Below are 71,863 nucleotides of genomic sequence, written 5' to 3' on the forward strand. Positions count from 1 at the left end.
TACACACACACATACACACACACAGACATGCCTGCAAGATCGCACACACACACACTGGCATGCATGCACGCACACACACAAACAAAAACACACACACACTGGCGTACACACACACACATACTAGCATACACACACACAGGCATGCAAACACACCCCTTTCCCTGTTTTCTGGCTTCCCGTGAGAAACATGATGTACCGGATTTCTGGCGAATTAGAGTGCAGAATCCAGCGACCTTATCCAACAAATGGTGTAAGACTTTGGCCAGCAGCACCAGCCTCCTATTAGATCCACACACTGGAGTCCTCAAATCAAATAAAATCAAATAAAATCAAATAAAATCTGTCTTCCTGTGTGATGTCCAACAGAATGGAGCCCTCTGTCCTCCTGTGTGATGTCCAACAGAATGGAGCCCTCTGTCCTCCTGTGTGATGTCCAACAGAATGGAGTCCTCTGTCCTCCTGTGTGATGTCCAACAGAATGGAGCCCTTTGTCCTCCTGTGTGATGTCCAACAGAATGGAGTCCTCTGTCCTCCTGTGTGATGTCCAAATGACTGGAGTCCTCTGTCCTCCTGTGTGATGTCCAACAGAATGGAGCCCTCTGTCCTCCTGTGTGATGTCCAACAGAATGGGGCCCTCTGTCCTCCTGTGTGATGTCCAAATGACTGGAGTCCTCTGTCCTCCTGTGTGATGTCCAACAGAATGGAGCCCTCTGTCCTCCTGTGTGATGCCCAAAAGAATGAAGCACTCTGTCCTCCTGTGTGATGTCCAACAGAATGGAGCCCTCTGTCCTCCTGTGTGATGTCCAACAGAATGGGGCCCTCTGTCCTCCTGTGTGATGTCCAAATGACTGGAGTCCTCTGTCCTCCTGTGTGATGTCTAACAGAATGGAGCCCTCTGTCCTCCTGTGTGATGTCCAAATGACTGGAGTCCTCTGTCCTCCTGTGTGATGTCCAACAGAATGGAGCCCTCTGTCCTCCTGTGTGATGCCCAAAAGAATGAAGCCCTCTGTCCTCCTGTGTGATGTCCAACAGAATGGAGCCCTCTATCCAACAGACCAGTGGGCTCACACTGGAGACTAGAAGGGGTACTGATTTTGGAATGGGATCAGTGAATGGAGCCAGTGTGTATGCATGTGGACATGACTGGTAGCCAGGACTGCTGGCTTCGTAATACAGGTAGGGTTGGTTTATATGGCCAGGACTTGTGTGTGTGTGTGTGTGTGTGTGTGTGTGTGTGTGTGTGTGTGTGTGTGTGTGTGTGTGTGTGTGTGTGTGTGTGTGTGTGTGTGTGTGTGTGTGTGTGTGTGTGTGTGTGTGTGTGTGTGTGTGTGTGTGTGTGTGTGTCAAGTTGCGATCGATAAGGATGACTCCTCCTCTGATGTCTGGTCATCAAGGAGAGATATCTCTGTGGAGATCACATTACTAATAATATTTAATAAAATATATGCCATTTATCATCATCATGAACACATCATGCGATAAATTGACCCTGGCTAGATGGACTCAGAGTCTTACCTCTATGTCTCTGGATGGACTGTACTTCAGACGGAGAGAGGATGACTGACACCTGATCTGTGTAACATGAGCTAAATGTCACGTCAGCACCAGCAGCCACCGGCGGGCCAGCAGAGGATTAACTAGTGAATATTCCACACATGGAAACAGGAGGACATCTAACAAACGGACATTAGACTCACACACAGATACATAATGTATTGTTGTAGTGAACATCTCACTAAGGGAAACCATATCCCCCTAAACATAAAGGATACTTGGCACCAAGTGACACACATATGTTTGGCTATTGAATAGCCATTTCACTGTTACAGAGTGGGGTCTGACTTTGCTTTTTAGAAGGAAAATAGTATCTGACAGATTTTTGACTGGCTTAAAATATACATACAATATTTGTCTAAATAATTTGTACAAAACACATTTCAAGAAATCCCAGTTGATTAATTTCTGATTTAGAAAACAAATGGATCTATTATGGCCAAATATTTTAACAGTGAGGCCAACTTTTTCACGATTGCATAAAGCAGGCTTAGAGAGTAATTTCCTGATTAAAACCAAGGCCCTGAATTAGCATGCAGTACAGTCAAGAGGACATTAGCTGCGAGTGCAGAGCTGCGGCTAGGTGTTTGGATGTTGTAATGTCTGGGGGTATTTGGCCCAACGCAAACAACCTTCTTTACTCTACGCTCTCGCAATGTTCCCAATTAACCGCTTACTGCTAATCTACCCAATTGTCATCTGAATTTTGCATGACGTCAGTCGGACTAGCTGGATGTGTGTGTGTGTGTGTGTGTGTGTGTGTGTGTGTGTGTGTGTGTGTGTGTGTGTGTGTGTGTGTGTGTGTGTGTGTGTGTGTGTGTCTGTGTGTGTGTGTGTGTGTGTGTGTGTGTGTGTGTGTGTGTGTGTGTGTGTGTGTGTGTGTGTGTGTGTGTGTGTGTGTGTGTGTGTGTGTGTGTGTGTGTGTGTGTGTGTGAGAGAGAGAGAGCCATAAAGTGAGAGAAGCAGAAAGAGAACCTGTCTTAGCAGAGTGATTCTCTGTTCACGCGAGGAAAGGCAGGAGCCTCACAACATCATGCGTCTCCTTTTAGTCACTTGGTGTGCCAGTCCGTCTCTCCCACAGAATAGAATGTGTTATCATCATCATCTCTGTCAACATGAGAGAACTGGACACACCTCTTCTCTTCACCAAACTCCTTCCATCCTATCCCTGTGGGTTATTGCTGGGGGAGTGAGACTAGGCTACTGTCTGTCATCTCATTCCAACACTACCCTCTTTCATCTCATAGACACAGTCCCATTTCCACCACAGCCTAACTCTGTTGACAATATCTCCCTCTCATCCTATCTCTATTTTCTTCACAGCCCATCTAAAAACAAACAATACTGTCACAATGAATAAAAGACACCCATATTTAAACAGTCCTCTCTCTCTCTGTTCTCTCTATTTTCTCTCTCTCACTCTCTGTTCTCTCTCTCTGTTCTCTCTATTTTCTCTCTCTCTCTCTCCTCTCTATCTTTCTGTTCTCTCTCTCTGTTCTCTCTCTCTCTACTCTCTATCTTTCTGTTCTCTCTCTCTCTACTCTCTATCTCTCTGTTCTCTCTCTCTGTTCTCTCTCTCTCTCCTCTCTATCTTTCTGTTCTCTCTCTCTCTGTTCTCTCTATCTTTCTGTTCTCTCTGTCTCTCTTTCTGTTCTCTCTCTCTCTGTTCTCTCTCTCTCTCTCTCTCTCTCTGTTCTCTCTATCTTTCTGTTCTCTCTCTCTCTGTTCTCTCTCTCTCTCCTCTCTATCTTTCTGTTCTCTCTCTCTCTGTTCTCTCTCTCTCTCTCTCCCCTCTATCTTTCTGTTCTCTCTCTCTCTCTGTTCTCTCTATCTTTCTGTTCTCTCTCTCTCTGTTCTCTCTCTTTTTCTGTTCTCTCTCTCTCTCTGTTCTCTCTCTCTATCTCATTGGAAATTAAATGTTATTTGTCACATGCACCGAATACAACAGGTGAAATACTTACTTACTGACAAGCCCTTAACCAACAATGCAGTTTGAAGAAGAATACGTATCAGAAAGTATTTACCAAAATAAAGAAGAAACGGACAAAGCAAATCTCTCACACACACACACACACACACACACTCTGTATGTTCGTAATCATTTCACAATCTGATTTATTGTACAAATTGAATTGAAATGTATATATATATATATATATATATATATATATATATATATATATATATATATGTGTGTGTGTGTGTGTGTGTGTGTGTGTGTGTGTGTTATATTTCATAAGGCTTAGCCTATACATTCAGCGTTATCTTCTTGATGCTGAAACAATTTCCATCGACAAATCTCATCTCACCATCTAGGAAAGAGACTAAACTTCCCTGATGTGAACAGACAGTTAATTTGGTGTTTACATGGCAACATGTCCCCGCATCAACAGCCAAATCAAACAATATTGAACACAGGCAAAGGTTATCCTACTTACCCACAGCATGACACTCTCAAACATTAGACACACAGAGAGACGATAACAATCATCATGCTTTCTCCATACCTTTCATTCAACCATTTCTCCTTATTCCAGTGGAAGATTCTCGTTGCGATACCCCGGTCTTCAAGCTCTGGACCGTAAGCACGAGTGTAAAAAGTGCGGTGAATAAAGATCATGTGTGTACTCACACAGGAAAAGGATCCTGCGATCCCAGCCCGCCACGGAGGTTTCTCCGCCTCTCCTCAACACTCACATAAAGGATGTGTTGTTACCTGATTCAGCATGCCCTTATAGCACAATAAACACTACTGGCTTTCATACATTCAAAAAGTCCTATGCCAGCAAGAAAGTAGCTTAGTCTTTGAATCTCCTAAGTGAGACATGTGGATCTGGATTCGTCTATTCCCAATTTGAGTTGTGCTGTAGCTTATATTATTTGGTCTTGTCTGGTTCTGAGATAGACTGGCAGTCCATATGAGAACATCGGGGAGATGAGATTTGAGAAACTCCCCTAACGCACAGCATGCGTAAAAAGCGCAGCACGGTTCTGTCTTTTGGTCTAGTATGAACATGTAGGCAAACAACTTTGGTGTTGAAATATCAAATGCACCATTATTGGCTAATATGAAGAGGGAAATAAATGTTAGTCTAAAAATAAATGCCAGTTTATCCCGATTGATATCCTATTTCAATTTGAACTGCGTGACCGTTATTCTAAAAAGGTGCGTCTACACTGTAAAAAAAACAACAACAAAAAAGTCTAGTTGTTTCAACGATTTAGTAACTGGTACCACAGTTTTTTTTTTGTTTACTCAATTTTTCCGTCAAAGTTGTACTTGAACTTAAACATTTTAGTTGTCCCAAACTTAACTCCAACATGAGAAAACAGACAAAAATGCAATCAACTTAAAATGACGTGTTTGCTCAATTTGTCTCATATGTTAATTCAACTAGAAATGATTAGTTAGGGAATCTTACCTAAAAAAAAGTATGTGGAACTAGTTACAGACACAGTGCTTTTAAAATACAATGTTTTCAACTGACATATTTGACACACAAGGCATGACATACATTATTACATTGTGCATATTCATTTATACACTAATTATTATTCAGCTTGTCCTCACCTGGGATTTGAATGCACAACCTCTTGGTTCATGGCCTTCCAATATTCCGCTATGCCACCATGTCTGCGTCAATGACTGATTTCACCTGTTTTGCTACTCTGCACTTCAAAATAAATCTCAGCTCTGTTAAAAATACGTCAGTTGAAAATATGTCAGTTGAAAACATTGTCTGTTAAAAGTACTGTGTGTGTAACTAGTTCCACAGGCTTTTTTTTTCAGGTATGATGCCAAAAAAATGAGACAAATTGAGCAAACATCATTTTAAGTTGACTGAACTTTTGCAGAAGTTTTCTCCTGTTTGGGCCAACAATTTTTTTTTTCAATGACAAAAGGTTGACAAATCTATAAAAAGGCTGTGGAACCAATAATATTTAGTTGAAATCAGTTGTGAAAAGGGAACCCTGTTTTCGCCTGCCGTTGGTGGTATTTTGAGTTGGGGTTTAGGCAACTGAGGTCCTCTTGTTGCAACTCTGTTCTGCGATTTAGAAGCAGAGCTGCACAGTGGTATGAAAACCACAGCCGCCCGCCAGTCTACCGTACAGTGGTTTATTCATCATGTCCACTCATTACACACATTCCCTCCAGCTGTGTCTCAAAGGAACACTGAGAACAGGTCTCAGAGCAGTGTCTGAGGTCAGACAGTTCGTTTGGGTACTTGGGAAGTCTGGCTCAAGCAGGTCCTGAGAACCTCACTAATGTTGTGTGATTGTGTGCCATGCATTCAAGCCGAGTAAAAAGTCAAACCGTTCAAACAGCCTAAGTTTTTTGTTGTTGCTCTCTTGGGACTAGTTTGCACTGGCAAAGTGTTATATAATGGTTGCATCACCAAGAAGAGCTGGAAAAAGGTATTGTGAGTTTTGTCAACCCGTTCATTGGAGTGACTTCGCCTCACAAGCCTACCTACCTCATGGTAGCCTATAGCCTTGCTGTATCCTATAGCCTCAGTGTAGCCTATAGCCTCAGTGTAGCCTATAGCCTCGGTGTAGCCTCGCTGTAGCCTATAGCCTCAGTGTAGCCTATATCCTTGCTGTAGCCTATATCCTTGGTGTAGCCTCGCTGTAGCCTGTATGAGCAAACTATGGCCACCGCCAAGAGGTCTAGACCATTATGGCACACTTGATCTATGCCACAGATGTGCACTTGCCCTGTAGTTGTAGGGTTGCTGGTTCAAGACCTCTCAATTGCTAAACTGGTGGCAGCTCTTTCAACAGGACAGCTGTTGGACCAGTGAACAAGGTGTCTTAAAGGTGTCTCTGATCACCTGTCACCATTGTCACCTTGACAATAACTGCTTTCATAAAAACCCAAATGTACATTTTTATGGTCAAGACGCTGACCTAAAGGCACTTCAGCTGAGTAAGGACAGCAAGTTTCTTCAACAGATTCTAAATAATTCACCATCATTGCATAAGTGAATTAACCAGAGGACTGAACGGCCCAGTCAGCACTGTGTAGGCAGTATTTCAGTCAGAGTCCATAACGTAATGGGAGGCAAGGAGCTGACTGAACAAGCGCTATGCCTATGGCATTTCAGAAGTTTGTTTAACACAAAATTCCTCTACTTTGTCAAGCCTCTTTTAATTCAAAGGATCATGTTCAGTTTAGCATTTGGTCAAATCCCCCTCAAACTAGTTTCCCTGTTTGACATATTGCAATAGCAACTCTCTCAAAATATTCTTAAAAGTACATTGTTTACATGAAATGCTTTCTCACAAAAGATAATAGGTGGAAAAACATAAACTCTATGGGGGAGGGAGAAGTGCTGTAGCATATAATCTCTAGCTGAGGATGCAGCCTTATAAGTGAGTCTATGTCGACATCCTGTGGTATAAAGGATATCACTGGAATAACATGCAAAGGCATTAGCGTTACCTTGTTAGTTTTTACATCCATCAAGTGGACATTATTCAATTATTTGACATCAGCATGATTTGTTATAATAACATCTCTGGAGCATTCTCTTTATGTAACTACAACAAGGGCCTTATGTAACCTAAATAACAATCAAATCTATAGAGACAAGCTTGGATGTGTGCTGACTGTTGACTATCGTAATCAAAGTCGAAGAGCTTGCCAACTTACAAGGAAAACAAAATGATTGTGATTAAATGCAAAGAGGTGCGCAGGCAATGAAGAGTGAGACTTAGCTATGGTGAATTAACTATGGTGAAAATACTATCCTATGGGCTTTTCTTTTAGCATTCTAATAGCACACTGGGGAATGGCACTGACTCGATTGTTTCATAACATAACATCATAACACTTTACAATAACTATCAGACTGTAAACAGACAGCAAAGGATTTAATCATTATTGTGCATTTTAAGTCATATAAAACAAAATATAAAAAATTGCAAAACTCCTCAAAATATGTATTCTGAAAATATAAGCCACTCATGTCTATTCATTAGAAAAAAAGACATATTGTCATTGTAGTGTAGAAGTTTAGAATATAGATATTATTACATTGTAGTGTAGAAGTCTAGAATATAGACAGTATTACATTGTAGTGTATAAGTTTAGAATATAGACAGTATTACATTGTAGTGTATACGTTTTGAATATAGACAGTATTACATTGTAGTGCAGAAGTTTAGAATATAGACAGTATTACATTGTATTACACACAAAGGATTGTGTCAGTCACAGAAACCAATTATGAGAGGGATGTTGCAGGATAGCTACACACGTTTCTCATAATTGAGAAACGCGGGGAAAAGCATATACGATCAGTTCAGCCATAATGTATGTAGACATGTTTGTGTCACTAGGCTATTTACAATAACTCAAATAGGAATAGGCTACAAGAAATAAGCTAAATCCTAAGAATTTACTGTTTGTATTGATCCGTCCATGGCAGAGCCAGCCAGTCTCCGTGCATGTCATGATAATATTCCACCATATCATCACTTGACTTGTCAGAAGATATGAAAACTATTTCGAACTGTGCAGGTGGCTCGCTCTCCTCGACAAGTTCCGTGTAAAAATCGCATAGACTAGGGGTGAAATCTCGACAAGGCGGGCACCAGCCGGGAGAAAAGTATATTCCTACTACTTTATTCCTGAGAGTTTCCTCTGGATCAATAAGATCCCCTTCTTTATTGAGCAGAGTTTTCCCAACAAAAACCTCCACCATGGTCGAATCGAACAGTTCTAGTTATATACAGGTTTAGTTATACAAAAATATTTGGGACAGCCACTAACGACCTTGGCAACTGTAGTCAAAACCAGTTTAAGACGGTTACAGTTGTAGCAGTTACTCGCGGTGAACCGTTACTAACCAAGACGTGAAATCACTCGTAGAAGTGCAAAACGGTCATCATTTTCATTCTTCAATCACTGTATAGAGATAGTTACTATCACCTTACAAACTGTCATAACGAACTGTCGACTGCTGTAGAGCTGGTTACTGTTGGTTGGCTAAAATATACTGCCAGTTTGATTGACATCTCACGTGGTCAATCAGTGTCCTAAATCCTCTATGTAACTATTTAAAGGTACAATCAGTAATATTTACACAATGCAAATAGCCTTATGTCTTTATACCTGCTGAACACTGTGTATGTGACGAATACATTTGATTGAGGGGAGTGATATTCTGTACGAGAAATACCTAAGTCTGGCGTCTTTACAAGCAGAGAAACCATAAGGAAAGAAACCACCACACAACCTCACATTACGTTTTTATTTTCTCAAATGTTATAAGGATACTTACGTAACAATTATAAAAATGACAGATCTAAGTAACATGTTTTTAAATGCTTATACCCCTAAAGCAAATCAAATTAACTCTCTACATTGTTCAGAGTAATAACAAATGACCAGTTCAAATAGAATCCATTGAAGTAGATGCCAACAAACATGAAGAATCAACTATACACTGTATTTTACACGTTAGAAAAGAGCAACAGCATCTAAAAGGGACCATATACAGTAAATCATAGTTTTCGATCTTATTTTAAACTGATTTAAGAGTAACTTTGAGAAATGAAGACCCTTATATTTTCTCTTAAGTGTATATGTACATTGTTTATTCTTCTGATATGTAACTAAGATGTGCCTTTATTCTTCTGATATGTAACTAAGATGTGCCTTTATTCTTCTGATATGTAACTAAGATGTGCCTTTATTCTTCTGATATGTAACTAAGATGTGCCTTTATTCTTCTGATATGTAACTAAGATGTGCTACCTACCTTGCACACCCCATACATACACGCACACATATGTATATATACACACATATACATCTCTCTCTCTCTCATATATATATATATGCTGTATAAACATCCCCCTACCAATTTTATAGGGCCTTTTTCTTTGAGTTCATGTTTTCCTTGTGGCACTCAAAAGATACATAAAAAATATTTACGGACAACATTGGTATTGTATGTGAAAGATATGATCCCTCAAATGCTGTGTAACACTGGCATCATGTGGCCTTTCTATTGGCCCCTCACACAACCCCAGTGAGTTTCATCCTATAGCAGAGCAGAATCAAAAATGTAATACAAAAAATTACTTTGCTTTTCTTAAGAAATGCAAAACAGGGAAATAAAAAAGGGAGCGTCACAACAGGTAACAGAATGAAGATAACCTCATAGAAAAAGTTGACAGATGCATGTGTGTATCTCACACTAACTTCCACTTACAGTTCTACTGTTTCTGCTACTCATGCAAAAATAATGGACTATTTTCATATTCTCTTTTTTAATTTTTTATCCCAAAATGAACCAACATCAAACACAGTGTGAAATGCCAATCCATCAAACACTTTCAATTATTTTCCTGAAGGTGACATCTTGCATAAAACACAAGTCAGTTTGCGGTTTGGAATACAACAGGATACATAAGATACTTGTGTTTATTTTCTCTCAGGTTTTCATTTCTAAAGCTACCATTCAGCCATACAGTCAAAGAAAGAAAAACAGTTATAAAATGTAAAAATAAAAACTAATGGGCTTTATATGTCTCTGCAGGCACTTCAGCTGAAGATGCAGTGGTTTATCTAATCGCAAATCAGTCACAACGGCACATCTGTTCTGTTACTACACAGGCTAATGAAAATATCAGGACTATACTACCTCTTCAGAGACTGGGAATAAACACTGCTAAAGGTCAAGAAGGGCATGGAGAAAGAGTAGTAAGGCAGAGGAGTGTAGAGGAGGGGATACAGTCACATGAACACTAAATGTTACTACAGTAATTAACAACATCTGTATGTCAGAGGTTCTAGAGTGCTCAGTAGCCCACTGTTTCTCTGACAACCATTGTAACATTCCAAAGGGGCCTACTAGGGGCGTCTGTTGAATGTTGTTTTGTCACACACCCACCCACACACAGAGAAAGCCAGAAACCGCTAGCACATTTTAACTACATTATTATAAGCTTTAAATAATGGCGGGAAACAGCTCATCTCAACAAAATATGGCAAATAAAAATCTAATTGAGGCTAGTAACCTTTCCTTGAGTACAATATTACATGCACTCTATAAAGTGGGTGTTGCTTTTAAAGTTTTGAATACTTGTTGTGAATTAACAGTTGTGTGAAGATTTTAGAAACACTATAGTATTGTTGTAGTGGTACTGCTGAATTTAGAACACTTTAGTATTGTTGTAGTGGTACTGCTGAATTTAGAACACTTTAGTATTGTTGTAGTGGTACTGCTGAATTTAGAACACTTTAGTATTGTTGTAGTGGTACTGCTGAATTTAGAACACTTTTGAGGAGCTGGTTTGAAGTTTTAGTTTCCAAATACGTTGCAGTGCTTTCACCATACTGTCTTAATTTTTTTTAAAGGCATGATAAAACAGTTTACTAAAAGGTTACTATGCCAATTAAACAGAAAGTCTGTTTAACACAAAGACAGAGGTGAAGAAGATGTCTCTAAATAACATATAACAATGAAAGTAAAAAATAAACAAAAATAGAAACTATGCTTGACACCCCCCACCCCCCCCCCCAAAAAGGTAAACATATGACTACAGGAACGATAATAACAAACATAAGTATTATCTGAATAATTATAATAATTATTGCGGTTATTATGATTGGATCATGAATGATAAGGTTCGAGGGCTTTGGCAAGGCCTAATGAACAAACTCAGTCTCACGACTACAGATTAACGTTCTCACTGGTCAACCATTCTGAATAGTGTTTGTTGAGAATGATCAACATATAATTATTATTAAAAGGCAAAACTTATAAAGACAACTGCGTAAATGTTTTCTGAGTGGATTCTTTGAAATTAGTGCTTAAGATAAAACTGCAAATATCGGCATCAGTATTTAACTATCATTATATATGAACATACATGAAAAAGTTATTGGGAAAAAAACAAAGAAACATTTGAATTAAAACAATGGTCATGTCCCTCACAAAACTTCCAACAAATGCCTTTGCTCACTGCATATGTTGTTGTGTATCTTTTAACATTACAAACAAACAAATATAATCATAGTCAAGGATTGAACAATTCTCTGAGATGGAAACAAACCCAGATAGTAATTAACTTTAAAGGTCGCACTAAATACGCAGTGTTCAAATAACGCCGATATCTTTTTCCCGTCCCTCCCCTTACAAAGGGATCTATGTAACAAATCCTTCAGATCTTTACTCTGATAGGGGATAGCCAGTTGCAGAAACAAATAGTCTTCTCAGCCAATCGAGTGGCCAATAACTCAGTTGCACAGTGACCCCTCTCTCTCTTCTGACTAGATTCTAGAACACTAGATGCTTTAGTAGCAATCCAAAGGCTTCAGTGAAATATCCAATCTAGCTGTCCATCTGTCGCATCTCAAAGAAGCTGTTGCAGGAAACGTTCGAGATATATTTAAGAAAAGTTGGTGGATAAGGTAAGGTTCCATGTGGTGATGATGACCATCGTCTTTCCTGCATCCATCATTAACTCCCCAGACAGACCTCCTGTCCTCTAGGCCCAGAGACCCAGTGCCCTTTTCACACTACCGTGCCGACGTCAGACAAACTGTACCAACTCTAACATATTTTCGCATAGTCTTTTCAGCTATGGTGGATGTACGTGTAACCAGGCCAGCCCAGTACAGCTCGATTCGGCTCAGTAGTGTGAAAAGGTCAAAGGGTAAAAGGTCGCCTTAGGAGGTCTTGACAAGGTCGTAGACGTAGATGTGGAAGTCGTCGTCGAACTTGATGAAGTAGACTGAGGGTTTGGCATCCACCTGGTGGATAACCATGCCAGTTCGTTTGGAGCCGTCCTCTTTGGCGTACTCCACCTGTTTCCCCACCAGACTGTCCACTACCTCCCCTGGCTCCCGCTCTGCAGGCGGAGTGTCATCTGGGGGAGAAGAAAATACATACGTTTACCAATTCATTCATTTAGCTTTATTTAACCAGCTTAGTCCAATTGAGATCAAATCAACAGGTAGAGACAACACAGAAACAGGTTCATTGTGGCCTGTCAATGTCAGGTTAAATGAATCCCTAGACTAGCAGAAGAACTGGTGGACCGTTATAGTTTGTTCCCCATAGGAATAAAGAGGGCTATGTAAATTAAGTTTACCATAACAATGATGATAGCTTTAATCATTAAGGGAGAACATCAAAGAGTAGGCTATGATCATTATTAAGAGAAGCCTCACCATCCGGAGAGAAATGGACCTGCAAACTTCCCACCTGTCCCTAACAGGACCCGTTCATTTCTTTGAAAGTCAATACCATACCCGATTTGGATTCGAGGTGTACCAAATCCGACCCGAAACATGTAAGAGATGAGAGAGGCCCGGGTCCAAGTACAATTGGGTCTGTATCGGACCCAAATGGATCCGAACGATAAGAAAATGCTGCTTTATTGCCGCGCAGCCAGCAAAATTGTTTTGACTTGTCTGGCAGTGAAGTTTCACACGTTAATTTTTTGTTGTATCTAAAATAATGGATTTGTCTGGTCGACAGCTTGTATTTTCATAATGGCATCACTATAGGTAGATGGAGAATGTTATGAGGTTCTCTGAAATGTTTTCTTTATTTCCGTTGAAGGAGAATATTTTAATGTGATGTTAGCCTGTCAGTCTGAGAGCAGCACATAATTCTACCTAATATTCTGTATTATTTTATTGTGTGCACTGTGCAACATCAACATTTTGCCTATTTAAATGATTTGATAAAAATGTACTTAGACTCAAAGGTTTGACCAGCAGCAAGCTTCAAATTAAAAAAACAATTTTGAATAGGCTACGGAAAGATGGAGGCTATACAATCGAGTCTCTAATCTGCATTTCCAGATGATTTTCACATTGGGATTAGGTATTTTATTAGGATCCCCATTAGCTGTTGCTTAAGCAGCAGCTACTCTTCCTGGGGTACAACTGTTAAGTATTTTAAAAATGTGCACATTGGGATTAGATCTACACTGCTTAGAATTTTATACATTTTCAGAATTTGGTTTTCGGTCTACACTACTAAGTATTTTAAACATTTTCATACTGGGATTTGGTCTACACTACTTAGTATTTTATACATTTTCACATTGGGATTTGGTCTACACTACTTAGTATTTTATACATTTTCACATTGGGATTTGGTCTACACTACTTAGTATTTTATACATTTTCACATTGGGATTTGGTCTACACTACTTAGTATTTTATACATTTTCACATTGGGATTTGGTCTACACTACTTAGTATTTTATACATTTTCACATTGGGATTTGGTCTACACTGTTTAGTATTTTGTTATAAGAACACTATAGTTGGATGGAGAGATCCGTTTACCTCTCAGATTTTAGTATTACCATACCTGCATAACATATTATAAGCTTCGTAATAAGACAGAGAGTCTCACACATGCTGTCGGCTTTAACCAAATTTTCACTGTACTCACTGGAGTCAGGCATGATCCTCAGGTCTCCCTCCTTGTAGTCGTCTAGGAGCTGGTACATGTACAGAACGGGGTCTTTCTCGTAGGTGATGAAGAACCAGGTGTTCATGATGGGGGCTCGGGCCAGAACCATGCCCCTCCACTCGTCTTTAGTCCCGTCCTCCGTCTCAAACATATGCTCTACAGCCTTCCCTATCATCGTGTCGGCCAGGTTGACGTCGCTTGCGCGCGTGGAGGCTGAAAAAAGTATGGGACAGGGATGATTGGTAATGAAGCCAACAAGCACTTCAATTACAATTCATATTTTTCTTATTTTCAATGACAGCCTAGGAACAGTGGGTTAACTGCCTGTTCAGGGGCAGAACGACAGACAGTAAGTACCTTGTCAGCTCGGGGGTTTGAACTTGCAACCTTACTAGTCCAACGCTCTAACCACTAGGCTACCCTGCCGCCCCATTTCTAGCTCGGACAAATCTTAGAGACATTCACCTTTGAACATAGAAGACCATTAGAGCACAAAAATAAGCTTGTCTATGATAGTGGTTTATCCACATTGTGTGATCACTAGTCAGTAAATCAATATGTTGAGATAACAATGTTGACACTATATATACACATTTGGAAAGAATTCAGAGCCCTTGATTTTTCCACATTTTGTTAAGTTACAGCCTTATTCTAAAATTGATGAAAATATATTTTTTCATCAATCTACACACAATAACCCAAAATGAGAAAGTGTAAAAAAATAACTTATTTACATAAGTATTCAGAACCTTTCCTATGAGGCACGAACATGAGCTCAGGTGCATCCTGTTTCCATTGATCATCCCTGAGATGTCTCTACAACTGGATTGGAGTACACCTGTAGTAAATTCAATTGATTAGACATGATTTGTAAAGGCACACACCTTTCTATATAAAGGTACCACAGTTGACAGTGCACGTTAGAGCAAAAACCAAGCCATGAGGTCGAAGGAATTGTCTGTAGAGCTCCGAGACAGGACTGTGTCGAGGTACAGATCTGGGGAAGGGTACCAAAAACATTTCTGCAGAGTTGAATGACCCCAAGAACACAGTGACCTCAATCATTCTGAAATGGAAGAAGTTTGGAACCATCAATATTCTTCCTAGAGCTGGCCACCTGGCCAAACTTTGCAATCAGGGGAGAAGGGCCTTGGTCAGGGAGGTGACCAAAAACCTAATTGTCACTTTGACAGAGCTACAGAGTTCCTCTGTGGAGATGGGATAACCTTCCAGAAGGACAACCATCTCCGCTTGGAGTTTGCCAAAAGGCACTTAAAGGACTCTCAGACAAGATTCTCTGGTCTGATGAAACCAAGATTGGTTTAATTTGGTCTGAATGCCAAGCGTCACATATGGAGGAAACCTGGCACAATCCCTACGGTGAAGCATGGTGGTGGCAGCATCATGCTGTGTAGATGTTTTTCAGTGCCAGGGACTGGGAGATTAGTCAGGATCGAGGGAAAGATGAACGGAGTAAAGTACAGAGAGACCCTTGATGAAAACCTGCCCCAGAGCGCTCAGGACCTAAAACTAGGGCGAAGGTTCACCTTCCAACAGGACAACGACCCTAAGTATACAGCCAAGACAACGCAGGAGTGGTTTCGGGACAAGTCTCTGAATGTCCTTGAGTGGCCCTGCCAGAGCCCAGAGAGACCTGAAAAAGCTGTGCAGCGACGCTCCCCATCCAACCTGAGAGAGCTTCATAGGTTCTGCAGAGAAGAATGGGTGAAACTCCCAAAATACAGGTGTGCCAAGCTTGTAACATCATACCCAAGAAGACTCAAATCTAATTTTATTGGTCACATACACATGGTTAGCAGATGTTAATGCGAGTGTAGCAAAATGCTTGAGGCTCGGGGCTGTAATCGCTGCCAAAGGAGCTTCAACAAAGTACTAAAGGGTCTGAATACTTATGTAAATGTGATATTTCAAATGTTTTTTTTTGTTTTTTTTTACAAATTTGCTAAAATATCTAAAAACCTGTTTTTGCTTTGTCATCATGGGGTATTGTGTGTAGATTGATGAGAGAAAAACAATCAATTTTAGAAAAAGGCTGTAATTATACAAAATGTGGAAAAAGTCAAAGGGTCTGAATACTGTCCGAATGCACAATAGACCAAGTCCATACCTTGACGGTCAGGGAGCACCTCAAGTCCCTGCACCCTCTCATCTTTATGTAACTCCAGGCCGTAGACACAGTCAAAGCCGTCGTACTTGATGAGGTAAAGCGAGGGGTTGACGGGCACCTGGTCCAGCACCATGCCTTTCCACAGCGACTGAGACGCAGTGCTCCCCTCCTTCCAGATGTGCTGGATACGACAGCCCACCATGTTCCGGCGGGGCGCAGACGACGACACCACCTTGTTGGGGCCCATGCTGTTCTTGTGTTTCCTGTACATTTCAGATTTCAGCCAATGAGAAGAGAGGGATTGGGGAAACAAAATATCCACATAGCCAATGAAAAGAAGAGGGAAAACCTTTGATAACTGTCTGTCAGTCCTTCACAGTACATTAGCTTCTAGATAAGTCTGGTATTACAGTATATCAAATAGGATACAATATTCAAATAATGAAATACACCATATAAACAAAAGTATGTGGACACTCCTTCAAATTAGTGGATTTGACTATTTCAGGCACACCCGTTGCTGTATAAAATCGAGCACAGACATGCAATATCCATAGGAAAAACATTGGCAGTAGAATGGCCTAACTGAAGAGCTCAGTGACTTTCAACGTGGCACCGTCATAAGATACCACCTTTCCAACAAGTCAGTTCAACAAAATTATTCCCCGCTAGAGCTGCCCTGGTCAACTGTAAGTGCTGTTAATGTGAAGTGGAAATGTCTAGGAGCAACAACGGCTTAGCCGCGAAGTGGTAGGCCACACAAGCTCACAGAAGAGGACCACTGAATGCTGAAGCACGTTGCGCATAAAAAAGGTATGTCCTCGGTTGCAACACTCACTACCGAGTTCCAAACTGCCTCTGGAAGCAACATCAGCACTGTTTGTCTGGAGCTTCATGAAATGGGTTTCCATGGCCAAGCAGCCGCACACAAGCCTAAGATCACCATGCGCAATGTCAAGCATCAGCTGGAGTGGTATAAAGCTTGCCGGAATTGGACTCTGGAGCAGTGGAAACGTGTTCTCTGGAGTGATAAATCATGCTTCACCATCTGGTAGTCTGACGGACAAATCTGGGTTTGGAGAATGCCAGGAGAATGCTACCTGCATGAATGTGTAGCCGATGTGAAATGGCTAGCTAGTTAGCGGTGGTGCGCACTAGTGGCGTTTCAATCAGTGACGTCACTTGCTCTGAGACCTTGAAGTAGTGGTTCCCCTTGCTCTGCAAGAGCCGCGGCTTTTGTGGAGTGATGGGTAACGATGCTTCGAGGGTGACTGTTGATGTGTGCAGAGCGTCCCTGGTTCGCGCCCAGGTCGGGACGAGGGGACGGGCGTAAAGTCTATACTGTTACATTGATGCTGTTGACCCGGATCACTGGTTGCTGCGAAAAGAGGAGGAGGTCAAAAGAGGGGTGAGTGTAGCCGATGTGAAATGGCTAGCTAGTTAGCGATGGTGCGCGTTAGTGGCGTTTCAATCGGTGACGTCACTTGCTCTGAGACCTTGAAGTAGTGGTTCCCCTTGCTCTGCAAGAGCCGCGGCTTTTGTGGACCGATAGGTAACGATGCTTCGAGGGTGACTGTTGACGTGTGCAGAGCGTCCCTGGTTCGCGTCCAGGTCGGGGCGAAGGGACGGTGCGTAAAGTCTATACTGTTACAAATGCATAGTGCCAACTGTAAAGTTTGGTGGAGGAAGAATATTGGTCTTGGTCTAGGCCCCTTAGAGTTCTAATGAAGGAAAATATTAACGCTACAGCATACAATGACTTCTAGACGATTCTGTGCTTCCAACTTAGTGGCAACAGTTTGGGGAAGCCCCTTTCCTGATTCAGCATGACAATGCTCCTGTGCACAAAGTGATGTCCATACAGAAATGGTTTGTCGAGATCGGTGTGGAAGAACTTGACTGGCCTGCACAGGGCCCTGACCTCAACCCCATCGAACACCTTTGGGATGAATTGGAATGCCGACTGCGAACCTGGCCTAATCGCCCAACATCAGTGCCCAACCTCACTAATGCTCTTGTGGCTGAATGGAAGCAAGTCGCCGCAGCAATGTTCCAACATCTAGTGGAAAGACTTCCCAGAAGAGTGGAGGCTGTTATAGCAGCAAAGGGGGTACCAACTCCATATTAATGCCCATGACTTTGGAATGAGATGTTCAACAAGCATGTGTCCGCATACCTTTGGTCATGTGGTGTATGTAGGCCATTCCTTCCCTTGACCTGTTTACAGGAGTCCTTTAAAGATTGTATTCTTTCAAGTGTGAATATAGCCCTGACCATGGTAGTGTCCCTACACAGCTGATACGAACCCTGACCATGGTAGTGTCCCTACACAGCTGATATGAACCCTGACCATGGTAGTGTCCCTACACAGCTGCTACTAACCCTGTATTAACTTCAGCAGGCCACTTAAGACCAGTATCTGATATCAGGTATTCAGCATGGCACTACTAGACTTAATCATTGACTTATCTTAGCAAGCACAACTGATGTTCTCTACCTTGGACAAACTAAGCAGACAACAGATGGTTTTAGCCTAGCCTGAAACCAGCTTTAATGCAATACTACTACACAATATGTATACATATGAATGCCTACATTGGCACAATCACAAAGGTAAGGTAAGTACAGTGCATAAGGATTCCTGGCTTACTTGTGGGAGTCCTTTTTCTTCATGTTTGAAGAAACACCTGTGTGTCCTTAGATAAAAATAAAAAACATCACAAAAAAACATCAAACGTTCTTCTAGTGCAAATGACTGCAGTGAATGTACTCTTATCAGTAGGCTAAATGTACCGGATTATATGTGTCACCTGAAGATAACAAGATCAACAACAAAGGCTGTGTCCCCCAAATGGCAGCCTAGTCCCTATAGGCCAATTAGAGCACTACGTTTGACCAGAGCCTCTAAAGGCCCTGGTCCAAAGAAGTGCACTATAAAAGGAAACAAAAGTTGTGCACTATAAAGGGAATAGGTGTCCTCCAGGTGTTTCCAACATCACCAGGCAAGCTCTATCCTGGAACCAGCAAGCCAAAAGGAAAAGAGGACGCCCTCACCAAGAGAATCGGCACGGGGTTGAACGAGCTAGAGAGGATCGTCGATGGCCTATGAGCCCAAAGGAGCGATGGGACTAATTAAGTAAGCAAGTGAGTAATAAAGGAAAAAGGGTGCCATTTGGGACGCCGACAACATCTATAAAGAGCGCAAATGGGATTTGTAGCACAAATGCTCAAATGTCAGCATGTGGAAACAGTGCCAGGGAAACTAAACCAAAGCATGGATTGCTGTCATACATAGTCCATAGACTGCTTACAGGGTACGTAAACCAATATGTAATTTTCAAATGTAGGTGTACTATCAATTTAAAGCCAAACTAACCTGCATCGGCTCTGGATCTCTGGCCGGGCGCACTCTTCCCGAATGGGGTCTTCATTCATCAGGGTATAGTGGAGCAGTCTAGCTGCCAGACTAGGGTGAAAATATCTATGGTACCAGGTCTGGGGTGTAAAAATGCCAACGTAATGAAAACATTAATGATTTATGTTATAGCCCAGAGAGATGGACGATAGCCAGGGAATACATCTGAATAGAAGAGTCCAGTCAGAGGAAGGTAACAAGTCAGAAAGTGAAAATCTATATATGGCAACCAATTCAGAAAATGGAAACAGGCAGGGAGGGGAAAAAGAAAGTGTCTACCCAGTGCAGGCAGATAACGGGGATAAGGACGGATTATCTTTGATATCCAATCCAGATTGTCCACGGTTGGTTGAGGACTGACTTCGGGGCAGGCTAATGTTTCTGTTCAGGGATGATGATCACATCAGGACTCTGGGTAGATCTGCAAACCAAAAGAAATGCTGATATACATGTGAAGGTATTCAGTCACTTTAATGTCGAATTTTGCACTTAATCTAAAAAAAATCGGAAAGCTTTGTGTTTGTTTACCTAGCCTATTTCAAACCAAAGCAGGCTCCCCAAACATTTGGGCTAAAACATCAAGATGGAAAAAATGATAAAGGAACCCCTTCCATCCCACTTGTGTGGAAATGTCAGAATTAAACTAGTCCTGTCCTGTCAGTTCTACTCATAGAATTAGAATGATTCATGAATCAGTCATGAAACATTAAATCATGAATAGAGTCGATTCATGAATAATTCTAATTCTATGCTAGACCACTATAACAGCTGGTACCTTCTCTGCACTGCAGACTAGGCCTATATACAACAACCCATTCATATGTTGCAGTCTTGTTTTAGGCCAACATGAGTATCAAATCAGCAGCGTGACTATCCGGACTGATTCCTGTAAAACCGCTCACAACACAAGCCTTTTCACAAACCACCAGATCAATAATGCCACATCTGCCATCTGTTTATAGTGGACACTGAGGGCTGTTATACTTACTCTTGGACTAAAAAGCATGATCAATGGAGGATCTCCATCTAAAAGCGTTATTTTTTTGTCTAAGAAATTGATTAGGTCTACAGTATGTTTAATCTGTAGCATGAACAGCACCATCTAGAGGTCAGAACCTGGTAATATCAGGATGTAGGATGGGACATAAACCTAACAGCAAACAATTTGGGAACAATCTGAGATGGTGGGTGTCGAAGTCCTCTTTCTTCTGCTTTTTGAGGTGGAACGACCCAGTAGCCAAGCTGATCTTTCTTGTTCCTCCACATTTTTTAAGTGAAAGACAAAAAATGTGTGGCATTTATGGCAGTTGGGCATGTTGAGCCTGCTCTGCGAATGTTTTTACTGACAATAACCAAAATACAAAGAACTCAAGTACTGATCTTTCTGGTTCCTCTCCTATGCTGGGTGAAATGCAGGCAATACGTACAAGTGCCTTCAGAACATATTCATACCCCTTGACTTATTCCACATTTTGTTGTGTTACAGCTTGAATTCTAAATGGTTTAAATATATTTTTTCTCACCCATCAACACACAATACATAATGACAAAGTGAAAGCATGTTTTTAGAAATTGTATGCATTGAAAAATGAAACACAGAAATATCTCACTCCAAAGAGTCAATACTTTGTAGAATCACCTTTGGCAGTGATTACAGCTGTTAGTCTTTCTGGGTAAGTCTCTAAGAGCTTTCCACACCTGGATTGTGCAACAATTGCCCATTATTCAATTCAAAATTCTTCAAACTCTGCCAAATTGGATGCTGATCATTGCTAGACAAGCATTATCAGGTCTTGGCATTGATTGTCAAGTATATTTAAGTCAAAACTGTAACTCTGACACTCATTCACTGTCTTATTGGTAAGCAACTCCAGTGTTAATTTCATGCTGAAAGGTGAATCCCTCTTCAGGGGTCTGGTGGAAAACAGACTGAACCAGATTTTCTTCTAGGATTTTGCTTGTGCTAAGCTCCAATCCATGTATTTTTTTATCCTGAAATACTACCCAGTACTTAATGACTACATGCATACCCATAACATGATGCAGCCACCACTATGCTTGAAAATATGGAGAGTGGTACTCGGTAATGTGTTGTATTTGGATTTGCCCCAATCATAACACTTTGTATTCAGGACATCAAGTTAATTGCATTGCTACATGTTTTTGCAGTATTACTTTAGTAACTTGTTGCAAGCAGTATGATGTTGTCTTTGCCTAACAATGTTTGTACCATGTTCGTGCTGCTTCCATGTGTCGCTACCGTGTTATTGTCATGTGTTGCTACCATGTTATTGTCATGTTGTGTTGCTACCATGTTGTGTTGTCATGTTAGGACTCTCTTTATGTAGTGTTGTGGTGTCTCACGTCGTGACGTGTGCTTTGTCCTTTTTTATGATCTCAGTCCCCATCCCTGCAGGAGGCCTTTTGGTAGGGGATCAATGTAAATAAGAATTTGTTCTAAATGGACTTGCCTAGTAAAATAAAGGTTTAAATAATATTCTATATATATATATATATATATATAGTAAAAATAAGTAGGTGTTCTAAAACTTTTGACCGGTAGTGAGTGTATATGTGTGTGTGTGTGTGTGTGTGTGTGTATATATATATATACACACACACACACACACACACACACACACACACTACCGGTCAAAAGTTGTGTGTGTGTGTGTGTGTGTGTATATATATATATACACACACACACACACACACACACACATATACACTCACTACCGGTCAAAAGTTTTAGAACACCTACTTATTTCTACTATTTTCTACATTGTAGAATAATAGTGAAGACATTAAAACTATGATATAACACATATGGAATCATGTAGTAACCAAAAAAGTGTTAAACAAAGTCTAAATATATTCTAGATTTGAGATTCTTCAAATAGGCACTCTTTGCCTTGATGACAGCTTTGCACACTATTGGCATTCTCTCAAGCAGCTTCACCTGGAATGCTTTTCCAACAGTCTTGAAGGAGTTCCCACATATGCTGAACACTTGTTGGCTGCTTTTCCTTCACTCTGACTCATCCCAAACCATCTCAATTTGGTTGAGGTCAGGGGATTGTGGTGCCAGGTCATCTGATGCAGCACTCATCACTCTGCTTGGTAAAATAGCTCCTACACAGCCTAGAGGTGTGTTCGGTCATTGTCTTGTTGAAAAACAAATGATAGTCCCACTAAACCCAAACCAGGCGTCCCGTTGCAAAATGCTGGTTAAGTATGCCTTGAATTCTAAATAAAATCACAAACTGCGTCACCAGCAAAGCACCCCCACACCATCACACCTCCTCCTCCATGTTTCATGGTGGGAAATTCACATGCAGAGATAATCGGTTCACCCACACCACGTCTGATAAGATACGGCGGTTGGAATCCAGACCAAAGGACACATTTTCACCGGTCTAATGTCCATTGCTCGTGTTTCTTGGCCCAAGCAAGTCGCTTATTATTATTGGTGTTCTTTAGTAGTGGTTCCTTTCCAGCAATTCAACCATGAAGGCTTGATTCACAGTCTCCTCTAAAGTTGATGTTGAGATGTGTCTTACTTGAACTCTGTGAAGCATTTATTTGGACTGCAATTTCTGAGGCGGGTAACTCCAATGAACTTATCCTCTGCAGCAGAGGTAACTCTGGGTCTTCCATTCCTGTGTCAGTCCTCATTCCTGTGGCGGTTTCATCATTTAGCGCTTGATGGTTTTTGCGACTGCACTTGAAGAAACTTTCAAAGTTCTTGATATTTTTCGTATTGACTGACCTTCATGTCTTAAAGTAATGATGCTGTAATTTCTCTTTGCTTACTTGAGCTGTTCTTGCCATAATATGGACTTTTACCAAATAGGGCTATCTTCTGTATACCCCACCTACCTTGTCACAACAAAACTGATTGGCTCAAACACATTAAGAAGGAAAGACATTCCACAAATTAACTTTTAAGAAGGCACACCTGATAATTGAAACGCATTCCAGGAGACTACCTAATGAAGCTGGTTGAGGGAATGACAAGAGTGTGCAAAGCTGTCATCAAGGCAAAGGGTGGCTACTTGAACAATCTCAAATACAAAGTATATTTAGATTTGTTTAACACTTTTTTGGTTACTACATGATTCCATGTGCTATTTCATTGATTGTATGTCTTCACTATTATTCTATAATGTAGAAAACAGTAAAAATAAAAAATGTACCTTGAATGAGTAGGTGTTCTAAAGCTTTTGGCCAGTAGTGTGTGTGTGTATATATATATATATATATATATATATATATATAAATAAATAAATAAATACAGGCTTCCTTCAGGTTCCCCTCAGTCATTTAGGTTAGTATTGTGGAGTAACTACAATGTTGTTGATCCATCCTCAGTTCTCTTGATCACAGCCATTTAACGCCAACTATTTTAAAGTCCACATTGCCCTCATGGTGAAATCCCTGAACAGTTTTCTTCCTCTCCAGCAACTTAGTTAGGAAGGATGCCTTAGTGTATTGAAACACCATCCAAAGTGTAATTAATAACTTCACCATACTCAAAGGGATATTCAATGTCTGTTTCTTTTTTACCCATCTACCAATAGGTGACCTTCTTTGTGAGGCATTGGAAAATCTTCCTGGTCTTTGTGGTTGAATCTGTGATTGAAATTCACTGCTCGACTGAGGTACCAGATAATTGTATGTGTGGGGTAGAGATGAGGTAGTCATTCAAAATTCATGTTAAACACTATTATTGCAAATTATTATGTGACTTGTTAAGCACATTTTTACTCCTGAATGTATTTAGGCTTGCCATAACAAAGGGGTTGAATACTTACTGACTCAAGACATTTCAGCTTTTCATAAAAAAAAAAAAATGAATTAGTAAAAAAATATAAAAACATAATTCCACTTTGACATTATTGTGTGTAGGCCAGTGACGAAAAAAAATCTATATTTAATCCATTTTAAATTCAGGCTGTTAACAACATTTTGAAAAAGTTAAGGGGTGTGAGGACTTTCTGAAGGCACTGTATATGTAATCTCCGGGCAACCAAAAAAAGACTCCCGACTTGCCCAACAGCAACTGACTTTCAGACCTTAACTTCATCCCTGAGTAGTTTCGAAAACCTGACCCAAGGCAACAGTGAATTTAAGTTTCAATCACGTAAAACCACATTGTCATAATTCATGTTTGATTAGACTAAGGCAGAATGAATGGCCTCATGCCAACTGTCATCCATTTGTGCAGATATTTTCCAAACACGGAATGGATTAGCCTAATCAACTTGTAATGCGTCTACTTCAGGGGGTCTTCAATCTTTTCTTGCCCAGGGACCTCCACCCAGGCAAACCAGCGAACCAGGGACCCCGATTATGTTAGCAAAAAATGTTTTGTACATCTTGTCTTATCGGGTGAATGGCAAGGAGTAGTAATCGACATTTTAAAATTAATAGATGTTAGATCGTTTTTTAAATGTATTATGTTACACATTATTATCGGAAGAAGTGTAAACTCTAACAGCCCATAAGATAGAAAGGTAACTCCAAACACATTTTCACTAATAGCGCAGCTGTTCAGCTGGTTAAACAAAAGGTTAGCCATGTTTTGGTCAAGAAATCTTACTTTCCGCAGCCGATACTCGCGGGTGCTTTTTCAAAGTCTATGTCAGATACTCCAGTGAGTGTAATTGACTCCATTGAGTGTAATTTGCTCAATATTAGGAGTTGAGAAATAAAGTTGACATCATAAAAACATGTGTATGCCCCTCTTCTCTACTGTAGGTATGCAATTCAAAATTAGTTTATTCTGTTGTTGCTAGTGATATTCAAATAGACTGGCATCAACAGACTGGCATCAAATATAGGACACAAATGAACACATATGATAAATAGCTGTCAGAGTCCCCGCCCCACCTCACTTGACACTGAATTAATAGTCTGTCGGGCAGATGAGTTGATCGTGATTCATGACATTGTGCAGTCAATGTGACCTTTGCTTTGGTTGCTAGATAGGAAGCTTGGGACTGTGTCCACAGACTGAGGAACTCGGCACAATGCCGCAAGATCATTTAACAGTTGTTAGGTTGGACAGATTATGTTACAACAAACGGAAATCCTTGGTAGCTAGCTAGTTACATTGAAGTACAAAAAGTTACCACAGTTTATAAGCTAGTAAGTATCAGTTTAGTTAGCTATGTAAAGACAATTATTTGTTGTATTGCACATTTGGCATACAACACTGTTTTCAACTTGTCTTTGGCTGGGCAATCTAACGTTAGTCTTTGAAGCAGTCTAGCCAAATCTGTTGGTGAAACAGATTTTCCTTTACATTAGCTAGCTGGCTAACAAACAAACCAAACTAACTAACTAGATAGCTACCTAGCTAGTTAACTTCGTAACCAGTTCTTCTGAATCAAGTGATTGCTTCATCGATTGAAGACATCACAACACAATGTCTTGCAATGTAAGATAAATGCCGTCTGCAACCAGCACCGTACATGAGCTACACTAGTGGTCAGTGTCAGCCATATTTACTATCCCCGCAGAGAAACGGTGCAGTCGAACCAACAGGGACCATACTCTGGCTGACAAGAAACACATTTTCAAATGAGGACAAATGCCCCAAACCAGTCTCCTTTCCACCCCAGTTTTGAAGAGTCATGTTACGCGCTCGCATAGAGACCCTTTGAATTAATGTTTGTGGCTGGTTTCCTGTGTGTGAGAATAGCTGTTTGTGTTTCGGAATATCTTACCCGCTTTATTGTGAAATTATAGCAAGATATTTTCCTATCCCGCTTTCTCCCCTGTGCCTCAGTCAGTATCCGTTTGATGGCAACCCTGATTACTGCCAAAAACCATCCCCTCCCCTTCCTCTGCCAAAAAGTGTTACAGCACGATACATAATTGGTGCAATAAATTCTGTCTTCCTGCAAAATAGTGAGTCATTTTGCTTTTCCCGAACCGACAGCTCTGCGCCTGCGCATTTGTTTGACTGCGACACAGAATTAAGAATTATAATACTTTATTCATTTAATAGGATCTCTATGCTGCGACAGGGCTGGTAACAATTGGAGGACAAGAGGAAAGCTCTTTGAGTAAATTATTTAATTGACAACCAATTCTTATGCAAAGCATTTTTTTCTATATCTTTTTTGGTTTAATTTGTGAGTTATCTATTCCCATACAGGGTTTGCCTAAGAAAATATCTGGTTTGCCCACATTTAGAATATAACATTCCGTCAGTTCTTTTAAAGTATGTTCATAAAAGTGTAAGCCTTCAGTGTAGGATTATTTGAAAGATGAGGGAACAGAAAGTTGTTTTATGCAGATTTGACAAGATATAATCCAACATTTTTATGAACATGATTAGGCTACATCAATCTACAACTCAGTTAATTATTCTCCTTTACAACATTTTGCTTAGACCTATCATTACCAATTTTGATATGTCCTAGGATTTTTTTTAGCAACCATTCCTGAGGTTTAAACAAATGCCTTGAGTGGTGTTTTTTCTTTTGACAGTGTCAAAATTATCCCCCTGTCTCGCTAAAGATATTATGACTATCTGGCAAAAGACAACAAAAGTTAATCTTAGCTATGCACAAAATGCTAACTATTCAAACACACCCACCAGTGGAAAAACACAAATGAATGTCACATTTCCTTTTTACAGACGCTTTTGAGTTGGTCATCCTTGGAAAGTAAGCCACACCCACAAACTCCGCACGTCCAAGTTGGTTGCCATGGTTACGTGTCTTTACATGCCTTTAAACTGTTGCATGATGGATAGGAGATGTTCGCTGCGTTTCTGGATGTTTCCCTGCTCCTCTTCCAGTCTCCCCTGCTCGTGCACAATCTCCTCCTTGGAAGAGAGAGGGAAAATGTATGAAAAAGGCATAAAGATCCTATTAAATTACTAGACCCTCACATTAGGAAGGATCTGCCGCGTATGGCGGCAGATTGACGAGGACGGCATTTTCGGAGCTAAACTGTCCAAGACGCACATCCAATAACACATGAAACCTAAAATATTTCTGCCCAAAAATAATTAGCAATTTTCTCAACCAGTGGCATATTAGCTTTTTAGGTGAGCACTGATGCCACCCTGTAATCACCAGTGCCCACTTTGTCAAAGGCAGGGACAGCAACATATTTATCCTGTCCATTCCCAGCACGCAGCGATCCACCAACGTTCCGTCAAAAAAAATTATCTAACATAAATCATGTAGCAGATATAGGATATGGTAGAAATAATATGTGGCATTTTCTGTAGCATAGGCTGGAGATAAAATGTATGACAATGTAATGAGAGAGACACTTTTTACATCATGATGCAGGTTTCTCCAATCAAATAGTCAGTGGTGTAAAAGGTACTCAATGTCATACTTGAGTAAAAGTAAAGATAAGTAAAAGTCTAAAAGTATTTGGTTTTAAATATACTTAAGTATCAAAAGTAAATGGAATTGCTAAAATGTACTTAAGTATCACAAGTAAAAGTAAAACTATAAACCATTTCAAATTGCTTATATTAAGCAGACAGATGGTACAATTGTATTTGTTCTATTTATTGGCGGATAGCCAGTGGTACACTCCAACACTCAAGACAATTTACAAATGAAGCATTTGTGTTTAGTGAGTCCGCCAGATTAGAGGCAGTAGGGATGAACAGGGATGTTCTCTTGATAAGTGTGTGAATTGACATTATTTTCTTTAGGAATGTAGTGAAGTAAAAATATAAGTAAAGTACAGATACACCAAAAAACGACTTAAGTAATACTTTAAAGTATTTTTACACCACTGCAAATAGCCTAACCAAAATGGCGATCAATCAAATAAAAAATGTGCTGTCATGTTAATAAACAACATATCCTAAAAACGGTACAGGTCAAAGTAAAATGGACAATATGGAATGGACAATCACAGCTGTTGTCCAGGAGTTCCATCCCATTATTATGATCAGTGGTTTCAAGTTTGTATCCATACATTTTTTTTACAAGCTGATCCTAGCTATTAAAAAAACATTTCAAATAGGCTCACGATAACTTCTGATAAAGTTGGGTAGTTGATATTCAGAGCTTGAATAGCCAAATTGATTAGTCAAAGACATCAGGACAAATAAAGCCAATGCAACTGCCTATTTTACAAACAGTGGGCCTACCACATGGATGGGCATTCATAAAATTCCAATGCAGGCCGACATGGTAGACTACACCCCAGTAAGCACAAGTCGGCGCAGATGCCCTTTGGACATATCATTTTTGGTGCCGTTCGGAACGGTCTTGATTTCCACATCCATAGACATTGTTTCTTTCCCACATTTTGTTGGTGTTACAAGGTGGAATTAAAATTGATTTGTTGTTTTTTTGTTAACCATCTACACAAAATACTCTGTAAATTCAAAGTGGAAGAAAAATTCTACATTTTGTAAAAATTTATGAAAAGTAAAACATATATCTTGATTACATAAGTATTCAACCCACTGAGTCAATACATGTTCTAATTACATTTGGCAGCGAAAATCAAAGGCATCAAGAAAATAACAACTTGGGTACAAAACCCGACGTGCACCACTTACAAACAAACAATACCACACAAAGACATGGGGGGAACAGAGGGCTAAATACACAACACGTAATGAGGAAATGAAAACCAGGTGAGTGGGAAAACAAGACAAAACAAATGGAAAATGAAAAATGGATCGGCGATGGCTAGAAGGTCGGTGACGTCGACCACCGAACACCGCCCGAACAAGGAGAGGAACCGACTTCGGTAGAAGTCGTGACAGTACCCCTGCCCCTTGACGCGTGGCACCAGCAGCGCGCCGACACCGGCCTCGGGGACGACCCGAAGGGCAAGGCGCAGGGCGATCGGGACGGATGACAGTGGAACTCCCGCAGCATTGACGGGACCAACACATCCTCCACCGGAACCCAGCATCTCTCCTCCAGACCATACCCCTCCCAGTCCACGAGGTACTGTTGGCCCCTCGCCCGATGCCTCGAATCCAGTATGGAACAAACGGAGTACGCCGGGGCCCCTCGATGTCCAGAGGGGGCGAAGGAACCTCCCGCACCTCAGACTCCTGGAACGAGGGGTTAATACGGTAATCGGGGGGAGATGTAACCTGTAATTCACCTCGTTCAGTCTCCTCATGACTTTAAATGGCCCCACAAACCACGGACCCAGCTTCCGGCAGGGCAGGCGGAGGGGCAGGTTTCGGGTCGAGAGCCAAACCCGGTCTGCCGTGATGGTCTACACTGGCTTTCTGGAGCAGCACGGCACACTGAAGGTGAACATGGGCAGCGTCCCATGTTTCCTCTGCCCAAGGAGCCAGAACCGGCTGATACCCCAGTACGGACTGGAAGGGGGAGAGGTTAGTAGAGGAGTGACGGAGCGAGTTCTGGGCCATCTCGGCCCAGGGAACGAACGCTGCCCACTCCCCCGGCCGGTCCTGGCAATAAGACCTCAGAAACCTACCCACATCCTGGTTTACTCTCTCCACCTGCCTGTTACTCTTGGGGTGAAAACCAAAACCTTGGATAAACCTCCGGTAGTAATAGGCAAACCCTTGAAACCGCTGCAGCTCCTTTACCGTGGTGGGAGTCTCACTGCCCGAAGAAGCCTAGAGATGGTGGATGGTGGATGGTTGCCTGGTATAACTCCAACTTTCAACAGGAAACCCTGGCAGCGGGCAGCCGTCCCATTGTACTCCCCGGGGAGGGTGAGGCGAATCCCACTGGAACCGGGTGCAGGGGGAGTGAGTAGTGAAGGCCCCTGTTGTGCTGGTGTAGGTGCTGGAGGAACTTTCCGTCTCTCCCAGCGGTCCATAGCTTGGATGACGCGGTCCATGGCGGCGCCGAGATTGTGGAGCATCGCTGTGTGTTCCTGGATGCGCTCCTCGATCTCCATATCAGTGGCACCTGCTCCTGCTGAATCCATATTCGGGTGTGGTATTCTGTAAGGGGTGGGTAACTGGTGGCAGGGAAGTCAGACGCAGGAGAGCAGAACTAGGTAATAGCCGGAGCAGTTTAATACCAAAACCAACATCATCAAGAAAATAAAAACTTGGGTACAAAACCCGACGCGCACCAGTCAATGTGCACAAGCACTTACAAACAAACAATACCACACAAAGACATGGGGAGAACAGAGGGTTAAATACACAACACGTAATGAGGAAATTAAAATCAGGTGTGTGGGAAAACAAGACAAAACAAATGGAAAATTAAAAATGGATTGGCTATGGCTAGAAGACCGGTGACGTCGACCGCCGAACACCGCCCAAACAAGGAGAGGAAACGACTTCGGGAGAAGTTTTGACAGTTATTGTCCTGCTGAAAGGTACATTTTATTTATCTCCCCCAAAACTCCCCAGTCCTTGCCGATGACAAGCATACTTATAACATGATGCAGCCCCCACCATGCTTGAAAATATGAAGAGTGGTACTCAGTGATGTTGTATTGGATTTGCGCCAAACATAACGCTTTGTATTCAGGACATAAAGTTAATTTCTTTGCCAATATTTTGCAATTTTACTTTAGTGCCTTATTACACAGGCTTCTTTCTTTTCAGTCTGTCATTTAGGTTAGTATTGTGGAGTAACTACAATGTTGTTGATCCATCCTCAGTTTCCTCCTATCACAGCCATTAAACTCTGCAACTGTTTTAAAGTCACCATTGGCCTCACGGTGAAATCCCTTTACGGCAACTGAGTTAGGAAGGACGCCTGTATCTTTGTGGTGTCTGGGTGTATTGATACACCAGACAAAGTGTAATTAATAACTTCACCATGCTATTCAATGTCTTTTTTGTTTTCTTTTACCCATCTACCAATAAGTGCCCTTCTTTGGGAGGCATTGGAAAACCTCCCTTGGCTTTGTGGTTGAATCTGTGTTTCAAATTCACTGCTCGACTAAAGGAACCTTACAGATAATTAATTATATGTGGGGTACAAAGATGAGGTAGTCATTCAAAAAGCATGTTAAACAGAGTCCATGCAGCGTGTTATACAACTTTTTACTCCTGAACTTATTTAGGCTTGCCATTACAAAGGGGTTGAATACTTATTGACTCACTACATTTCAGTTTTTCCTTTTTAATGAATGTGTTTAAAAAAATCTTAAAATGTAATTCTACTTTGACATTATGGGGTATTGTGTGTAGGTCAGTGACACAAAATCTAAATTTAATACATTTTAAAATCAGGTCGTAACACAACAAAATGTGGAAAAAGTCAAAGGGTGTGAATACTTTCTGAAGGCACTGTGCAGATAAATTTTTCACATTTACTGTTTTACACAATATCTTATCAGAGCACTGGCTAACCATGGTGGACCAACTCCCTGACAAACATGACTGACCCTTGGACCATCATAAGAAGGTTCATCTCAGTTCTAGTATTCTAATACCTAATTATATGGAAAAAATATGCCCTATACCTGGCTTTCAGCAGGACATTGAGCGTACACTTCAGAAAAAGCACATTGTTGTATTCATAGGTGGACGGCTACCTTTTCTGAACAGATGAGGGGTTTTCTGATAGCCTGGTGCTGAAAGGTACAACTGTCATACACTCCCCAAAAACCCATAATGTCATGTGATCACCCACTAGAAATAAAACTGAACTGAATACAACTTCACATGTAATCTCCTACACTTCAGGAATACACTTCTAATTATACACCTGGAACTGCATGCATGTTTATGTTTGTGCTACTGTTTGTGTGTTTGTGTGTGTGCGTGTGTGTGTGTGGTTAGTAACCACTACATACCCTGAGTTTACACAGCCCCTTCCTTTCCTTGTCATTCTCCTCTGCCCGTGCACGTAGCCAGGTCTCATTCTGGGCTCTGTGTCGCTCAAGCATTTCCTGTAGTTCCTGCAACACCAAAACCACAAACAAAGCTTCCATCATTCTTCCTGGAAAACCATTATTTCATAGAATAAAATTATTCAACCACACAAAAAGGGGAACTATTGGAAAGCTACATATTTAGTGAATGAGTGAGTGAATGATAATCTTGAACTATGAGTGAGCCTTTACCTCCTCCTGTTGCTGATGGTGGGCTTGGTGAGATTCTCTCTTGTACTGAAGAGCAGCTGCAGACTGAGCAAGCTCTGACCTTTCTCTACAGTAATGAATAACTTATTGAATGGATGAATGAATGAATGAATGCATGCATGAATTAATCGGTTTGTCAGTCACTCAGTCAATTAATGAAGAGTTTATTGGTCAGGAAAATGTTTGACCTGTTTGTCAAATGTGATCTGTTTGTTAAACTTTTGACCAAGATTGAAAACATAATACCTGTCAAGCTTCTGAAACTCTCCATCAAGCATGGAGAAAGCTTTATGGATCATATCCATCGCCTCATCTCGGACGGCACTGAAGTCTCTTTGGGCTGTAACCTAATGATGTAACATCAGCATGATAAACATAAAGACTACAAGTTGTTATAGAAACAGTATGTGAGCAAGTTGCTACTACCTGGATATAATAGCATGTCTTACAAGGTGGGCTTTTCTTAAGGAAAGTTTGACTTCTCTCTCTCTCAGGACTACCTGGCCTAACTACTCTTGCCTGTCCCTGTCCCCACTCCACCCAGCCATGCTACCGATCCAGTTCCGCTGTTCATGCCTGAGGCTATGGTACTCTGACCTGTTTCTCCGTACATGCTACTTTGTGCCGGACCTGCTGTTTCAACCCTTTCTCTCTCTAATTATTTTTCGGACCTTCTGTTTCCACCTCTGAATGCTCAGCTATGAAAAGACAACTGACATTTACTCCTGAGGTGTTGAACTGCTGCACCCTCTATAACAACTGTGGTGTTTATTTGACCCAGCTGGTCATCTACAAAAGGTTGAACGTCTTGAAGAACAACCGGACCATGTACTCTTATAATCTCTATCCGGCACAGCTAGAAAAGGACTGGCCACCCCTCGGATCCTGATTCCTCTCTAGGTTTCTACCAAGGTTCCTGCCTTTCTAGGGAGTTTTTCCTAATCATTGCACTTCTGCATCTGCATGTGCATTGCTTGCTCTATAAGGTTTTAGGCTGGGTCTCTGTATAGAACTGCCTGACAACTGCTGACGTAAGAACGGTTTTAAAAATACATTTGATTGATTGATTGACTGCTTTAAAATGTTCTACTAAGTTACTACATCATACAGTAACAATGCCTCTATGCAGTTTGATGAACAGTTCACTGCTTTTCATGTGACCCACCTGTGCAGAGGCAGCTGCATCCGTCCTCACAGAAAAAAGAGATGGAGACTCACTCAGCTCATACTTGACATTGGGGACCTTTGTCGGCACGAAGCTGATCAAATGAGAGCGAAAAAGCTTTGTGAAACCTGAAACCTAATTTGAATAACTGTAACTGTGTAGGTGTAGGATCTTAACTTGATCATCCTGTTGAAAAATTACTTTCCTCAAAAGCAGGAAATGTCAAACTTGTAGTGTATTTGGGGTTTAAAAAGGCTTCTACATTTTGTAATTTCCACAAAAATTCCAGACTTGATTTTCCCTTATGAAAAATATATCAACAACTACAAAAATGTAAATTCATTAAAATCCACAATAATTTGCTGCAGGACTATTTTTCTGCTGTAGGAGACTGGTTCAGATTCTACATCTGTAGGTTAACATAAAATAACACAGCCAAACCTGAAAAATAAGTCTGCAAAAGAGAGCAAAATGTTAATTGTAGTTTGAATAGGATAGCTGACATAACAAAATACTAACCCATGGCTGACTCCCTGAAGCCCAAACTCAGATAGAATCTGCTTCATCACTATTAGGAGAACAGAAAGGAAGTGCAGAACCGGCTTATCAAATTATATCAAACTCCCAGAGACACACGAATAAAGGTTGAAGAAAGATGTAAAAGTGCAACGGAATGGCAAAAAACTACCCAAGTATTGGAAATCTTTGAAATTGATCTAGGCTGTGTTACCTGGCTGTCTTTCGGATGGGTTAATCAATTTCATCACCTTCAGGTCATTGAATTCTTGTTCTTCATTTTTGCCGCCAAATACATATATCTGCATAATACGAACACCAGGTCATTAAGAGATAGAAATAGAAGAAGAGATAGACAGATCACACACACGTGCGTGCACACGTATCCAAGCACGCACACACGCACACGCACACACACGCACACACACATGGCTGTGAAGGATGAAGGCTGTATGGTCATGACGGCGGGCCGGAGGAATCCCCACATAGAGAGGCACCTTCCATTTCATCTTAGCTGGAGCGGTGGAGATGGAGGGGGGGAGGGAGGGAGAGGGACCAGGGAAGGAGACAAGTTGAAGGAGGGAGGGAGACAGGAAAGAGGGAGGGAGGGAGGGAGGGAGAGGGACCAGGGAGGGAGACAAGTTGAGGGAGAGAGGGAGACAGGGAAGAGGGAGGGAGGGAGAGGGACCAGGGAGGGAGACAGGGAAGAGGGAGGGAGGGAGACAGGGAAGAGGGGAAATGTCATTACATGTCAGCTACTAGGCCTTTATCTGTAAACCTGGGATCTTTATTCAAACCGCTGAAAACAAATAATAATTGCTTGAAGGAACGAGGGATGGATTTTTGTGCAAGGACTTTTTCCACACGAGGGCAGCATACATGCAGTATTCAAATGGCCATGCTAATATAGTGGAAACCGTGACGATGCTGTTTGACTTACCAATGCTTAATTTATGAATTTCATTGGTTGATGTGACAGTTCCATCCTGACTGGTGCATTTTCCACCAAACAAGTAAATATCCTGAATTGAATAATATTCAAATAATAAGAGCATGAGTACATGAATAACACCAAAGTAGACATTCATAGTCCTATAAGGATTTATTGAGTCAAGCATTCTGTTGCCTGGCAATATCAATATCATTTGATATTTTTGGTAGGTGGTGAGGGGGCATTTAGTGTGTTGTTTATACCTTGTCATGATGTGCTGTGAGGGTCTGACCTGCACAGGCCAGGGGCGACTCCCCCTTCACACCATACCTCTGCCACACCAGGGTTTCTGAGAATGACAGGTCACTTTAGTTCACTTCAGTCCCATTCCACTGTGACATTAATAATGCACTATTGATGTCACAATGAGTTTAGAATAACAACATTACATCATAGTGGTTTTGCTGCTGGTGATTTATTCATAATGTCGGAATAGGCTGTCTGAGGATGAGGTCAGACAAGTTGAGCCCCATTCTGATAATTGCACTGTGACATCAATAATGCACTACTTATGTCACAATAAATGTAGAATTACAACATTACATCACTGTGGTTTGCTGGTAGTGAGTCATTTATGAAATCACACAACACTCTTAGAAAAAAAGGTGCTAACTAGAACCAAAAAGGGTTATTTGGCTATCCCAATAGGATAACCCTTTGAAGAACCCTTATTGGTTCCAGGTAGAACCCTTTTGGTTCCAGATAGAACCCTTTTGGGTTCCATGTAGAACCCTTTCCCCAGAGGGTTCTACATGGAACCCAAAAGAGTTCTACTTGGATCCAAAAAGGGTTCTTCTATGGGGACAGCCACAGAACCCTTTTGGAACCCTATGTGGGCTGTTTGAGGATGAGGTCACTTCAGTTCAGCATCATAGATGCAGCAAAGAGGTCAATGGACCGCAGACCATGAGGGAAAGAAGATGGAATGCCGGATTGGCGCACATACAACAAATCTGATCTAACAAAGTGGATAGTTGTCAAATCCGTCATGATTGATGTATTGAAACAGGCCCACAATGTGGTTACTGAAGTCCTATGTGGATATATTTCTCTGTTTTCGCTGCATAACATTTAGAGGTAGTCCCTTTTTAGGTTTAGAAGAAGTGACTGCTAAATGCTAACTACTGTTTGTATAAACTGGTAGCATAGCTAGCACACAGAAATTGTGAGAGGTAGTCAAAGTAGTTTTTAACTATAATGCTGTTGATTGGTGACAGTGACATGAACATGTATTGGGGTTGACCTCCATACAAGGATTATACTCAGATTTTTCCCTCAACATAGTATAAAATACACATATAAACAATAGCCTAATGTAGGCTAATTTTGATGGGTGCAATGAGGAGAATCGGGATCTTCCCCCACAGCATCTTTACCCCACTCGTTTTCATGGAAGTTCCATTGTTTTGGTAGAGTTCGATTGACCTCTTTACCTCATCTATTCTGACAATTCCAATGTGACATCAATAATGTATTATTGATGTCACAATGAGTTTAGAATAACAGCATTACAGCGGTTTGATGTCATTTATGATTCAGAATGACAAATTTGCATCACAGTTGTTTACTGAGGTTTTGGTTTGATTAGAACATTCCCCTATTCTAATGATGTCACAATGGGTTTACTAAAATGTGTCAAATGTAAAGAATATCAGCCCATGCAAAGTCTGTAGGAGCACTAGCATTTCTTTACCCGTGTTGAGAACATGAACGTCTTTGTAGTAGCAGCCATCCTCAGCACATCCCCCAAACATGAACACCTGCTCACTGACTACAGCAAACGTGTGGTTGTATCTACAAAGACAGAACATCACAGACACAGGCAAATACTGTAGCAGGCTGCATCTGCAGGATCAGAGCATGTCAACAAGGGATATATTAGGCTACAGTGTAATCTGTCAAAACTAAAATAAGTGTTCGTACTGACAAAAAACTGGACTGAACTGAACTACAGTGCCTTGCGAAAGTATTCGGCCCCCTTGAACTTTGCGACCTTTTGCCACATTTCAGGCTTCAAACATAAAGATATAAACTGTATTTTTTTGTGAAGAATCAACAACAAGTGGGACACAATCATGAAGTGGAACGACATTTATTGGATATTTCAAACTTTTTTAACAAATCAAAAACTGAAAAATTGGGCGTGCAAAATTATTCAGCCCCTTTACTTTCAGTGCAGCAAACTCTCTCCAGAAGTTCAGTGAGGATCTCTGAATGATCCAATGTTGACCTAAATGACTAATGATGATAAATACAATCCACCTGTGTGTAATCAAGTCTCCGTATAAATGCACCTGCACTGTGATAGTCTCAGAGGTCCGTTAAAAGCGCAGAGAGCATCATGAAGAACAAGGAACACACCAGGCAGGTCCGAGATACTGTTGTGAAGAAGTTTAAAGCCGGATTTGGATACAAAAAGATTTCCCAACCTTTAAACATCCCAAGGAGCACTGTGCAAGCGATAATATTGAAATGGAAGGAGTATCAGACCACTGCAAATCTACCAAGACCTGGCCGTCCCTCTAAACGTTCAGCTCATACAAGGAGAAGACTGATCAGAGATGCAGCCAAGAGGCCCATGATCACTCTGGATGAACTTCAGAGATCTACAGCTGAGGTGGGAGACTCTGTCCATAGGACAACAATCAGTCGTATATTATACAAATCTGGCCTTTATGGAAGAGTGGCAAGAAGAAAGCCATTTCTTAAAGATTTCCATAAAAAGTGTTGTTTAAAGTTTGCCACAAGCCACCTGGGAGACACACCAAACGTGGAAGAAGGTGCTCTGGTCAGATGAAACCAAAATTGAACTTTTTGGCAACAATGCAAAACGTTATGTTTGGCGTAAAAGCAACACAGCTGAACACACCATCCCCACTGTCAAACATGGTGGTGGCAGCATCATGGTTTGGGCCTGCTTTTCTTCAGCAGGGACAGGGAAGATGGTTAAAATTGATGGGAAGATGGATGGAGCCAAATACAGGACCATTCTGGAAGAAAACCTGATGGAGTCTGCAAAAGACCTGAGACTGGGACGGAGATTTGTCTTCCAACAAGACAATGATCCAAAACATAAAGCAAAATCTACAATGGAATGGTTCAAAAATAAACATATCCAGGTGTTAGAATGGCCAAGTCAAAGTCCAGACCTGAATCCAATCGAGAATCTGTGGAAAGAACTGAAAACTGCTGTTCACAAATGCTCTCCATCCAACCTCACTGAGCTCGAGCTGTTTTGCAAGGAGGAATGGGAAAAAATGTCAGTCTCTCGATGTGCAAAACTGATAGAGACATACCCCAAGCGACTTACAGCTGTAATCGCAGCAAAAGGTGGCGCTACAAAGTATTAACTTAAGGGGGCTGAATAATTTTCCACTGCCAATTTTTCAGTTTTTGATTTGTTAAAAAAGTTTGAAATATCCAATAAATGTGGTTCCACTTCATGATTGTGTCCCACTTGTTGTTGATTCTTCACAAAAAAATACAGTTTTATATCTTTATGTTTGAAGCCTGAAATGTGGCAAAAGGTCGCAAAGTTCAAGGGGGCCGAATACTTTCGCAAGGCACTGTAAGTTCAGAACTAAAATGAAGCCAAACTTGTTGTCTATAGCCTGTTGTTGCAAGGCAAGGGCTGTGTGAATTTGGATTGGGATGAGGATGAGAGTGCCCGTACTAGACTGTTGGCCGTCCTTGGAACGGTCATGACTGAACCGTGCCAAGTACTGGGGGGCTTCAATGGAGGACAGATGGCATTCAGATATAGTTTCACATGAGGTCGTCCGTTACCCTATTGGTTGCTGTTGTCAACATACTGTGCCATGGCAACCTTTCACGCACACTCTGTGATGGAATGCAGCACAGCTAACAAACAAGTCTTCTGGCGTACAATATCAGCTAAACCCAGCAAGTGTAATGATGCATCCTTTCAACAGGAGAATCTTTAGCTCATTTCTGTAATTTGAGACCACTAGTTAGGCTTCTTATGTTTACGATGGTGTAAATTACCTTGCAGATGGCAGAGTGCCAGTGGTCTTGACTGGGGTCCAGTTCAGAGAGACTGAAATACAAGTAGTCACACTCTGAACCAAAGAGACTGAAGAGATGAATTACTCTACATGCATGAATATTTCCTCTGACCTAAATGAACCTCCACGGCAGCATTATTTATCATTTACTTCCTAATCAGTGGGTTTGACCTGACAGCAACAGGGTCACTGATTTGGATGAAAGTGTTTGCTATGCTTGTAAGTGACCATGGCTCAACCCTGGCCCATACTGACCTGTGGTGACCATGGCTCAACCCTGGCCCATACTGACCTGTTGTGACCATGGCTCCACCCTGGCCCACACTGACCTGTGGTGAACATGGCTCCACCCTGGCCCATACTGACCTGTGGTGACCATGGCTCAACCCTGGCCCATACTGACCTGTGGTGACCATGGCTCAACCCTGGCCCATACTGACCTGTGGTGACCATGGCTCAACCCTGGGCCACACTGACCTGTGTTGAACACCATGAGGTCATCAGTGGGGACACCATCTAGGAGCCCACCGTAGACATAAATGTTGTCTCCCACGGAGACGGAACTGTGTCTGATGGTTCTAAGAGACACACCCCCTGTGGCAAGCCGCTCCCACGTCAATGACACTATAGCAAATGAGACCAGAGGGCACGCTTTACTCCGTGTTAAACTGTGTAGTTTTAGTTACAATAAACTGTACAGCAAACTCAGTAATGAACATCACAATCTCACCCTAAGCATGGCATGGGTCGTGAAAATAATAAACGCTACAGCTACTACTCTTTCAAAGTTGTTGTTCTTATGGCAATGTTAGTTTGGGGGAGTTAAGCTCTTTCATCATTGACACTGGAAGTGGCAAAGAATCTGGAGTTTTAACCAATTATGTTATCTTTGAGTCGAGGCTGAGTTCCTTCTTATCATCTACACTGCTTCCCTGAAATAACCCAGGGACTCCCTGCCCTGTAATCTTACCTATGTCAAAGCAGTAGACTCCAGGAAGACATTCTCCAGCCTGCGGACTGTCCACTCCTCCAAACAGGTAGAGCTTGCCTTTAACCACACTGCGGAGGCAGGGAGAATATATCTACAGTATATATGTAAAAAATGTTAAATGTTATTTAACCTTTGTTTAACTAGGTAAGACAGTTAAGAACAAATACTTATTATCAATGACAGCCTAGGAGCAGTGAGTTAAATGCCTTGTTCAAGGGAAGAATGACAGATTTATGCATTGTTAGCTCGGGATTCAATCTAGCAACCTTTCGGTTACTGGCCCAACGCTCTAACCACTAGGCTACCTGCCGCCCCAAGGGACTTCATGCCCTATAATCTTACCTATGTCAAAGCAGTAGACTTAACAGATGTCTCAATGAATGTCTCCATGGTTGATTTGTAGACAAATAGCATACCGTATTAGTATGGTCTGAGGTTCAAATGGTAATTGAGATATCCTAATTGTTAAGATGCTGTATACAGTATATCAATTACCAAAGTGTGTGTCCTTCTCTTGCTGAGGGTACAACCCCATTCTGTGGCATCACCTCCCATGTGATGTGAGTGGCTGAAACTAGAAACATATGGCTGAAACTGAGTAATCATATGTGAGAAATGACATTATATTGCATGTTTAAGAAGGCTTGTATTATGATTAATCTAGACTGTCAATAGGGGTATTTAGTTGTAGCCTACATGTGTTTGGTTGAGCTCATCGAGTATAATTATACTGTACCTGTGAGCATGTAGAAGTCATTCAAATATACTGGCTGCTCCTCCTACAGAACAATGGGAAATACATTGTTAGGTTCATTGCAGTGTTTTAGATAGGCTTACCAATTAGTAGCATAAGTTAGTGAGATTCACCTCATGGGATATGGTGGACACCCCTCCAAACAGGAAAGCTATATTCCCAGCCACAGCTAGCGCATGGCTGTGCCTGGGAAGGTGGAGATTTGTGGAAATGGAGAAATTAAACATGTAAAAAACTATGTTGTTTTTCCATCTGCTTCTAGAGAGGCATGTTCAGCCAAGTTAAGAAAATACTGGGGACATACCTGAGGTGATGACGGGGAAAAGCTGAGCGGTCAATGAGAGAAGCACACACACACACACACACACACACACGCACACACACACACACTTACCTGGGGCTTGGCGGTTTACCTTTCGTTTCCTTGGCAACCCAGTGTCCACTTGCTAAGGCCATTCTGTCTACAGAAACAGGCATACAAAGCTCTAAAGATGATCAATATCGTTTACTGAAAAAGTGCCAACCTGAAGTAATCCTGGTGTTAAATAATGTACCATAAATATTTTGGTGGAGAAGGAATCTGCCCCAGGCGATCCTAGAATAGTTTGCTGGTTAAGCACCGTGTCCTCTTACAGACACACCTTTGCGGTGCAGGTACTGTAAACTGAACACTCTCGTTGCCTAGTGATGACCACAAACAGACCTCATGGAGCACAAACTACCAGTAAAGCAATGACATCACATGACTTACCCACCTGGTATACACATTTGAGCATTTACCATGAACAAAAAAGGACATTGGTAGGCGGCGCTTCATTCAATTACACCTGCAAGGAAAACAGGCAATGCATAATTTTCTACTATATGTGGTCCTAAAAGCATCGGAGCAGTAATAAAATCAATGGAATCTTAATCCTATTTTTGACATGGTATTTCTGGGTAAAACACCTAGAATGCAGCATATGTTTCCTAATTTGGCCTACCAAATATTTCTTTATTTAACCAGGCAAGTCAGTTAAGAACAAATTCTTATTTTCAATGACGGCCTAGGAACAGTGGGTTAACTGCCTGTTCAGGGGCAGAACGACAGCTCGGGGGTCTGAACTTGCAACCTTCCGGTTACTAGTCCAACAATCTAACCACTAGGCTACCCTGCCGCTCCATATAGCATTTTTAATATTAGAAAACAGCTCATGTAAGCTGAGTTATGCTCTCTCTTTCAATTCAATAAAGTTAACCACAACTAAATGTTTTATTTGGACCAGAGAATAAACCACAATAGATTCGTTGTTTCCGGGTACTGCGCGTCCATCTTTCGTGGCTGCAGGAAACGGTGTTGAGCCCTAAATCTGGTCTCAGACCAGTTTTCTCAACCTTCCCCAGACATCAAGCTGATGCGTAAAACGGTGCCATAAAACCACACACTGATCCGCAGTCAGTACCTTTAGCACCATCTCTAATCTTCCATCGCTGGAGTGCGCTGTCCTCTACAGAGTGAATCTAGAGTACGTGTTGATGACGTTTGCAATATCCATTTTGTACCTGATTCGCATTTGTTGTCGATTCGGTCGGACTACTGGGTTATAAACACGTATTTTTTTACAGTTAGCCTTCCAAGGCTAAATAAGAAGGCATCCTGGAAGAAGCGGGTGAACCGAAGATCCCTACGCAGCATGGATTCTATGTAACTCCGGCAAAATGTAATGAGGAGATGACTCCGGGAGAGAAAGATCAACAGGGTACCAACCGTATAGTGTTGGTCAAGAAAATTATCATGAAAGATGGGCCCACGGTATGTGAATTAATCGTCTTTATTTCGGTAGCCTATTGCAACCGGGAATGTAACCTATAGTATTTGTGTAATGTAACAATGTAACCGATTTCACATAAACTGCAAACGGTGGAGTATCAGCTGTGAGTGCGCCTGCGGTAGCAGCAGGCAATGACACAAGCGGACATTGTGTACTCGAGATACCTTGTGAAAATGAAACGACTCTGTCAGCCTAAAGTGCGACACATTCTTGCGCTAAAGCTATTACTAATCCGTTTTGAATTGTGGATCAATGTGTTATTAGATAATCATAGATGGTTACGTTGGAACGCCTATTGGAAGGACGCGGCCGGTAATATCTCGGGGTAGCGCCTTAAGGCCTATAGCTGCGGAGGAGCTTATTGAAGCCTGTATAATATTGATATGCCGCTGACATTACATAACATCCTCCGGCTTCCCCCCAACGCAAGCTGTTTGCATGATAATTCCATAATCATGTATTCATAGACAGAATGCATTATCATGATAATGTATTGTTTTCAAATTAATATTTGGATAATAGTTGTTGTTGAGGATGCTGGCTGTGCTCTAGCCAATGGCCAGCTGTCAGGACCATGGAAGGTGTTACCATGGTGTTACCTTGGAAAGGAAGGATGACCTGGACCAAAAACACAATCACAGATGGCATAAAAAGTTTTTTTTTAAAGGAAAACATTACATTTTGTTCTATCCAGATGTAGGATCTTAATTGAATAACTATATATTTTGGGAGAATTACCCTACAAAGCAGGCAATGCAAAAGTGTAGTGTATTCAAGGTTTAACAAGGCTTCTGTTATTAGTCTGAGCTATGCATCAAAGTGGATTGAGACATGAATTTTATATTAGGGGTTTTATTTGTAATTAACACAACTAAATGTATTAATGACTGACTCTATTTTTCACAACATTGAAAAGCCAGCAGTGATTGAATCGCCATAAAGCCTGGCTACTGTGACGTGATTTCCACCTTGCATGACAGCGAGCTGAGATCACATCCCACTCTCCCCCAGTTCTCACTCATGCATACATATCACATATACACAGACAAACTCAGTGCACTCACTGTCATCAACACGAGGGATAGTAATAGAAGGCCCACCTTCAATCTCTACTGTCATTAAACGGCCATGTCCCAATCTTCCCAAGACTACAGGCTGCATCACTGTGCTGTAAAGTAGCTAGGGGCCTGTGCTCCCCTATCTCTGCCTTCCTTAAATACCACTGATGGACTACTTCAGAGGTCCCCACGTGGATGTCTTCAAATAGCAAAGAAAGTGACTTATTCACCTTGAAAGAGAAGTGGAGCAGTGGGATTTCTTTCTCTTATTGATTTAGATTTAGACGGATTTAATCTAGATAATCCTTTCAGACAGCATCATTAGACCATAGACTCAGTAAATGGTAGCCTTTTTGAAATGCTGTTGAAAAAATTATCACACTGTGAGAGCTGTTAATTTGGTGGATGTTTTAAAATTGGATCGAACACTGTCTAAAATGGCCACCTTTCTTTCCTGTGTGTTGCAGCCGGGCCATGGCATTGGCAGACCCAGTGTCTCCCATGCTGTTGTGGTCATCTTCCTGGAGTTCTTTGCCTGGGGTCTCCTCACCACTCCCATGCTGACTGTGAGTTCCATCTCCAGCTGGCCTGTCTGTTTTCAGATGTAGGATCTTAATTTGATCACCCTGAAGCAGGACATTTTAAAATGTTTAGTGTATTTGAGGTTTAAATGGCTTCTGAAGTTTGTAAATTCCATTTAGAAATTAGACTTGACTTTCTCTTTATGAAAAATGTATCAACCTCTATAAAATTACCATTCATTATAATTCACATAATTCAAATGTCCTTTTGCTGCAGGATTATCTATCTTATCCATTTTATTTTATCTATCTATTTTATCTATCTATTTTATCTATCTATTTTATCTATCTATGCAACATGTAAAGTGTTGGTCCCAAGTGTCATGAGCTGAAATAAAAGATCCCAGAAATGTTCCATATGCACAAATAGCTTTTTTCTCTCAAATGTTGTGCACAAATTTGTTTACAACCCTGTTAGTGAGCATTTCTCCTTTGCCAAGATAATCCATCCACCTGACAGGTGTGGCATATCAAGAAACTGTTTAAACAGCATGATCATTACATATGTGAACCTTTTGCTGGGGGACAATAAAAGGACACTCTAAAATGTGCAGTTTTGTCACACCACACCACCGATGGATGACTCAAGTTGAGGGAGTGTGCAATTGGCATGCTGACTGCAGGAATGTTCAACAGAGCAGTTGCCAGATCATTTTTATGTTAATTTCTTTACCATAAGCCGGCTCTGTTATTGTAAAGAATTTGGCAGTACGTTCAACAGGCCTCACAACGGCAGACCGGCTCATACGGCTTCTTCACCAGTGGGATCGTCTGAGGGGGTGCTGAGGAATATTTCCCTCTGTAATAAAGCCCTTTTGTGAGGAAAAACGAATTATGTTCGGCTGGGTCTGGCTCCCTAGAGGGTGGACCTATGCCCTCCAAAGCCTACCCATGGCTGTGCCCCTGCCCAGTCATGTGAAATCCATAGATTAGTGCCAAATGCATTTATTTCAATTGACTGATTTCCTTATATGGACTGTACCTCAGTAAAATCTTTGAAATTGTTGCGTTTTATATTTTTGTTCAGTATATCTCTAGCACAGCCATCAACTCTCTCTTGCTCTCTTTCTCACTCTCTCACTGCCAGTCTGTCTCTTATTTTCATCCCCATCTGTCTCTTCTAGTCTTCTCTCTGTAGGGTAGGTTTCTTGGCTTGTAAAACCGCTTGTTAAGCACACAGCTGTCTGTGTGTGTGACTATGGTTTCTTGGCAGTTGGCACCCTATCTGTGCCAGAGCCCCTTTTTAAAGATCTTTGTGGTTTCTCTGTGGTTTATTTTTGCAGGTTTTACATGAAACGTTTCCACAGCACACATTTCTGATGAATGGCCTTATTCAAGGTGTGAAGGTAAGATATCAGGCATAGAAGTAACTTAAATACAAAAATGTTGTTTGGCATACTACGAACAGTATATCTCCAAAATTATTAACCAATTACGTAATTTATTGATCACTGCTATGAGGATCCCCGTAGAGTTGCATCCCTGAGCGATTGAACAAAAGCAGCACTCTATAATGTATTCTGGTACTCTATTTTAAAAAAATTATAGTATCTTATTATTTTATAACAAGTGATGTATAAGTTTAATTATAGGTTTATCTTATGTCATTTCAGGAGAGCAAAGGGCAGCCATTTTCTTGCTGCTACTTGATTATAATTCAGCTCACTCTCATTTACACTAAAGATCAATGAGGCTTCTCATTACGGGTTCCCGGTAACATGATGTTCTTAACAGAGGCTCCTCCCCCTCTTCACCCTCCTCCGCCACAGGGCCTCCTGTCCTTCATGAGCGCCCCTCTGATTGGTGCCCTGTCAGATGTGTGGGGCAGGCGGTCCTTCCTATTGGTCACTGTGTTCTTCACCTGTGCCCCCATCCCGCTCATGAGACTCAGTCCCTGGTAAGTCCTGCACCTCTCTTCTGACCAAGAAAAAAACACTGCTGTGATTTGGTTCAGTATTCATTGTGTCTTTTGATTTGAATTAAACAATAAGTACATGTAAACAGGGAATGTTGTGTAGTGCTGTTGTAACAGTGCTAGTTTAGATGAAAATACCATATTATCCCACCTATGCACACACTACCATATAGCTGTCTGTTTTAACAATGTCAGTCAGCCTTTCAAATTGATAAACATTTTGATGCCTGTCAATAGATCTTTAGAGTCTGTAGGAGTGTTTGTTTATTTTATTTGTCAAATATGTGGTGTGGAATGCACTGCCTTGGATGTGACTGACATAATGTTTTCTCCCTCAGGTGGTACTTTGCAGCGATTTCCATGTCAGGGGCTTTCTCTGTCACCTTCTCTGTCATCTTTGCTTATGTCTCTGACGTCACTGAGGAGCATGAAAGAAGCACAGCATACGGACTGGTAAAGAGCTAGTTAAATTTTTTATTATGACTTCAGCAGGGATGGGTAACTGATGGGAGTGTGGGCCACAAAACATCTGAACTCATCATGAGGGGCCGCAGTGGTTCATTCTTCTGCGTACCCACATCCATACCTACATATGCAGTCAGAGCCGGCCCTAGACTTTTGAGGGCCATAAGCAAAGTATTTTTTTTTTGTGGGCCCCCACCTTGCGAGCAAAATATTTTAGCAGCTCCTCCTCTTGAAAGCGGGCCGTAGAGAAAATGTTAGTTTTAAAACAAGTTTGCTGCAATTCTACACATTTTGCTATGGGGCGGAGAGGAAATTTAGCAATTTTCTAACTAATTTCATGCAATTCTACACATTTTGCAATATGGTGGATAGAAATGTTTTCAGTTTTGAATGTGATATCTGAGTGTGTGACTAACAAAATCAATGGGGCCCCCCAGGCTGGTAATTCTTAATAACTTACCAATCTAAAATATTTAGCTGACATGGGCTAATTGAGTGACTGTCAGTGACTGACATAACAAGAGAAAAACTGCTGAAGCACAACCACAGTTTGAAATTGCACCTGGTGTATTCTACTACTCTCACTCTCAACAGTAAGTTTACATGAAATTGTACCTGGTGTATTCTACTACTCTCACTCTCAACAGTAAGTTTACATGAAATTGTACCTGGTGTATTCTACTACTCTCACTCTCAACAGTAAGTTTACATGAAATTGTACCTGGTGTATTCTACTACTCTCACTCTCAACAGTAAGTTTACATGAAATTGTACCTGGTGTATTCTACTATTCTCACTCTCAACAGTAAGTTTACATGAAATTGCACCTGGTGTATTCTACTATTCTCACTCTCAACAGTAAGTTTACATGAAATTGCACCTGGTGTATTCTACTACTCTAACTCTCAACAGTAAGTTTGGCCGCCAGTTGCCCATCCCTGATGTACAGTGTTTTCCTCAGTTGATTGGAGTAAAGGGTAGTGGATAATTATATCTTGTCATCTTTCCAGTTCTATTTGACAGTTATGTGGGTGAAGATCAAGTTCTGCACTTCAATATGGGATATGCAATGTGTTCTGTTGTGTTGAATAGATAGATGTTGGTTGTGTCATGTTTTTACAATCCTTCACACAGTGATTTCAGATCTCATGCAGTCCCTTCAGTGTGTCGTATGCCATTGAATTCTCTCATCCTTTTCACTTTGTATTTTGCGTCTTGGCGTTGAATGAAGAATAGCATTTATTAACATGAATGACGTTTCCTTTGTTAAATGTGAAAAATAGCTGCATCAATTGGGTCATTGACAGCTATTGGCTCCAATACCATTAAAAAATAATAAATACACTACAGGACTTCATGGAAAACTGTGACAATTGTTGCTGAGTGGACTATCGTGATTAAACATAAATAGACCTAAAAAAAAAAAGACTAGTTTAAAACACAATTTGTCCTCTGTGTGTTTTCCTCTAGGTGTCGGCTACGTTTGCAGCCAGCCTGGTGACGAGTCCAGCCATCGGGGCATACCTGTCCGCGTGTTACGGTGACAACCTGGTGGTGTTGGTGGCTACGCTGGTGGCTCTGGCAGACATCTGCTTCATCCTGCTGGCCGTGCCTGAGTCCCTACCGGAGAAGATGAGACTCAACACCTGGGGAGCACCTATCACCTGGGAGCAGGCAGACCCCTTCCAGGTGAGTGCTACGGTATTCTATACCATGCTATGGGTCAATGAGATCGGTCTGGGATATACTATACGTACATACACGTTAGTAGGCTACCTAGCTTCATCAGTGTTTGTGGCCATTTTGAAAAGCCGTTGGTGTCTCTGTTAGTTTAAAGCCTTTGGTGTCTCTCTCTGTTAGTTTAAAGCCTTTGGTGTCTCTCTTGTTTGCAGTCGATGAGGAAAGTGGGAAAGGATCCCACAGTTCTTCTCATCTGTATAACCGTGTTCCTGTCCTACCTACCTGAGGCTGGTCAATACTCCAGTTTCTTCCTATATCTTAGACAGGTAAATATCCAACTTGTTCCTAGGGTCGTACTGTATCCAGATTTCATACCGTTCTTCTCTCACACCAGGATTTACAGTATTACTGGCTTAGTACAAAAGGGGTCTCCAAAAAAATGCCAAAAAACAATTGGGCGTCTATTACCAGAATGCTAACAAAATTAGCACAAGTAAAAGAGGATTTCCATGGAGGCTGCTAGCTAAATATGTGAACGAGTGCAAATGTAAATAAACTAATTGCAAAACATTAGGAAATCCAGCTCATAAAGTTATACATACAGGTAGGAGCATACATATATAGGTAGGAGCATACATATATAGGTAGGAGCATACATATATAGGTAGGAGCATACATATATAGGTAGGATCATACATATACAGGTAGGAGCATACATATACAGGTAGGAGCATACATATACAGGTAGGAGCATGCATATACAGGTAGGAGCATACATATACAGGTAGGATCATACATGTACAGGTAGGAGCATACATGTATAGGTAGGAGCATACATGTATAGGTAGGAGCATGCATATATAGGTAGGAGCATACATATACAGGTAGGAGCATACATATATAGGTAGGAGCATACATATATAGGTAGGAGCATACATATATAGGTAGGAGCATACATATACAGGTAGGAGCATACATATACAGGTAGGAGCATACATGTACAGGTAGGAGCATACATATATAGGTAGGAGCATGCATATATAGGTAGGAGCATACATATATAGGTAGGAGCATGCATATATAGGTAGGAGCATACATATACAGGTAGGAGCATACATATATAGGTAGGAGCATACATATACAGGTAGGAGCATACATATACAGGTAGGAGCATACATATATAGGTAGGAGCATACATATACAGGTAGGAGCATACATATACAGGTAGGAGCATACATATACAGGTAGGAGCATACATATACAGGTAGGAGCATACATATATAGGTAGGAGCATACATATATAGGTAGAAGCATACATATACAGGTAGGAGCATACATATATAGGTAGGAGCATACATATACAGGTAGGAGCATACATATACAGGTAGGAGCATACATATACAGGTAGGAGCATACATATACAGGTAGGATCATACATATACAGGTAGGAGCATACATATACAGGTAGGATCATACATATACAGGTAGGAGCATACATATATAGGTAGGAGCATACATATACAGGTAGGAGCATACATATACAGGTAGGAGCATACATATACAGGTAGGAGCATACATATACAGGTAGGAGCATACATATACAGGTAGGAGCATACATATATAGGTAGGAGCATACATATACAGGTAGGAGCATACATATACAGGTAGGAGCATACATATACAGGTAGGAGCATACATATACAGGTAGGATCATACATATACAGGTAGGAGCATACATATACAGGTAGGATCATACATATACAGGTAGGATCATACATATACAGGTAGGAGCATACATATATAGGTAGGAGCATACATATACAGGTAGGAGCATACATATACAGGTAGGAGCATACATATACAGGTAGGAGCATACATATACAGGTAGGATCATACATATACAGGTAGGAGCATACATATACAGGTAGGATCATACATATACAGGTAGGATCATACATATACAGGTAGGAGCATACATATATAGGTAGGAGCATACATATACAGGTAGGAGCATACATATACAGGTAGGAGCATACATATACAGGTAGGAGCATACATATACAGGTAGGATCATACATATACAGGTAGGAGCATACATATACAGGTAGGAGCATACATATACAGGTAGGAGCATACATATACAGGTAGGATCATACATATACAGGTAGGAGCATACAAATACAGGTAGGAGCATACAAATACAGGTAGGAGCATACATATACAGGTAGGAGCATACATATACAGGTAGGATCATACATATACAGGTAGGAGCATACATATACAGGTAGGAGCATACATATACAGGTAGGAGCATACATATACAGGTAGGATCATACATATACAGGTAGGATCATACATATACAGGTAGGATCATACATATATAGGTAGGAGCATACATATACAGGTAGGAGCATACATATACAGGTAGGATCATACATATACAGGTAGGATCATACATATATAGGTAGGAGCATACATATACAGGTAGGAGCATACATATACAGGTAGGATCATACATATACAGGTAGGATCATACATATATAGGTAGGAGCATACATATACAGGTAGGAGCATACATATACAGGTAGGATCATACATATATAGGTAGGAGCATTGCACTTCTGTTGTCATCTGATGACATTGAAACTATTTTCTGCCGAATATGTTGCACTAATGTATTTTCGGTGAAGGAAAACAATAGTTACACGTCCCTGATCACTCTTGAAGCAAAAAAAATACTGACTTTCAATATAAAACGTGATCCCTGTCAATACACAGCTGACTCACCTGCTCCTGCGTTCTCCTGTTGTGCCATTTACAAACAAACACGCGACTGGCTCGACTGTGCTGGGGAACCATGGTAAACTTCATCATGTCAAATAATGTGACGGGTGAAATGAAGAACAGAATCTGCTTTATCTCCTAACAAATTGCACAAGTTGACTACAGGTATTTACTTAAAGTAGCTACAAAAAAAAAAAAGTATTGTGGTAAATAGTTTTGAGAGCCACAGGATGGTTTTTCAATACTATTTCCAAATTACCTGGTATATATGGTATACTGCCAAAGCCTAGTTGTTCCTCTACCGTAGGCAATTAAACACCTGCTCTTCATTTACCCGAGACTGATAAAAACTTCCCTTTCATTTATCTGCGCCATCTGGCAGTAAACATGAGATTGTGGTATTATTATACCCAGCTACGAGTACCCAGCCCCATGTAGACTATCTGTGTGAGTGAGACCTAGCAAACTAACCGCAATATTGTGTGCAGATTGCTAATGAAAACATCCACATAAAATTCAAAACATCAAATCATCTCAACAAGAGATGAAGAACAGTTGAGTTATTTCTGTTCAAGGTGTCGTTTACCACAGGTTCAGTTCCTTATAGCTGGGTGACTGTAATCATAGAGATTTCGTTCTTTCGCCGTTCCTTTCTCTTCTACTTGAACAGCTCACTCTCCGTTGAGCACAGTCAAGTGCTTGTCATTTAACATAGTGGCATTAATTGGCTTTAGAGTAAAGAGGGAGACTAATGCCGTTTTATGGCTTTCTCCCTCTGTCTATGGCTCTCTCTCTTTCTGTCTTTCTCCCTTTCTCTCTCTGTCTATGGCTCTCTCTCTTTCTGTCTTTCTCCCTTTCTCTCTCTGTCTATGGCTCTTTCTCGTTCTGTCTTTCTCCCTTTCTCTCTCTGTCTATGGCTCTCTGTCTTTCTGTCTTTCTCCCTTTCTCCCTCTGTCTATGGCTCTCTGTCTTTCTCCCTTTCTCTCTCTGTCTATGGCTCTCTCTCTTTCTGTCTTTCTCCCTTTCTCCCTCTATGGCTCTCTCTCTTTCTGTCTTTCTCCCTTTCTCCCTCTGTCTATGGCTCTCTCTCTTTCTGTCTTTCTCCCTTTCTCTCTCTGTCTCGCTCTCCATTTATTTTTATTTCTCAATCTCTCTATCTCAGGTCATTAACTTTTCATCGGCAACAATCGCAGTGTTCATCGGGGTGGTTGGAATCCTCTCCATCATAGCCCAGGTATGTATCTGGCGCAATACTCCTCCATTTAACTGTCTGTGGGAGACTGCAATGTGTTACTGAACAATCAGTTCTAATCAAGTCTTCGGTTAACAACGTGTGTCAGTTCAAATGAGTTATTGTCCTTTGGAATTGAATCAAGTTCCACGTTTAGATGTAAAGAATGCTGATTTTTTTTTTCATTAGTTAACTAGGCAAGTCAGTTAAGAACATATTCTTATTTTCAATGACAGCCTAGGAACAGTGGGTTAACTGCTTAGTTCAGGGGCAGAACGACATATTTTTACCTTGTCAGCTCGGGGATTCGATCTTGTAGCCTTTCAGTTATTAGTCCGACGCATGCCCGCTCTAAAAAGGCATTATAATGTAATGTAGCAAATTGTGTAATTCCTATGAATCCAATATTTATGTGTGACTACAATAAATAATAAATAAATTAGCACTTTGTAAAGCACTTTGTGATGACTTCTGATTGGGCATTTTTTTTATGATAATTTTTAAAAATGTATTAATTGTTTGCTTCTTGTTGCAGACACTTATTCTCACAGTCTTGATGAGAACTATTGGAAACAAGAACACGGTCCTTCTAGGACTGGGCTTCCAGATTCTACAGCTGGCCTGGTACGGCTTCGGGTCAGAACCATGGTGGGTCACCTTCAACTCTGTCTGTTGTGCTGTGGTTACCTGAGTATTATCAACAGGGCTGGCCTGTACTGTGGCTACCTGAGTAGTATCAACAGGGCTGGCCTGTACTGTGGCTACCTGAGTAGTGTCAACAGGGCTAGCCTGTACTGTGGCTACCTGAGTAGTGTCAACAGGGCTGGCCTGTACTGTGGCTACCTGAGTATTATCAACAGGGCTGGCCTGTACTGTGGCTACCTGAGTATTATCAACAGGGCTAGCCTGTACTGTGGCTACCTGAGTAGTGTCAACAGGGCTGGCCTGTACTGTGGCTACCTGAGTATTATCAACAGGGCTGGCCTGTACTGTGGCTACCTGAGTATTATCAACAGGGCTGGCCTGTACTGTGGCTACCTGAGTAGTATCAACAGGGCTGGCCTGTACTGTGGCTACCTGAGTAGTATCAACAGGGCTGGCCTGTACTGTGGCTACCTGAGTAGTATCAACAGGGCTGGCCTGTACTGTGGCTACCTGAGTAGTATCAACAGGGCTGGCCTGTACTGTGGCTACCTGAGTAGTATCAACAGGGCTGGCCTGTACTGTGGCTACCTGAGTAGTATCAACAGGGCTGGCCTGTACTGTGGCTACCTGAGTAGTATCAACAGGGCTGGCCTGTACTGTGGTTACCTGAGTCGTATCAACAGGGCTGGCCTGTACTGTGGCTACCTGAGTAGTGTCAACAGGGCTGGCCTGTACTGTGGCTACCTGAGTATTATCAACAGGGCTGGCCTGTACTGTGGCTACCTGAGTAGTATCAACAGGGCTGGCCTGTACTGTGGCTACCTGAGTAGTATCAACAGGGCTGGCCTGTACTGTGGCTACCTGAGTAGTATCAACAGGGCTGGCCTGTACTGTGGCTACCTGAGTAGTATCAACAGGGCTGGCCTGTACTGTGGCTACCTGAGTAGTATCAACAGGGCTGGCCTGTGTTGACAGTTAAGTACAGTTAGACAACAGTTTTTAATTTTTATAAATACAGAATATTACAAGTCCTTGACTGTCTACTTTATTGTTTAAAAAAATGTAATTATCTCTCTCTTGTTCAAATTAAAAATGATCTAAAAATTTTTTTAAAAAGGAAGCAAAAGTGAAGGGGAATCGTGATCAGTTTTGTCAGAGGTCACTGAGCGTGCTCAGAGGGGCTGGTCCTGAGGGTGTGGTTACTAGTTCCTATAGCTAAAATGTCTCATACTGTATGTGTCTAGCTAACCACTGTCTCCTCTCTGTGTAGGATGATGTGGGCTGCAGGTGCAGTAGCAGCCATGTCTAGTATCACCTTTCCTGCAGTGAGTGCCCTGGTGTCTCGCAGTGCAGACCCAGATAAGCAAGGTAAGACATTCCCTTTATTTCTCTTTTCTATATGTACTTCATCCGTTTGTCCTGCTCTAAAATATTCCCTTCGTGTAATCTGTCTGTTTGTCCTGCTCTAAGATATTCCCCTTTATGTAATCTGTCTGTTTGTCCTGCTCTAAAATATTCCCCTTCATGTAATCTGTCTGTTTGTCCTGCTCTAAAATATTCCCCTTCATGTAATCTGTCTGTTTGTCCTGCTCTAAGATATTCCCTTCATGTAATCTGTCTGTTTGTCCTGCTCTAAAATATTCCCCTTCGTGTAATCTGTCTGTTTGTCCTGCTCTAAGATATTCCCTTCATGTAATCTGTCTGTCCTGCTCTAAAATATTCCCCTTCATGTAATCTGTCTGTTTGTCATGCTCTAAAATATTCCCCTTCATGTAATCTGTCTGTTTGTCCTGCTCTAAAATATTCCCCTTCATGTAATCTGTCTGTTTGTCCTGCTCTAAGATATTCCCTTCATGTAATCTGTCTGTTTGTCCTGCTCTAAAATATTCCCCTTCATGTAATCTGTCTGTTTGTCATGCTCTAAAATATTCCCTTCATGTAATCTGTCTGTTTGTCCTGCTCTAAAATATTCCCTTCATGTAATCTGTCTGTTTGTCCTGCTCTAAAATATTCCCCTTCATGTAATCTGTCTGTTTGTCCTGCTCTAAGATATTCCCTTCATGTAACCTGTCTGTTTGTCCTGCTCTAAAATATTCCCCTTCATGTAATCTGTCTGTTTGTCCTGCTCTAAAATATTCCCCTTCATGTAATCTGTCTGTTTGTCCTGCTCTAAGATATTCCCTTCATGTAACCTGTCTGTTTGTCCTGCTCTAAGATATTCCCCTTCATGTAATCTGTCTGTTTGTCCTGCTCTAAAATATTCCCCTTCATGTAATCTGTCTGTTTGTCCTGCTCTAAGATATTCCCTTCATGTAACCTGTCTGTTTGTCCTGCTCTAAGATATTCCCCTTCATGTAACCTGTCTGTTTGTCCTGCTCTAAGATATTCCCTTCATGTAACCTGTCTGTTTGTCCTGCTCTAAGATATTCCCTTCATGTAACCTGTCTCTTTGTCCTGCTCTCTTCGGTACCATCTTTCTTCCTTTGCCCCTCCGTTGTCATTGAAGTAAATCAGTATGAAAAATGTGTTTCCTGACATTTTCCATTAAGACACACCACAGTATATAAAGGCATGGATGTTTTTAACTTTGACTATTTATTTCATAGCGGACGTATAGCAGAAATTTAAGGCACCCGAGTGGCTCAGCAGTCTAAGGCACTGCATCTCAGTGCTAGAGGCGTCACTACAGACCCTGGTTCTATCCCGGGCTGTATTACAGCTGGGCTGTGATTGGGAGTCCCATAATAGGACGGTGCACATTTGGCCCATCGTTGTCCGGGTTAGGGGAGGGGTAGGCCGTTATTGTAAAATAAGAATTTGTTCTTAACTGACTTGCCTAGTTAAATGAAAATATCCTATCATTTGACTTTTGTTCTTAAAACAATGTCTCATGGATGTTTATGTATCTGTATGCTGTATCCTCTGTGATGTCATGCTGTTCTGCCCGGGGACCACAGGTACTCATGGTCCCTGACAAATAAATGTATAACCTGTCTCTCCTCAGGTCTGGTTCAGGGGATGATCACTGGTATCCGAGGCCTGTGTAACGGTCTGGGCCCGGCGCTGTACGGACTTATCTTCTTCATGTTTAACGTAGAGCTGAACACAATCGATCCCATCCAGGGAGAGTACCCCATCGACCCTTTACCTGTTAACCCCCCGACTGAGGTAAATGAATCACGATCTCCAATAACATCTTCATTGTGGATCTAGTATAGGCAGACTTTATATAGCTGTATACATTTCTGTCTCATTTAGCTTTAAAACATGTTTCTTATTAAGTAGGCACTTTCAATCTTCCTGTTGCCATATTCCTTTATCGTTCTGTTACTTTATTCAGAGATGGGTTATATTCTTTGTGTTGTATGAATGTCAAATTAAGTTCCTACAGAAAAATGAAGTTCTGTATCTATAATACCGTGTCTCTCTCCATACAGAAATCCTTGATCCCCGGCCCTCCCTTCCTGCTGGGCTCATGCACGGTGGTGGTGGCCTTCCTGGTAGCCTTGTTTATCCCTGAGAACACCGAACCTCCTGTGGTGACCTGCGCTGATGCCAAGGATACCTCTATGCTAGCCGGCGTCCACATCAACACCCCGTTACCGGGCAGCGACGAGGACACGCCAGCCCCGACCAGCGACGAGGACTTTGAGCCCCTCCTGCAGGACAGCGTTGTATGATTGAGGGAGGGCAGCAGGTGGCTCCTGCAGAACAGCATTGTGTGACTGAGGGAGGATGGAGGGCAGCAGGCGGCTTTGGTATTATTACACCCATCTACGGGTACCACGCCCCCATGTAGCCTACGTATCCCCAACGGAGGAGAGGGAGAGAGGCCTAGCTAACAAACCTCAAAATTCTGTGCAACTCTGCACTGCACAACCAACCAGTCCCCGCCCCTGTCCCATAAGAACTAGTATTTACCTCTAGGACCTCTAAGTTTTAATTCTGAAGGGAGCGATAGCGAAGATGGCGGACCCAGCGGGCAAAACTGGTTACTGGTTGGTATCTGGTGCCATTTCAACCAGATTTGCCCGCTGGGTAGATTGAGTTGTTCAATAGAGGTAGAAGGGAAAGAACTTGCTGTGCCCGGCATTTTATTGCTTTAACGCATCTTCAAGCTCAGCATTTACTGTAGCCCACACCTAATGGTACCTCAACACAAGGAGGCTTGAACCCAGTCTGTGAAATGCAAGGAGATATGTGCCAGTAGTTAAAATATTTACTTAGAAGGCTTGTTCACTATGAGCAGCCATAAGATTACGACATTATAAAATGGATGAGATGTATACTGTAAGTCCGATATTTCATGGGAGCTTCTGTTCACAAGCCTTACAACAACTCATATCATTCAGAGAGCAGTTATCATATCATTGTCTTATAACCGGTGGGTAAACATGGGAGATTATGATGATAGGATATTTGACATAGGAAGATTAGATCTTAGTGTAATTTTTACTCCCAAGATCTCAACTTCTCACTTTATTGTGCAGAGTTTTGGTACTTGAACCACTGGTCCTAGAGTAACTGCTAAAAGTGTTTCTGTATAGTGAGAACTATTTAAGGTATTCACTGGATGTGGCCTCCTGTCAGTAGGAGGCAGTGTTGAGGTGTGGATGATGCCATTAGGTTATGGTTGTCATGGTTTTATGCAGTGCTCTGCAGTTTCTGTTCAGTCTGTGAAATCTTGATTGCTACTGTACTAAAAAGGGTTTTTATCTTAAAATATATGAGGTATTTTATTTATATTATCCATACTGTAAAAATGATATTGCTAACGTTCTGCAACATATTAACAGAAATGTCTAGGCTACTCTGGTAGTAATAATAATAATAATGTATTTATTTAACTTAGAGAAACAAGTTTTTACTGGTTTTCTTTTGGTCATTTTTGGGAGAATTTTTTTTAAAATGATTATAATTTTTTTTAAAGTATAACCTTACCCTGAAATATATGATGGGGGTGGATTTTTTTCTTCTTTAGTTTTTTGTGTGTGTGTGTGGGGGTGGGGGTGGGGGTGACAAAATCATGACTTTCAATCATTGTTTATTTTCTTTCACTAAATATGTCCCAGTGTTGCAAGCTACCTCAGCTTTAAAAATTACTTATTTTGAAGACTGATTTTAACGCAAAACTATCGTTATCTCAAATAGTTTTCACGCCCCAAGAGTAAAACTTCACTAACCCGGGGATTATAAAATGTAAATTAAGAGAAAGCCATTTGACCTGATCAAATCCATTAGGGGCACATTTTTATTGTACATAATGATTATTTTCTGTGAGGTTGTCACAATGTGTAAATGTTCATATTTTATATGTACATACTGTATTGAATTAAAGGTATTAGCCTGTATACCTACAGGTTAGGCTTTTAAAACTAATATTTACCCCCAATGAACAACAACACCAAGTTGTTTTCCCTAATGTGAATGAGGAAGTAGTTTGTCTAGACCTACCTACAGCTGTATGTAAAGGTACTCAATACCGTGTCAAGTTGAGTATGTACTGAAGGAGATTCCTGTTTGGATGCATAATGCATGAATAGTGACTAGCTGTCCATGGACCTTTTTAAGAGTATAGTATTAGAAAGCTCACAAAATGTGTTGTACCTGGATGTGAACTTTTAAAAGTATTTATATTCCCCAAAAAGTGGCTATGGGGACAGAAAGACACAGCTACACATGTCTTCCTGTCTGTCTCTGAAATGAAACGATAAACAATATATTAGGTATACAGTTGATTGGTTATTGGTTGTGCTCAGACAGAGATTGTGAGTGCTTCTGCTTTCCCCTGATGGTTTGCCAGTCATTTCCTTGTTCTCTAAGGTACATGTACGCAGGTTCCTATCAGCGAGGGAAATGATTGAAGTGAGCAGGAGAAGGTAAAGCTTCCTATCGGTCACCTCCAACCCCAATCCTGTTGTGAAGTATTTTGACCAAGAATCCATAAATTGATGTCAGAAGGTCAACAGCTACTTTCAGTCAGTGACTGTTGTTGAATTTCCTCCAGTGTTATATTGTACCCGCCTGTAAGAGTAAAAAAGAAATGATTAGTTTTATGAATTCTATGATGAAGACTATTGTATATGTTACGGAATGGTTACCATTCATATCTCTAGGACTGCTATATTTTGGGAACATGTTTAGAACTCCGTTGCCCTGAAATGTACCTCCTGAAGTATTTTTCTAATTTTGTGTAACATGATGATGGTTTTGTTGTCATAGTTACACATCAACTTCAGAGTTTTTTGTTTGTATGATGAGGATTTATAACTGAGACAACACATTCCACCATGTGCTCTTTATGTCTGTATCTTCACCCAGCATCTCTTGAGAGGATTATTATACAAACGTGCCTAACAAGTGAACATGTTCATTTCTGAAGATAAGACAAATGACTATAGCTTTGTCTCAAACTGGCACCCTATTCCCTTATTAATGCACTCCTTTTGACCAGGATCCATTGACCTGGGCCTGTTGACCAGGGCCCCATCGGGGTTTGGTCAAAACTATTGCACTATATAGAGAATAGGATGCCATTTGGGATGCAGACTAACAGTGTCCATGAAATGGAAGTTGTTGCTCATGATAACCCAAACAAATGAAGTATACACGGGCTATGTATGTGTATGTACCTCTTAAGTCTTATTTTGCGAAAAAAAAACATTCAAAGGTTGAATTGTAATAATAAATAAACATGACCGAAGTCAAGTAATGTAACCTATTTTAATGTTATTCATATTTTGATCACATGGTGGCGGTGTTGTGCTGTGTACTTTCCCAATATAAATCAATTTGAGCTGAGCCAGCTGCAGTCAAAATTGTCTATATTGTAAAAATATATGAAAACAAACATTTTGCTTTTGTCTTAAATTTAAAATCAAAAAGCTTAAATAAGATTAGGGTTAGCATTAGGGTGGTGGAAAAAGTACTCAATTGTCATACTTGAGTAAAATTAAAGATACCTTAATAGGAAATTACTCAAGTAAAAGTGAAAGTCACCCTGTAAAATACAACTTGAGTAAAAGTCAAATATACTTAAGTATCAAAAGTATAAAACATTTCAAATTCCTTATTTTAAGCAAACCATTTTCTTCTTAAAAAAATAATTACAAAAATAAATCATTACGGCTAGCCAGGGTCACGCTCCAGCACTCAGACATAACTTACAAATGAAGCATGTGTTTAGTGAGTCAGGCAGATCAGAGGCAGTAGGGATGACCAGGGATGTTCTCTTGATAAGTGTGTGTGAATTAGACCATTTTCCTGTCCTGTTAAGCATTCAAAATGTAATGAGTGCATTTGGGAGTCAGGGAAAATGTATGGACTAAAGGACATTTCCTTTAGGAATGTAGTGAAGTAAAAGTTTGTCAAATATGAACAAGTAAAGTACAAAAAATTAATATAAAATATAAAAATACTTGAATGTACTACTTAAGTAATTTACACCACTGGTGACAGCTTTCTCTCTCTCTCTCTCTCTCTCTCTCTCTCTCTCTCTCTCTCTCTCCTCCCCCCTCCTCTCTCTCTATCTCTCTCTCCTCCCCCCTCTCTCTCTCTCTCTCCTCCCTCCTCTCTCTCTCTCTCTCTCCTCCCCTCTCTCTCTCCCCCTATCTCTCTCTCTCCTCCCCCCTCCTCTCTCTCTATCTCTCTCTCTCTCTCCTCCCCCCTCCTCTCTCTCTATCTCTCTCTCCTCCCCCCCTCTCTCTCTCTCTCCTCCCTCCTCTCTCTCTCTCTCTCTCTCTCTCCTCCCCTCTCTCTCTCCCCCTATCTCTCTCTCTCCTCCCCCCTCCTCTCTCTCTATCTCTCTCTCTCTCCTCCCCCCTCCTCTCTCTCTCTATCTCTCTCTCTCTCTCTCTCTCTCTCTCTCTCCCCCCTCCTCCCCCCTCCTCTCTCTCTCTCTCTCTATCTCTGTCTCTCTCTCTCTCTCTCCTCCCCCTCTCCTCCCCCCCTTCTCTCTCTCTCTCTCTCTCTCTCTCTCTCTCTCTCTCTCTCTCTCTCTCTCTTCACGTGTTTCCATGGTGACCACAGGTCATATAAGGCAGCAAAAGACTCTTAGCAGCTGGAAACACCCTACAGACACTTTTTCTGTCATCACTTTTTCTCTTCACAATACATCTTGAATGTTTTTATCACAATTCTTAATTCATCCTTATAGGATGTAAGAGTTAAATGCAAACACTGTAAATTAAAATGTATTTTCTGAAGGATTATAGTTAAGCAATTCTGTATTCGACCGGCAGAATAAAACTGAAGTTTAAGCATAGGGTTTGTGGTTAGGTTTAAGAACAAGGGTCAGATTAAGTTGAAGGCAAAGGCATTAAAGTTAACACGCCATTCATTTCCTGCCGGTTAAATATACAATACCTATAGTTAATACATCCAAACTTAGCATTGAACCACAACTGAATCCCTATAGGTATATGTTATCAACAATGCAGATCAATCTTCAGTGCTATGCTCTTAGAAAAGGGGTTCCATAAAGGTTCCTCGGCTGCCCCCATACGAGAACCATTTTTGGGTTCCATGTAAACTCAGCAAAAAAAAGAAACGTCCTCTCACTGTCAACTGCGTTTATTTTCAAAAAACTTAACGTGTTAATATTTGTATGAACATAAGATTCAACAACTGAGACATCAACTGAACAAGTTCCACAGACGTGACTAACAGAAATTGAATAATGTGTCCCTGAACAAAGGGGGGAGGGGGGGTCAAAATCAAAAGTATCTGGTGTGGCCACCAGCTGATTTAAGTACTGCAGTGCATCTCCTCCTCATGAACTGCACCAGAATTACCAGTTCTTGCTGTGAGATGTTACCCCACTCTTCCACCAAGGCACCTGCAAGTTCCCTGACATTTCTGGGGGAAATGGCCCTAGCCCTCACCCTCCGATCCAACAGGTCCCAGACGTGCTCAATGGGATTGAAATACGGGCTCTTCGCTGGCCATGGCAGAACACTGACATTCCTGTCTTGCAGAAAACGGACGGAGTAAACGTTGCATTGCCACATCTCTGATTCACTCACTAATTGGCTAGTCTCGAAAACCCGACCCTAGGCAACAGTTGCACTGCACTCTGCCCTCACCCACTTGGACAAAATAAATGTGTACAGTATGTGAGGATGCTGTTCGACTACAGCTCGGCCTTCAATACCATAGCGCCCTCTAAATGAATCACAAAGCTCACGACCCTGGGACTGAACTCCTCCCTATGCAACTGGGTCATGGACTTCCTGACTGGACGCCTCCAGGTGGTGAAGGTAGGCAACATTTCCTCCTCCACACTGATCCTCAACACGAGTCCCCTCCTGTACTCCCTGTATATCCACGACTAGAAACCTGTTCTCCTGTTCCCCGTCTGCCCCCCGGACTATCTACCCCCACAACGGACACTTACCCTGCCCCCACCCCTCAATGAATATTTATCATTGCTACAGTTGTAAATGTGTATATTATTATTATTATTATTAATGTCTCATTCACTTTTCTTTTTTTGACCAGCACTGTTGGAGCTCGGAGCGTTAGAATTTCAGTGTACCCTGCGATTACATCTGCGACCCTGTGCATGTGAATAATAAACTCCTATAATCTCAAATCAAACCAAATTGTGTTTGTCACATGCACCGAATACAACAGGTGTAGGTAGACCTTACAGTGAAATGCTTACTTACAAGTCCTTAACCAACAATGCAGTTTTAAGAAAATACCTAAAAAAAAGTAAGAGATAAGAAAAACAAATAATTAAAGAGGAGCAGTAAATAACAATAGCAGGGCTATATACAGGGAGTACCGTTACCGAGGTAATTGAGGTAATATGTACATGTAGGGAGAGTTATTAAAGTGGCTATGCATAGATAAAAACAGAGAGTAGCAGCAGCTTAGAAGAGGGGGGCAATGCAAATAGTCTGGGTAGCCATTTGATTAGCTGTTCAGGAGTCATATGGCTTGGGGGGTAGAAGCTGTTTAGAAGCCTCTTGGACCTAGACTTGGCGCTCCGGTACCGCTTGCCGTGCGGTAGCAGAGAGAAGAGTCTATGACTGGGGTGGCTGGAGTCTTTCACAATTTTTAGGGGTAACCTAATGTTACAATGACGGACTCTTTAAGCATAGAGGAACTATGTCACTACTTACGCTACCGTTCAAAAGTTTCGGGTCACTTAGAAATGTCCTTGTTTTTGAAAGAAAAGCACATTTCTTGTCCATTAAAATAACATCAAATTGATCAGAAATACAGTGTAGACATTGTTAATGTGGTAAATGACTATTGTAGCTGAAAACGGCAGATGTTTTAATGGAATATCTACATAGGCGTACAGAGGCCCATTATCAGCAACCATCCAATGGCCCGTTGTGTTAGCTAATCCAAGTTTATCATTTTAAAAAGCGAATTGATCATTAGAAAACCCTTTTGCAATTATGTTAGCACAGCTGAAAACTGTAGTTCTGATTAAATAAGCAATACAACTGGCCTTCTTTAGACTAGATGAGTATCTGGAACATCAGCATTTGTGGGTTTGATTATAGGCTCAAAATGGCCAACAGCAAAATTCTTTCTTCTGAAACTCGTCAGTCTATTGTTGGTCTGAGAAATGAAGGCTATTCCATGCGAGAATTTGCCAAGAAACTGAAGATCTCGTACAACGCCTGTGTACTACTCCCTTCACAGAACAGCGCAAACTGTCTCTAACCAGAATAGAAAGAGGAGTGGGGGGCCCCGGTGCACAACCTAGCAAGAGGACAAGTACATTAAAGTGTCTAGTTTGAGAAACAGACTCCTCACAAGTCCTCAACTGGCAGCTTCATTAAATAGTAACGGCAAAACACCAGTCTCAACGTCAACAGTGAAGAGGCGACTCCGGGATGCTGGCCTTCTAGGCAGAGTTGCAAAGAAAAAGCAATTTCTCAGACTGGCCAATTAAAACAAAAGATTAAGCTGGGCAAAATAACACAGACACTGGACAGAGGAACTCTGCCTAGAAGGCCAGCATCCCGGAGTTGCCTCTTCACTGTTGATCTTGGATTAGCTAACACAACGTGCCATTGGAACACTGATAATGGGCCTCTGTACGCCTATGTAGATATTCCATTAAAACTCATCCTCATCTTATTGCTTTTAGCCGCACCCTTATTCTACTCCTCCTATGTTCCTCTGATGTAGAGGTGAATCCAGGCCCTGCAGTGCCTACCTCCACTCCTATTCCCCAGGCGCTCTCTTTTGATGACTTCTGTAACCGTAATAGCCTTGGTTTCATGCATGTTAACATTAGAAGCCTCCTCCCTAAGTTTGTTCTATTCACTGCTTTAGCACACTCTGCCAACCCGGATGTTCTAGCTGTGTCTGAATCCTGGCTTAGGAAGACCACCAAAAATTCAGACATTTTAATTCCAAACTACAACATTTTCAGACAAGATAGAACTGCCAAAGGGGGCGGTGTTGCAATCTACTGCAAAGATAGCCTGCAGAGTTCTGTCCTACTATCCAGGTCTGTACCCAAACAATTTGAACTTCTACTTTTAAAAATCCACCTCTCTAAAAACAAGTCTCTCACCGTTGCCGCCTGCTATAGACCACCCTCTGCCCCCAGCTGTGCTCTGGACACCATATGTGAACTGATTGCCCCCCATCTATCTTCAAAGCTCGTGCTGCTAGGCGACCTAAACTGGAACATGCTTAACAACCCAGCCATCCTACAATCTAAACTTGATGCCCTCAATCTCACACAAATTATCAATGAACCTACCAGGTACCTCCCCAAAGCCTTAAACACGGGCACCCTCATAGATATCATCCTAACCAACTTCCCCTCTAAATACACCTCTGCTGTCTTCAACCAAGATCTCAGCGATCACTGCCTCATTGCCTGCATCCGTAATGGGTCAGCGGTCAAACGACCTCCTCTCATCACTGTAAAACGCTCCCTGAAACACTTCAGCGAGCAGGCCTTTCTAATCGACCTGGCCGGGGTATCCTGGAAGGATATTGACCTCATCCCGTCAGTAGAGGATGCCTGGATATTTTTTTTAAATGCCTTCCTAACCATCTTAAATAAACATGCCCCATTCAAGAAATTTAGAACCAGGAACAGATATAGCCCTTGGTTCTCCCCAGACCTGACTGCCCTTAACCAACACAAAAACATCCTATGGCGTTCTGCATTAGCATCGAACAGCCCCCGTGATATGCAGCTGTTCAGGGAAGCTAGAAACCATTATACACAGGCAGTTAGAAAAGCCAAGGCTAGCTTTTTCAAGCAGAAATTTGCTTCTAAAGTCCATGGAGAATAAGGACACCTCCTCCCAGCTGCCCACTGCACTGAAGATAGGAAACACTGTCACCACTGATAAATCCACCATAATTGAAAATTTCAATAAGCATTTTTCTACTGCTGGCCATGCTTTCCACCTGGCTACTCCTACCCCTGTCAACAGCACTGCACCCCCAACAGCAACTCGCCCAAGCCTTCCCCATTTCTCCTTCTCCCAAATCCATTCAGCTAATGTTCTGAAAGAGCTGCAAAATCTGGACCCCTACAAATCAGCCGGGCTAGACAATCTGGACCCTTGCTTTCTAAAATTATCTGCCGAAATTGTTGCCACCCCTATTACTAGCCTGTTCAACCTCTCTTTCGTGTCGTCTGAGATTCCCAAAGATTGGAAAGCAGCTGCGGTCATCCCCCTCTTCAAAGGGGGGGACACTCTTGACCCAAACTGCTACAGACCTATATCTATCCTACCATGCCTTTCTAAGGTCTTCGAAAGCCAAGTCAACAAACAGATTACCGACCATTTCGAATCTCACCATACCTTCTCTGCTATGCAATCTGGTTTCAGAGCTGGTCATTGGTGCACCTCAGCCACGCTCAAGGTCCTAAACGATATCTTAACCGCCATCGATAACAAACATTACTGTGCAGCCGTATTCATTGATCTGGTCAAGGCTTTCGACTCTGTCAATCACCACATCCTCATCGGCAGACTCAACAGCCTTGGTTTCTCAAATGATTGCCTCGCCTGGTTCACCAACTACTTCTCTGATAGAGTTCAGTGTGTCAAATCGGAGGGTCTGTTGTCCGGACCTCTGGCAGTCTCTATGGGGGTGCCACAGGGTTCAATTCTTGGACCGACTCTCTTCTCTGTATACATCAATGAGGTCGCTCTTGCTGCTGGTGAGTCTCTGATCCACCTCTACGCAGACGACACCATTCTGTATACTTCCGGCCCTTCTTTGGACACTGTGTTAACAACCCTCCAGGCAAGCTTCAATGCCATACAACTCTCCTTCCGTGGCCTCCAATTGCTCTTAAATACAAGTAAAACTAAATGCATGCTCTTCAACCGATCGCTACCTGCACCTACCCGCCTGTCCAACATCACTACTCTGGACGGCTCTGACTTAGAATACGTGGACAACTACAAATACTTAGGTGTCTGGTTAGACTGTAAACTCTCCTTCCAGACCCATATCAAACATCTCCAATCCAAAGTTAAATCTAGAATTGGCTTCCTATTTCGCAACAAAGCATCCTTCACTCATGCTGCCAAACATACCCTTGTAAAACTGACCATCCTACCAATCCTCGACTTTGGCGATGTCATTTACAAAATAGCCTCCAATACCCTACTCAACAAATTGGATGCAGTCTATCACAGTGCAATCCGTTTTGTCACCAAAGCCCCATATACTACCCACCATTGCGACCTGTACGCTCTCGTTGGCTGGCCCTCGCTTCATACTCGTCGCCAAACCCACTGGCTCCATGTCATCTACAAGACCCTGCTAGGTAAAGTCCCCCCTTATCTCAGCTCGCTGGTCACCATAGCATCTCCCACCTGTAGCACACGCTCCAGCAGGTATATCTCTCTAGTCACCCCCAAAACCAATTCTTTCTTTGGCCGCCTCTCTTTCCAGTTCTCTGCTGCCAATGACTGGAACGAGCTACAAAAATCTCTGAAACTGGAAACACTTATCTCCCTCACTAGCTTTAAGCACCAACTGTCAGAGCAGCTCACAGATTACTGCACCTGTACATAGCCCACCTATAATTTTGCCCAAACAACTACCTCTTTCCCAACTGTATTTAATTTATTTATTTATTTTGCTCCTTTGCACCCCATTATTTTTATTTCTACTTTGCACATTCTTCCATTGCAAAACTACCATTCCAGTGTTTTACTTGCTATATTGTATTTACCTTGCCACCATGGCCTTTTTTGCCTTTACCTCCCTTCTCACCTCATTTGCTCACATTGTATATAGACTTGTTTATACTGTATTATTGACTGTATGTTTGTTTTACTCCATGTGTAACTCTGTGTCGTTGTATCTGTCGAACTGCTTTGCTTTATCTTGGCCATGTCGCAGTTGTAAATGAGAACTTGTTCTCAACTTGCCTACCTGGTTAAATAAAGGTGAAATAAAAAAAATAAAAAATAAATCCGTTTCCAGCTATAATAGTAATTTAGAATGTTAAAAATGTCTACACTGTATTTCTGATCAATTTTATGTTATTTTAATGTACAGAAAATGGGCTTTTCTTTCAAAAACATGGACATGTCTAAGTGACCCCAAACTTTTGAACGGTAGTGTATGCCACTACCTTATCTGCTTAAATAAAATACAAAATAGTAGCTAGCAAGAAGGAGATCACAGAGGTTATTTTTAATGAGTGCATTACATAAGTGACTAGTTTGCATCAACTACCTCAACTAAAACTCCAGCAAAAGTTTTTGTCAGAAAATGTTGGTTTCGAATTACGACTTTCTGGCATGTTTGCCTCGTGATTTGTTGGGAAAGTTGCCCAAGCCAAACATTTTTTTTTCCTTCATCAAAGTTGCCAAAAGAGTCATTGAAAGTAGACAATAGTCACTGTTGCCTAGGGTCTACTAAGGTTTTGAGATGGTTTTGAGACTACTGTAACAATGTACAAATGGTTAAGGGTACACAAGGGAAAATACATTAACATAAATATGGGTTGTATTTACAATGGTGTCTGTTCTTCACTGGTTGACCTTTTCTTGTGGCAACAGGTCTCTCTCTCTCACTCTCACTCTCTCTCACTCTCACTCTCACTCACTCTCTCTCTCTCACTCTCACTCTCTCTCTCTCTCTCACTCTCACTCACTCTCTCTCTCTCACTCTCTCTCTCTCTCTCACTCTCACTCTCTCTCACTCTCTCTCTCTCACTCTCACTCTCACTCACTCTCTCTCTCACTCTCACTCTCACTCTCTCACTCTCACTCTCACTCTCACTCTCACTCTAGCAATTTCAATTCAATATAAGGGCTTTATTGGCATGGGAAACACAAGTTAGCATTGCAAATACAAGTGAAGTAGATAATAAATAAAAATATAATAAAAATGAACAGTAAACATTACAAACACAAACGTTCAGAAAGAATAAAGACATTTAAAATGTCATATGTGCTAATAGTTAAAGTACTAAAGGGAAAATAAATAAACTATCTCTCTCTCTCTCCCCCTCCACGTCTCTCTCTCTTAATGACTTCAGGTCGCAGAGACAGCCATCACCCCTCTTAAATAATGTAAATGTCTCAGGTCTTTGGGGAGTGTGCTGTTAGAGAAAGGAGGGTAGCTCGTATAATTACTGTTGCCATTTCTGGCTCACAGTGCATCAAACCAATTTCAAAAGTGCTTTTTTTGTTTATACCATATCCGTTTCAATTACCATTTGACCTGTTAAGAGTCTGTTGCTTGAAAGAGATAAACTCTTGTTGAAGAAAGTTGTCCTTCTGAAGTAGATGTTGATGAGTGTGTACTACTTAAGTTGCTTATTTTGTTGTTGCAGTAGTGACTTTTTGCAGATAGTTTCAAGTTCAAACAACTGCCATTTCTCATTCCATTCCCATCTACCTTCTTACCCACAGGTCTCTTTATTACCTGACAGTACATGGCCCTTTTGTCACATATAATCAAACACGGTCTACTCTCTTATGGAAATGATTGGCCAACAGGAAATGTTTTATTTTAGAGCAGCTGCTGTTCCTCATGAGAGGGCAGATGGAAATCAAACAAAACAAGTTGAACATTCTAAGGTGTTTGAGTAGGACGGAATGAAAATAAAAATGGCTTGGTTTGGATTCAATTACAGAACCTGAATGTGTGTTTAGAAGGAAACCAGATGGCCCTGGGGAGGAGTATTACCAGGGTCTGGCCTGGACCCCTCAAGACCCTCACAGATAAGGACATCACCCTCAGATACCAGAGGAAAGGGAGAGGAAGAGAGGGGGGGGGGGTCATAAACAGATTCCAGTACAGTATCCTGGAAAAGTGTTTCATTTCATTGCAGGTTAGCCATTCCTCTCCCAGCTAGCACATTTGGTTCCATGGACGTCGTGGGAACGTACGTTCTTGTTTTCCCTTTGGTAATGGGAACGTTTTCCCCCTGGTAAAACTGAACGTCAAAATAATTTCCCTGTGTCCTATCTGTGCTTAGAGTTCTAAACAGTTGCCGGGAGGTTCTGAGAATGCAGCTGCATTCCCTAGTTGGGTATCCTGCACCATTCTCTAAGAAACACATGGTTATTAGAATATTATGAGCTAGTTGGGTATCCTGCACCATTCTCTAAGAAACACATGGTTCTCAGAACTGTGCTCTCTTTCTCTTATTTGCACAGCACTTATTTTTAATTGTACCTTTATTTAACTAGGCAAGTCAGTTAAGAACAAATTCTTATTTACAATGACAGCCTAAAAACAGTGGGCCTTGTTCAGGGGATGAACGAGAGACTTTTACCTTGTCAGCTCAGGGATTCAATCTTGCAACCTTTTGGTTACTAGTCCAATGCTCTAACCACTAGGCTACCTGCTGGTTACTAGTCCAATGCTCTAACCACTAGGCTACCTGCTGGCTACTAGTCCAACGCTCTAACCACTAGGCTACCTGCTGGCTACTAGTCCAACGCTCTAACCACTAGGCTACCTGCTGGTTACTAGTCCAACACTCTAACCACTAGGCTACCTGCTGGTTACTAGTCCAATGCTCTAACCACTAGGCTACCTGCTGGTTACTAGTCCAATGCTCTAACCACTAGGCTACCTGCTGGTTACTAGTCCAACGCTCTAACCACTAGGCTACCTGCTGGTTACTAGTCCAACGCTCTAACCACTAGGCTACCTGCTGGTTACTAGTCCAACGCTCTAACCACTAGGCTACCTGCTGGTTACTAGTCCAACGCTCTAACCACTAGGCTACCTGCCACCCCAGTCTTCACTAGTCCTGCCATCATTATAAATAATCATTTGTTCTTAAATGACTCGCCTGGATAAATAAAGGTTAAATAAAAATAAAACAAAACTCTTTCCCCTCTCTCTCTAACCCCCCCCCCCCAGTTTGTTAACTGTAAATACATCCCCTGCCAGTGTGATGTATAGTGTTGTCTGTTGTGTGGGTGTAAGTCTGACCGCACTCCCCTGCTATCCCACCCTCTATCCCCCTTGTGTTGTTTAGATTCCTCGGGCCGACTCAATGTGCGTCCCAAATATCACCCTATTGCTTATATATTACCCTATTGCCTATGTAGTGAGCTATTTTTGACCAAAACCCTATGCACCCAGGTCAAAAGTAGTGCACTATATAGGGAATAGGGTGCCATTTGTGACACACTTTCAGACCCTGGGCCTGAGCCTGATGAACTTCCATCGGTCAGCCCCATCCCAGCCCCTGGCTGCCAGGCTGTCTGTTTACCCAGCTCTCCCTCTGTTTACTGCCACAGAACAGATACATTCACCACTGTCATTCTGTCACAATGGATGGACACTCTGATCCTCCCAGAAAGAGGGAGTGAGTAGGGAGGGGGAGAAGGGCTGGGGGGAAGAAAGGGAGAGAGAGAGACAGGGAGAGAGAGAGACAGGGAGAGAGAGAGACACAGAGAGAGGCAGGCAGTGAGAGAACGAGAGACAGGGAGAGAGAGAAAGAGAGACAGGGAGAGAGAGAGAGGCAGGGAGTGAGAGAGACAGAGAGAGAGAGAGAGGAGAGAGAGAGAGAGAGACATGGAGAGAGAGAGAGGCAGGGAGTGAGAGAACGAGAGACAAGGAGAGAGAGAAAGAGAGACAGGGAGAGAGAGAGAGAGAGAGAGAGAGAGAGAGAGAGAGAGAGAGAGAGAGAGACAAAGAGACAGGGGAGAGAGAGAACGAGAGACAGGGAGAGAGAGAACGAGAGATAGGGAGAGAGAGAAAGAGAGACATGGAGAGAGAGAGAGAAACAGACTCAGAGAGACCGGGTGAGAGAGAGAAAGAGAGACAGGAAGAGAGAGTCAGATAGATAGAGAGACAGGGTGAGAGAGAGAAAGAGAGACATGGAGAGAAAGAAAGAGAGTCAGAGAGAGAGGTAGTGAACTTCTTGAGAGCTTCAGACTACCCATTTTCTCTCATAAATGGATCCATTAAAACCACATTAAAACTTAAAAGAGATGCATGAATTAGTTAATGGGGAATTTTTGCTTTTGAATGTCAAAAAGTCTGATGTGCTTTTGCAAGTTTTGCAAGAAAATATAATGAGGACTGAATTAGAACCAGTTAGGGCCTGTATTAATTCACCATCCCAAAGACGAAAAATAGATAATTTCACGATTCTTTTAAGGCGAGGTTGGAGGAGGGCAGCTAAATTCAGGAGAAAACCCCAACCGAGATTAGCACAAATTAGACTTCAGCT

At 41.6% G+C, this 71,863-nt stretch overlaps 3 protein-coding genes across 9 annotated transcripts; 1 reads left to right on the forward strand and 2 right to left on the reverse strand.

The window, feature by feature from the left end:
- Window positions 1-8,795: 8,795 nt before the first annotated feature.
- On the reverse strand, window positions 8,796-26,420 carry LOC110537014 (spindlin-Z). Of its 2 annotated transcripts, XM_021622721.2 has the most exons (7): window positions 26,278-26,420; window positions 19,826-19,967; window positions 19,508-19,626; window positions 18,782-18,827; window positions 16,132-16,394; window positions 13,983-14,216; window positions 8,796-12,438 (listed from the first exon to the last, which is right to left on the reverse strand). In XM_021622721.2, the coding sequence occupies exons 3-7, from the start codon at window positions 19,560-19,562 to the stop codon at window positions 12,239-12,241; spliced, it is 798 nt and encodes a 265-aa protein (XP_021478396.1). In that variant the 5' UTR covers window positions 19,563-19,626; window positions 19,826-19,967; window positions 26,278-26,420; the 3' UTR covers window positions 8,796-12,238. The 2 variants fall into 2 exon arrangements, with proteins under 2 accessions (XP_021478396.1, XP_021478397.1); XM_021622722.2 differs by lacking the exon at window positions 18,782-18,827.
- A 130-nt stretch (window positions 26,421-26,550) lies between these two features.
- zmp:0000001301 (tip elongation aberrant protein 1) lies at window positions 26,551-41,969 on the reverse strand. Of its 5 annotated transcripts, XM_021622716.2 has the most exons (19): window positions 41,581-41,969; window positions 41,421-41,487; window positions 41,140-41,212; window positions 41,009-41,051; window positions 40,768-40,846; window positions 40,252-40,340; window positions 39,759-39,905; window positions 39,262-39,313; window positions 36,950-37,050; window positions 35,460-35,545; window positions 35,206-35,287; window positions 34,688-34,779; window positions 34,480-34,567; window positions 34,269-34,317; window positions 33,750-33,843; window positions 32,831-32,931; window positions 32,567-32,651; window positions 32,297-32,401; window positions 26,551-27,386 (listed from the first exon to the last, which is right to left on the reverse strand). In XM_021622716.2, exons 2-19 carry the CDS (start codon window positions 41,480-41,482, stop codon window positions 27,282-27,284), a joined length of 1,533 nt encoding a protein of 510 aa, XP_021478391.1. In that variant the 5' UTR covers window positions 41,483-41,487; window positions 41,581-41,969; the 3' UTR covers window positions 26,551-27,281. The 5 variants fall into 5 exon arrangements, with proteins under 5 accessions (XP_021478391.1, XP_021478388.1, XP_036792881.1 ...); XM_021622713.2 differs by having other exon boundaries at window positions 41,421-41,969; XM_036936986.1 differs by having other exon boundaries at window positions 40,252-40,363; window positions 41,421-41,968.
- A 290-nt stretch (window positions 41,970-42,259) lies between these two features.
- On the forward strand, window positions 42,260-59,913 carry LOC110537015 (hippocampus abundant transcript 1 protein). 2 transcript variants are annotated; one of them, XM_036936989.1, is made up of 13 exons: window positions 42,260-42,531; window positions 42,632-42,818; window positions 44,363-44,461; window positions 45,760-45,822; window positions 46,246-46,373; window positions 46,730-46,844; window positions 48,327-48,545; window positions 48,749-48,862; window positions 52,483-52,554; window positions 53,087-53,199; window positions 54,467-54,564; window positions 56,201-56,364; window positions 56,634-59,913. In XM_036936989.1, the coding sequence occupies exons 2-13, from the start codon at window positions 42,738-42,740 to the stop codon at window positions 56,874-56,876; spliced, it is 1,509 nt and encodes a 502-aa protein (XP_036792884.1). In that variant the 5' UTR covers window positions 42,260-42,531; window positions 42,632-42,737; the 3' UTR covers window positions 56,877-59,913. The 2 variants fall into 2 exon arrangements, with proteins under 2 accessions (XP_036792884.1, XP_036792883.1); XM_036936988.1 differs by having other exon boundaries at window positions 42,530-42,818.
- Window positions 59,914-71,863: the final 11,950 nt, after the last annotated feature.

The sequence above is a fragment of the Oncorhynchus mykiss genome, chromosome 12, assembly GCF_013265735.2.
Source record: "Oncorhynchus mykiss isolate Arlee chromosome 12, USDA_OmykA_1.1, whole genome shotgun sequence".
Classification (NCBI taxonomy): domain Eukaryota; kingdom Metazoa; phylum Chordata; class Actinopteri; order Salmoniformes; family Salmonidae; genus Oncorhynchus; species Oncorhynchus mykiss.

Bases quoted from the DNA above. Each gene is read 5' to 3' on its own strand.
- LOC110537014 (XM_021622721.2), bottom strand. From the start codon at position 19,562: ATGAAGACCCCATTCGGGAAGAGTGCGCCCGGCCAGAGATCCAGAGCC. The intron at 16,395-18,781 runs GTAAGCCAGGAA...TGAAATGTACAG, and splicing joins AAGAAAAAGGACTCCCACAA to GAAACACAAGAACAGCATGG. The intron at 12,439-13,982 runs GTGAGTACAGTG...CTTCTCCCCCAG, and splicing joins GAGGATCATGCCTGACTCCA to ATGACACTCCGCCTGCAGAG.
- zmp:0000001301 (XM_021622713.2), bottom strand. From the start codon at position 41,503: ATGCCTGTTTCTGTAGACAGAATGGCCTTAGCAAGTGGACACTGGGTT. The intron at 39,906-40,251 runs GTAAGATTACAG...CATTTGCTATAG, and splicing joins AGTCTACTGCTTTGACATAG to TGTCATTGACGTGGGAGCGG. The intron at 35,288-35,459 runs GTATAAACAACA...TATTCAATTCAG, and splicing joins TCACAGCACATCATGACAAG to GATATTTACTTGTTTGGTGG.
- LOC110537015 (XM_036936989.1), top strand. From the start codon at position 42,738: ATGACTCCGGGAGAGAAAGATCAACAGGGTACCAACCGTATAGTGTTG. The intron at 46,845-48,326 runs GTAAAGAGCTAG...GTTTTCCTCTAG, and splicing joins GAAGCACAGCATACGGACTG to GTGTCGGCTACGTTTGCAGC. The intron at 48,546-48,748 runs GTGAGTGCTACG...TCTTGTTTGCAG, and splicing joins AGCAGGCAGACCCCTTCCAG to TCGATGAGGAAAGTGGGAAA.